A 66,125-nucleotide genomic window follows, 5' to 3' on the forward strand; every position below is an offset into this window, starting at 1 on the left:
GGAGGCCGGTGGCTTCCACGCAGGGCGAGAGGCTGAGCTGAACCGCAACCGGCAGCTCTTCCGGCAATTCCGCACCGAGCTGCGCCAGCGCTATCCCGACTCATCCCGCCACTGCTGACTGGACATTGGGTCCCCTCCACCCAAACACTCTGATCATCTCCACCCAGACACCTAGGTCCCTTCGACATTGAACATTTGAGGCCCTTCAGCATCAGACACTTGGGTTCTCTCCTCTTGGGTCTCTTTGGCTTTGGACACTTGGATCCTCTCCACCTGGACACCGGGATCCCTTTGGCTTTGGACACTTGGGTCTCTTCAGCATTGGACATTTGGATCCTCTCTGCCTGCGTGTCTGGGTCCCTTCACCTTTGGACACTTGAATCATCTCCAACTGGACACCTGGGTCCCCCCAGATGCTTGGATCCCCTGTGCCTTAGTGCCCATGGGTATCACCCCAGTGAAGATGGCCACCTACCCACAATGCACTGTGCAGGTGATGTCAGTGAGGTTCTTCTGGTTGCCCTGGTGTTTGGTGAGGGATGTCAGGAGCAGCTGCCTCCAGCTTAGACTGCTATAGACCAGTCTGTAAGGGATGTTCTGCGTAACACCTATCGTTGTGTGTGTACAGATAGGGGTAAATCATATATTTGATGGATTTATAGAGTCCCACGATTTTATTATAGAATCATAGAACGGTTTCAATTGGAAGGGACGTCAAAGCCCATCCAGTTCCAACCCCTGCCATGGGCAGGGACACCTCCCACCGCATCAGGTCGCTCCAAGCTTCATCCAACCTGGCCTTAACACATCCAGTGATGGAGATTCAGCAGAACTGCTGCCATTGTGTCACTCAGCTTCATGGTGACTTTTCACTCCAAATCCCCTCACAAACACCCCAAAAGTGCGACTTTCACCCCAAATCCCTTCACAAATGCCACAAAAATGTGACTTTTTAACCCAAATCCCCTCACAAACACCCCAAAAGTGCGACTTTCACCCCAAATCCCTTCACAAATGCCACAAAAATGTGACTTTAACCCAAATCCCCTCACAAACACCCCAAAAGTGTGACTTTCACCCCGAATCCCTTCAGAATCGCTCCTGAAGTGTGACTTCCACTCCAAATACCTTCACAGACACCCCAAAAGTACAACTTTCACCCCAAATCTCTTCACAAAGGCCCCAAAATGTGACTTTTTAACCCAAATCCCCTCACAAACACCCTAAAGGTGCTACTTTCACCACAAATCCCCTCACAAACACACTCAAAAGCATGGTCACCCCAAATCCCTTCACAAATGCCCCAAAAATGTGACTTTTTACCCCAGATCCCCTCACAAACACCCCAAAAGTGCCCCCTTCACCCCAAATCCCTTCACAAATGCCCCATAATGTGACTTTGTAACCCAAATCCCCTCACAAACACCCCAAAAGTGCGACTTTCACCCCAAATCCCTTCAGAATTGCTCCTAAAGTGCAACTTCCACTCCAAATCCCTTCTCAAGTGCCCAAAAAACGTGACTTTCACTCCAAATCTCCTCACAAACACCCTAAAGGTGCTACTTTCACCACAAATCCCCTCACAAACACACTCAAAAGCATGGTCACCCCAAATCCCTTCACAAATGCCCCAAACTTGTGACTTTTCTCCCCAAATCCCCTCACAAACACCCCAAAAGTGCGACTTTCATCTCAAATCCCTTCACAAATGCCCCAAAATATGACTTTTTAACCGAAATCCCCTCACAAACACCCCAAAAGTGTGACTTTCACCCCGAATCCCTTCAGAATCGCTCCTGAAGTGTGACTTCCACTCCAAATTCCTCACAGACACCCCAAAAGTGCCCCTTTCACCCCAAATCCCTTCACAAATGCCACAAAATATGACTTTTTAACCCAAATCCCCTCACAAACACCCCAAAAGTGCGACTTTCACCCCAAATCCCTTCAGAATTGCTCCTAAAGTGCATCTTCCACTCCAAATCCCTTCTCAAGTTCCCCAAAAACGTGACTTTCACTCCAAATCTCCCCACAAACACCCTAAAGGTGCTACTTTCACCCCAAATCCCCTCACAAACACACTCAAAAGCATGGTCACCCCAAATCCCTTCACAAATGCCCCAAAAATGTGACTTTTCATCCCAAATCCCCTCACAAACACCCCAAAAGTGCCCCTTTCACCCCAAATCCCTTCACAAATGCCCAAAAATGTGACTTTTTAACCCAAATCCCCTCACAAACACCCCAAAAGTGTGACTTTCACCCCGAATCCCTTCAGAATTGCTCCTGAAGTGCAACTTCCACTCCAAATCCCTTCACACCCCAAAAGTGCCCCTTTCACCCCAAATCCCTTCACAAATGCCCAAAATGTGACTTTTTAACCCAAATCCCCTCACAAACACCCCAAAAGTGCGACTTTCACCCCAAATCCATTCACAAATGCCCCAAAATGTGTCTTTTTAACCCAAATCTCCTCACAAACACCCCAAAAGTGTGACTTTCACCCCGAATCCCTTCGGAATCGCTCCTGAAGTGTGACTTCCACTCCAAATCCCTTCAGACACCCCAAAAGTGCCCCTTTCACCCCAAATCCCTTCACAAATGCCCAAAATGTGACTTTTTAACCCAAATCTCCTCACAAACACCCCAAAAGTGTGACTTTCACCCCGAATCCCTTCGGAATCGCTCCTGAAGTGTGACTTCCACTCCAAATCCCTTCAGACACCCCAAAAGTGCCCCTTTCACTCCAAATCCCTTCACAAATGCCACAAAATGTGACTTTTTAACCCAAATCCCCTCACAAACACCCCAAAAGTGCGACTTTCATCTCAAATCCCTTCAGAAGTGCTCCTAAAGTGTGACTATCACTCCAAATCCCTTCCCAGACACCCCAAAAGTACAAATTTCACCCCAAATCCCTTCTCAAGTGTCCCCAAACTTGAATTTCACCCCAAATCCCCTCGCAAACACCCCAAAAGTGCCCCTTTCACCCCAAATCCCTTCACAAATGCCCCAAAATGTGACTTTTTAACCCAAATCCCCTCACAAACACCCCAAAATGCGACTTCCACTCCGAATCCCTTCAGAAGTGCTCCTAAAGTGCATCTTTCACTCCAAATCCCTTCTCAAGTTCCCCAAAAACGTGACTTTCACTCCAAATCTCCCCACAAACACCCTAAAGGTGCTACTTTCACCACAAATCCCCTCACAAACACACCCGCAAAAGCATTTTCACCCCAAGACCCTTCACAGGTGACCCAAAAATGCCCCTTTCACCCCAAATCTCTTCACAAACACTGTAGAAGTACACCTTTCACGGCAAATCCCTTCAGAAACCCCCCAAAAACGTGATTTTCCCACTCCAAATATCCTCGCTGCTCTCCTCAAATTCACCAAAACCAAACAAATTACACCTCGAATCTCCAGTTTTCCCTCAAATTCCCCCAAAATGCCCTCGAGTTGGTTCTTCCCGCCCCCCCCCACGGTCTCAGCTGGTCCTCACAAGTGCCGGGGGGGCGGGAGAAGCGGGGGGGTATGCGCAGATCAGGCAGCGCCGCAGCTGCTGTGAGCGCTAAAGAGCGATGTCTCCCTTGCGCGCCGCTGGGCACGCTGGGAGTTGTAGTCTTTCCAGCACGCTGCGGTCTGTCCGCCATGTCAGCCTGCATGCGAGAGCGTTGGGGCAGCCGTTCTCGTCGCGGTGCATTCTGGGAGTTGTAGTTCTATGCCGTTCATGGCTCCCTGCGTGGGAAGCGGCTTCAGGGGAGATTGAGGTGAAAGTTGCATTTTTTGGGGGAGTTTGTGACGGGATTTGGGGTTAAAATGAAGTTTCGAGGCATTTGAAAGGACATTTCAGAAAATTTGTGGTAAAAAGCATTTCTGGCGAGTTTGGGGAGAGGATTTGATGTAAAAAGTCACAGTTTTCAGGAGTTAGGAAATTGGGGATTAAAAAAAATCACTTCTGAGGAGTTTGTGAGGTGATTTGGCATAAAAAAATGCGTTCTGGGGAGTGTGAGAAGATTTGAGGTGAAAATCATGGGTTTAGGGAGGGGATTTGAGGTAAAAAGTAAAGGGTTTGGGACTTGGGGTAAAGAAATTGCATTTTGGAGGAGTTTGTGAAGGCATTTGGGGCAAAAAAAGGTGCATTTTGGGGAGTAGGTGAGGGCAGTTGGGGGAAAAAAGTGCATTTTGGGGTGTTGGTGAGGGCATTTGGGGGGAAAAAAGGTGCATTTTGGGGAGTTGGTGAGGGCATTTGGGTCAAAAAAAGTGCATTTTGGGGAGTTGGTGAGGGCATTTGGGGGAAAAAAGTGCATTATGGGGAGTTGGTGAGGGCATTTGGGTCAAAAAAGTGCATTTTGGGGAGTTGGTGAGGGCATTTGGGGGAAAAAAGTGCATTTTGGGGTGTTGGTGGGGGCATTTGGGGGAAAAAGTGCATTTTGGGGTGTTGGTGGTGGCATTTGGGGGAAAAAAGTGCATTTTGGGGAGCTGGTGAGGGCATTTGGGGGAAAAAAGTGCGTTTTGGGGAGTTGGTGAGGGCATTTGGGGGAAAAAGTGCATTTGGGGAGTTGGTGAGGGCATTTGGGGGAAAAAAGTGCATTTGGGGGGAGTGTGAGGGGAAATTTGAGAAGATTAGAGGTGAAAGTAGTGGTTTTAGTGCATTTGGGGGGGTTGTGAGGAGATTTGGCATCAAAGTCACGTTTTTGTGTGTTCATGAGGAGATTTGGTGTGAAAGTCATGTTTTGGGGGCATTTCTGAAGGGATTTGGAGTTAAAATGAAGTTTCGAGGCATTTGAAAAGAGATTTGAGAAAATTTGTGGTAAAAAGCATTTCTGGCGAAAGTTTGGGGAGAAGATTTGATGTAAAAAGTCACAGTTTTCAGGAGTTAGGAGACTGGGGATAAAAAAAATCACTTTTGAGGAGTTTGTGAGGTGATTTGGCATAAGAAAATGCGTTCTGGGGAGTGTGAGAAGATTTGAGGTGAAAATCATGGGTTTAGGGAGGGGATTTGAGGTAAAAAGTAAAGGGTTTGGGACTTGGGGTAAAGAAATTGCATTTTGGGGGAGTTTGTGAAGGCATTTGGGGCAAAAAAAGGTGCATTTTGGGGAGTTGGTGAAGGCATTTGGGGCAAAAAAGTGCATTTTGGGGAGTTGGTGAAGGCATTTGGGGCAAAAAAGTGCATTTTGGGGTGTTGGTGGGGGCATTTGGGGGAAAAAGGTGCATTTTGGGGAGTTGGTGAGGGCATTTGGGTCAAAAAAGTGCATTTTGGGGAGTTGGTGAGGGCATTTGGGGGGAAAAAGTGCATTTTGGGGAGTTGGTGAGGGCATTTGGGGGGAAAAGTGCATTTTGGGGAGTTGGTGAGGGCTTGTGGGGGAAAAAAGTGCATTTTGGGGAGTTGGTGAGGGCATTTGGGGGGAAAAAGTGCATTTTGGGGAGTTGGTGAGGGCATTTGGGGGAAAAAAGTGCATTTTGGGGAGTTGGTGAGGGCATTTGGGGGAAAAAGTGCATTTTGTGGAGTTGGTGAGGGCATTTGGGGGAAAAAAGTGCGTTTTGGGGAGTTGGTGGGGGCATTTGGGGGGGAAAAAGTGCGTTTTGGGGAGTTGGTGAGGGCATTTGGGGGAAAAAAGTGCATTTTGGGGAGTTTGTGAGGTGATTTGGGGGACAAAGTGCATTTTGGGGAGTTGGTGAGGGCATTTGGTGGAAAAAAGTGCATTTTGGGGAGTTGGTGAGGGCATTTGGGTCAAAAAAGTGCATTTTGGGGAGTTGGTGAGGGCATTTTGGGTGAAAAAAGTGGATTTTGGGGAGTTGGTGAGGGCATTTGGGGGAAAAAAGTGCATTTTGGGGAGTTGGTGAGGGCTTGTGGGGGAAAAAAGTGCATTTTGGGGAGTTGGTGAGGGCATTTGGGGGAAAAAGTGCATTTTGGGGAGTTGGTGAGGGCATTTTGGGTGAAAAAAGTGGATTTTGGGGAGTTGGTGAGGGCATTTGGGGGAAAAAAGTGCATTTTGTGGAGTTGGTGAGGGCTTGTGGGGGAAAAAAGTGCATTTTGGGGAGTTGGTGAGGGCATTTGGGGGAAAAAGTGCATTTTGGGGAGTTGGTGAGGGCATTTGGTGGAAAAAAGTGCATTTTGGGGTGTTGGTGGGGGCATTTGGGGGAAATAAAGTGGATTTTGGGGAGTTGGTGAGGGCGTTTGGGGGGAAAAGTGCATTTTGGGGAGTTGGTGAGGGCATTTGGGGGAAAAAAGTGCATTTTGGGGAGTTGGTGAGGGCGTTTGGTGGGGAAAGTGCATTTTGGGGAGTTGGTGAGTGCTTTTGGGGGAAAAAAGTGCATTTTGGGGAGTTGGTGAGGGCATTTGGGGGAAAAAAGTGCATTTTGTGGAGTTGGTGAGGGCTTGTGGGGGAAAAAAGTGCATTTTGGGGAGTTGGTGAGGGCATTTGGGGGAAAAAGTGCATTTTGTGGAGTTGGTGAGGGCATTTGGGGGAAAAAAGTGCATTTTGGGGAGTTGGTGAGGGCATTTGGGGGAAAAAAGTGCATTTTGGGGTGTTGGTGAGGGCATTTGGGGGAAAAAAGTGCATTTTGGGGTGTTGGTGAGGGGATTTGGGGGAAAAAAGTGCATTTTGGGGAGTTGGTGAGGGCATTTGGGGGGAAAAGTGCATTTTGGGGAGTTGGTGAGGGCATTTGGGGGAAAAAAGTGCATTTTGGGGAGTTGGTGAGGGCATTTTGGGAAAAAAAAGTCAGATTTCTTGGGTGTTTGTGAAGGCATATGGTGTGGAAGTTGCTTAATTGGGGTGAAAGTCACGTTTCAGGATCAGTTGTGATGGGATTTGGGGGTGAAAGTCACATTTTTGGGGGAGTTTGAAGGGGCTGTGAGGACGCTTAGATGAGATCTTAGGAAGAAATGTTCTCCTGTGAGGGTGGGGAGGCCCTGGCCCAGGTTGTCCAGGGCAGTGGTGGCTGCCCCATCCCTGGAGGGGTTCAAGGCCAGGTTGGATGGGCCTTGGAGCAACTGGATCCAGTTGAAGTTGTGCCCATGGCAGGGGGGTGGAACTGGGTGGGCTTTGAGGTCCCTTCCAACCCAAACCATTGCATGATTCCATGATTAACCCTCAACCTATGAAGCTGAGTGACACCATATCAGCAGTTCTGCTGAATCTCCATCCCTGAGTGTTCAAGGTGAGGTTGGATGGAGCTTGGAGGAACCTGATCCATCTGAAGGTGTCCCTGCCCATGGCACAGGGGTGGAACTGGTGGTCCCTTCCACTCCAAACCCATTCCATCATCCAAGCAGCAAAGCCAAATGACACAATGGCAGCTGTTCTGCTGAATCATGGTTAATAAACTTTTTATTTGCCTTTTACACAATCATTTCTTCTTACATTCTCAATTAATTTGCCATTAAAGTGCTGAAAGAGGGGTTGCTTTTATTTTTTTTGGGGGGGGGGTTCCTTTGGTTTTTTTTTTAAACTCCGGATAATACTTGTTAACAAAAAACAATACCAAATGCCAGAAAAGCAGCCATTGCACGTTTTCGCACCGTAACCAAGACACATTTTTTTTCCCTCTTATAATACAAATAATGGAACAAATGTGCAGAGCTGACAGAGAAAACATCATTAAAAATTTAAAAAAAAAAAAAAAAATAACAAAACTGGGTTTTTTAGTGGCAAGATGCAAAAATTCCAAGATATTTCCTGCACAGCTCTGTGCCTGTTGACCGTCCTCTCCCTCCTGGAGGTTATTTGATATCATCTTCTTACGCAACCAAGCCCCGGGAAGCACTCGGCTTGTTTGTCCCAACCCTGGTGCAGGAATTCCATGCCCGCGTCTCGGTTACAGGGTGGGTTTTAACAGCTCTGTTGGGCTGTGAGAAGTTTCAACCCCATGAATCAAAGCCAAGAAAAAAAGATCGTTAAGACGGAGAAAACAACAACAACAACAACAACAAAAACCCTCGTTTCCATGAACCAAAACACTGAAAAAAAATCAGTAAAATGGGGAAGGAAAAAAAATATCAAAAATAGCTCGCTAAAGTAAACTGAAGCTCTCGGCGTTTTCATGCAGAAGCTGAAGTCTTGAGCGCGGAGAAGCTGGAGGCGACCATGGAGCTCCAGGTGCTTCCCACCGGACCCTGCTGACGCCCTTGTTGAGGTTGGAAGTAGCCCAAGCTACAAAATATATGTACAAAGGCGGGACGGGCTCCTTATATACACAGGCACTTATGTACAGCCCCATTACTCCTTCTTCTTGGCCACCGTCAACTCCACTCCGGGCAAACGGAACCCACTTTTCGTCCCGCTGTCGTTGCTGGAAGAGGAGGACAAGCGGGATTTTTTGGATGCCAAGGAGACGCCGCTGCCTTGCACCTTCCCCATCTCTTCGTCACTTCCCGTCACCTCGTAACAACCTTTAGTTTTGGAGCCGATTCCCCCAAACGTCCCGAATTTCATTTTGCCATGTTTTCCCTTCTCGGTGCCCGATGAGATGTCCAGCTCCAGGGTTCCCGTGGGAGTTGAGTGGGAGGAGCGCTCATCACTGAAGGACGACGACCGGTGGCGCGTCTTCTTGCTCTTGAAGAGGGAGAACTTCCCTTTGGCTGGTGGACCCTCTGCCCCATCCAGCTCGCCTTCTGCTGAACCCAAACTGACCTTGGAGCTCTTCAGATCACCTTTAGATCCTGAAACAGACCCTGAAACCTCTGGGGAGCCCAGGCCACTGCTGCTCTTCCCCTTCTGCTTGGAAAAATTGAACTTGGGCATTTTGATTTTGGATTTCTTGAGTCTGACCTCCACGTCCTCCGACTCCAGCTCTGCGGCGCCAGCTTGGAGATTGACATCTGCCCCAGGGAACTCCACATCAACTCCCATCTCCCTGCCCTTCACCTCAGGTTCGGAAAACACAAATTTAGGCATTCGCAGCTTAGGGAACGATACCTTTCCTAGGCTACATTCTGTGGTACCTCCGCTTCCACCCTTTGGGCTGGTAACGTGAAGACCTCCCCCACCAACACTCACAGCTGGAGCTGTCGCCTCCCCAGAGATGGTGGCACCACCTTTGATCTTCGGCCCTTTCACATTGACGTTAAAACCTGACCCAGAGACTTTCAGCGCAGACGCTTCCAAGGCAGGAGAATCAAGGTGGATGCCCGCTCCAGGCTCCTTAAGGTCAACATGAGGTGCTTCCACGTTGACTTTGGGGCCTTTGATTTCACCAGCAACATTTACATCACCCTGTAGGTTTGGTCCTTTCAGCTTCAGGTCGACGTCCGGCAAGGAAACGCCCGGTGACTGCATTTGAAATTTAGGCCCTTTCAATTCTACATCAGGTCCTTCCAATCCAACACCAACCCCTGAGCTCTTGGGGCCTCCTTTCACCTGAGGGCCTTCAAGACTGACACTCCCATCAGCTCCATCCACACCAGGACTGGAAATACCAAACTGAGGGAGCTTGAGGGACGGGAGCTTGATGGTGCCACCCAGAATTTCAAAGCCAGCACCGGGAGCGTCTACTGATATTTTAGGGGATTTAACACCAGCAGAAACATCGAGATCTCCTTTCAACTTTGGTCCTTTCAGGTTGACATCCAAATCTGGGGCAGAAACATCCACTGAGGGCCCTTTGATATCAACACTCGGGATGCCGAGATTGAGCTTTGCACCCGGGGCTTTCGCATCCACCTCCGCTTGTGGGATGGAGCAGTCGATACCTCCTTTCACGCTCAGATCAGGTCCCTCCACAGTGGGGGATTTAATCTTTGGCAGCTTCAGCTTTCCTCCCAAGCCTCCGATGTCGATGCCTGATGTGTCCAGGTTGATGTTTGGCCCTTCAATAGAACTCGAAACATCCAGATCTCCCTTGATTTTTGGTCCTTTCAGGTTTCCATCAAAATCGGGTCCAGAGATTTGGGGCCCTTTGAGCTTTACATCAACACCTCCAAGGTTCACATCAGCTGAAGGGAGGCTCCCACTTCCTTCCACAGCCGGGGCCGAGATGTCCAAGCTTGCATCTGGCATTTCCAGACCGAGACCCATTTTCCCCACTTTGGGCAACTTCAGCTTTCCTTCAGGACCTTCCAGTTCTACTCCAGGAACACTGACTTCACCTCTTACTTTTGGTCCTTTCACATTTAAGTCAACATCTGGCACTGGGATGGAGGGGACGGCAGTGTCAACAGTGGGTCCTTTCAGGTCCCCCTCAATTTTCAAGTCACCTATGCCCACTTGCCCACTGGGAAGTTTGATCTTTGGTTTCTTCAGGCTCAGATCAGAAGATTCAACATCCACATTGAGACTTGGGCCTTTCACATCGCCTTTGACCGTTGGCACAGAGACTTCTAGATCAGGTGCTTTGAGTTCCCCCTCTATTTTGGGGGCATCTCCTTTGAATCTGTGTGATTTAAGATCAAATTCAACGTCTGGGAAGGAGATTTTCCCAAACATGGGTTTCTTCCCTTTGGGGGACTTCACTGCAGCTTCACCTTTTATTGTCACATCCGGACCAGCCACATTCATCTCCAGGTCAGGAGATTTCAAATTGGCATCAAGCTCCCCACCAGCCACATTCACATCAAACCCACCTTTCTTTCCTTTCACTTTTGGGCCACTGACGTGAAGCTTTGGCATCTTGAACTTGCTCTTCTTTCCCTTTCCAGCAATGTTGACATCAGGAGCCTCCACATTCATCTCCACCTCAGGTAGATCCACTTCTGCCCCTGAGACTTTCACCTCTGCCTTCGGGCTTTTCATCCCAAATCCAAACTTTGACTTCTTAAACTTGGGAAGTTTGACGTTTGCCTCCGGGCTTTCAATGTTCAGGTCAGGACATTCAATGTCAGCTTCAGGGCCTTTGACTCCAAGTTCTGGGCCTTTGATATCAACTTCAGGACCTTTCAGGCTGCCTTCTATCTTTGGGGTTGACACATCAAACCCTCCCTTCGTTTTGTGCCCTTTCAAACTCAAGTCTATCTCAGGCATCGAGATTTTAGGTACATGCATTTCTGGCATCTTCAGTTTAGGACCTTTCACTTTTCCCTCTGGACCTTCGATGCTCACATCTGGGACATTGATATCAACCTTGGGACCTGAAAGATCCACTTCTGCCTTTGGCAGGTTCACGTCCACATCAGGACCTTCTCCTTTAAAGCCAAACTTGGGCAGCTTCATTTTAGGCATCTTCACTTTGCCCTCCAGACCATCAACATCAACCTCTGGGCCTTCAATCTCTACTTTGGGACCTTTAATGTCAACTTCAGGACCCTTCAGACCCCCTTCAAGCTTTGGGCCCTGAAGGTCAGCGTCGCCTTTCACCCTCAGTCCCTTCAGGTTCAGGTCTATGTCCGGCATGGAGATCTGGGGGGTCTTGATGTGCATGTCTGGCATTTTGATCCTGGGGCCTTTCAATTTTCCATCAGGCCCTTCGATGTTCACATCTGGTCCCTCAATGTCCAACTTGGGGCCTTTGATATCAACATCTGGACACTGCAAATCCCCTTCCAACTTCGGTGCCGAGACATCCACGTCTCCCTTCAGCTTGGGGCCTTTTAGGTTAAAGTCAACATCAGGCATGGAGAACTTGGGCGCCTTGATGTGCATTTCTGGCATCTTGAATTTTGGACCTTTGAGTTTCCCTTCTGGTCCTTCAATGGTCACCTCAGGAACCTCAACAGCAATTTTGGGGGCTTTCACATCAAGTTGAGGTGCTTTCAAGTCACCTTCAAGCCTGGGTCCAGAAACATCTATGTCTCCTTTCAGTTGAGGCCCCTTGATGTTAAAGTCGACATCAGGGATGGAGACCTTGGGAGTCTTGATGTGCATTTCAGGCATGGTGAATTTGGGACCTTTGACTTTGCCATCCACATGCAGATCAGGAGCTTCTACCTCTATGCGGGGGCCCAAAATGTCCACGTCTCCCTTTGGAAGATTCACATCCACTCCCTCCCCTTTCAAACCAGGCATGGAAAACTTGGGCATTTTGAATTTAGGGAGCTTGAATTTACCCTCAGGGCCTTCAATGTCAACATCAGGGGCACCAATGTCTAATTTAGGAGCACTGAGATCAACCTCAGGACCTTTCAAGTCACATTCAACTCCTGGCATGGAAACATCTACATCTCCCTTCACTTTGGGGCCTTTCAGGTTCAGATCCAAGTCTGGCATGGAGATCTTGGGCGTCTTGATGTTCAAATCTGGCATCTTGAACTTGGAGCCCTTCAGCTTCCCTTCTGGACCTTCAATCTCCACCTCTGGACCTTCAATGTCCACCTTTGGACCAGAAACATCCAGGTCTCCCTTTGGCAGGTTGACGTCCACCTCTGGGCCTTCCGCTTTGAAGCCGGGCATCCCAAACTTGGGCATTTTGAACTTGGGCATCTTGAACTTTCCTTCTGGGCCGTGAATGTCCACGTCTGGTGCCTCAATGTCCACTTTGGGGCCCTTGATGTTCACCTCAGGGCCCTTCAGGTCACCCTCGATCTTGGGCACAGACACATCCACGTCTCCTTTCAGCTTGGGGCCCTTCAGATGGAAGTCGACGTCTGGCATGGAGATCTTGGGTGCTTTGATGTTCAAATCTGGCATCTTGAACTTGGGGCCCTTCAGTTTCCCCTCAGGACCTTCCAGCTCAACGTCAGGAAGGTCAACATCGACTTTGGGACCTTTGATGTCGATTTCAGGACCCTTCAGGTCACCTTCAATCTTTGGAACAGACACGTCCATGTCTCCCTTGACTTTGGGACCTTTCAGGTTCAGGTCAATGTCAGGCATGGAGATCTTGGGTGTCTTGATGTGCATCTCGGGCATCTTGAACTTCGGCCCTTTAATTTTTCCTTCAGGACCCTCAATGTCCACCTCTGGACCTTCAATGTCCACCTTTGGACCAGAAACATCCAGGTCTCCCTTTGGCAGGTTGACGTCCACCTCTGGGCCTTCCGCTTTGAAGCCGGGCATCCCAAACTTGGGCATTTTGAACTTGGGCATCTTGAACTTCCCTTCTGGGCCGTGAATGTCCACATCTGGTGCCTCAATATCCACTTTGGGGCCCTTGATGTCCACCTCAGGGCCCTTCAGGTCACCCTCAATCTTGGGCACAGACACATCCACGTCTCCTTTCAGTTTGGGACCCTTCAGATGGAAGTCGACGTCTGGCATGGAGATCTTGGGTGCTTTGATGTTCAAATCTGGCATCTTGAACTTGGGGCCCTTCAACTTTCCCTCAGGACCTTCCAGCTCAACGTCAGGAAGGTCAACATCAACTTTGGGGCCTTTGATGTCCAAATCTGGACCCTTCAGGTCACCTTCCAGCTTGGGGACAGACACGTCCACATCCCCTTTCATCTTTGGGCCCTTCAGGTTCAGGTCAATGTCAGGCATGGAGATCTTGGGTGTCTTGATGTGCATCTCAGGCATCTTGAACTTGGGACCTTTAACCTTTCCTTCTGGACCTTCCAGCTCAACATCAGGAAGGTCTACGTCCAGTTTAGGGCCTTTGATGTCAACATCTGGGCCTTTCAAGTCTCCCTCGATTTTTGGAAGAGAGACATCCACATCTCCTTTCACTTTGGGGCCCTTCAGGTTCAGGTCAAAGTCTGGCATGGAGATCTTGGGGGCTTTGAAGTGCATCTCAGGCATCTTGAACTTCGGACCCTTTAAGTTTCCTTCTGGGCCTTCGATTTGAACATCTGGGGCTCCTACATCCATCTCAGGACCTTTAATATCAACTTTTGGCCCTTTCAGGTCACCTTCCACACACGGCAAAGACACGTCCACATCCCCCTTCACTTTCGGGCCTTTCAGATTCAGATCAAAGTCTGGCCTGGACATTTTGGGGGCCTTGAAATGCATCTCGGGCATCTTGAACTTGGGGCCTTTCAGTTTTCCATCTGGTCCATCAATCTCTACATCCGGAACATCTATGTCGACTTTGGGGCCTTTGATGTTCAAATCAGGACCTTTCAAGTCACCTTCCAGCTTGGGAACAGACACGTCCATGTCTCCCTTCAGCTTGGGGCCCTTGAGGTTCAGGTCAATGTCAGGCATGGAGATCTTTGGTGTCTTGATGTGCATCTCAGGCATCTTGAACTTCGGCCCTTTAATTTTTCCCTCAGGACCTTCAATGTCCACCTCAGGTCCCTCAATGTCCACTTTTGGACCAGAAACATCCAGGTCTCCCTTTGGCAGGTTGACATCCACCTCTGGGCCTTCCGCTTTGAAGCCGGGCATCCCAAACTTGGGCATTTTGAACTTGGGCATCTTGAATTTTCCTTCTGGGCCGTGAATATCCACATCTGGTGCCTCAATGTCAACTTTGGGGCCCTCAGTATTGATGTCAGGAGCTTTAATGTCCCCTTCCAGCTTTGGAGCAGAAACATCAATATCACCTTTCAGTTTGGGACCTTTGAGGTTTAAGCTGGCGTCAGGCATGGAGATCTTGGGTGCTTTTATGTTCAAGTCGGGCATCTTGAACTTGGGACCTTTCAGTTTTCCTTCTGGCCCTTCAATGTCTACCTCTGGTGCATCAATGTCAACCTTTGGTCCTTTGATGTTGAAATCTGGCACGCTCAAGTCCCCTTCCAGTTTGGGCACTGAAAGGTCAACATCCACATCTCCTTTTATCTTGGGACCTTTCAAGTTCAAGTCAAAATCTGGCATGGAGATATTGGGAGCTTTGATGTTCATTTCAGGCATCTTAAACTTAAGGCCTTTCAGTTTTCCTTTGGGACCTTCAATCTCAAGGTCAGGAACTTCTACATCCACTTTTGGTCCTTTCACATGCAGATCTGCGCCGTTGAGGTCCACCTGGGGAAGAGAAACGTCCACATCCCCCTTCACTTTGGGGCCTTTCAGATTCAGGTCGATGTCAGGCATGGAGATCTTGGGCGCCTTGATGTTCATCTCGGGCATCTTGAACTTTGGACCCTTCAGCTTCCCCTCTGGACCCTCAATATCCACCTCTGGACCTTCAATCTCCACCTTTGGACCAGAAACATCCAGGTCTCCCTTTGGCAGGTTGATGTTCACCTCTGGGCCTTCTGCTTTGACACCAGGCATCCCAAACTTGGGCATTTTGAACTTGGGCATCTTGAGTTTACCTTCTGGGCCGTGAACGTCCACATCAGGTGCCTCAATGTCCACTTTGGGGCCTTTGATGTCCACCTCAGGACCTTTCAGCTCCCCTTCCAACTTAGGGCTGGAAACATCTAACTCTCCTTTTAATTTATGCCCTTTTAGGTTGAGCTCCACATCCGGCATCGAAACTTTTGGGGTTGAAATACTCAAGAAAGGCATTTTGAACTTTGACCCTTTGGTTTTCGCCTGGACATCCACATCTGGACCATGAACATCAACTTTCGGACCAGATATCTCAACGTCAGGTTTTTTCACTTTCACATCCACCTCAGGGCTTTGCACTTTAGGACCCGAAAAGCCAAATTTGGGGAGTTTAAACCTTGATTTTTTAGCCTTTCCATCTAAATCAAGCTTTGGTCCCTCAATCTCAAGTTCTGGCCCTTTGATGTCCACCTTAGGACCTTTCAGCTCACCCTCAATTTTGGGAAGAGAAGGATCAATGTCAGCTTTTACTTTGGGGCTTTTCAAGTTTAAGTCAATCTCAGGCATCGAGATTTTAGGAACATTGAATTGGACGTCGGGCTTCTTGAATTTGGGGCCTTTAAGTTTTCCTTCTGGACCTTCAAGGTCCAGGTCAGGAACACTAACATCAACCTTTGGACCTGAAATACCAACATTGGCATCAGGAAGATTTACATCAACTTCTGGACCTTCTCCTTTCAACCCAGACAGCCCAAATTTGGGCATTTTGAATTTTGGCATTTTTATTTTACCTTCTGGGCCATGAATGTCCACATCTGGTGCCTCAATGTCAACTTTGGGGCCTTTGATGTCCACCTCAGGACCTTTCAAATCACCTTCAAGCTTCGGAACAGACACATCCACACCACCCTTCAGCTTTGGGCCCTTCAGATTAAAGTCAACATCAGGCATGGAGATCTTGGGTGCCTTGATGTGCATCTCAGGCATCTTGAACTTGGGCCCTTTAATTTTTCCTTCAGGACCCTCAATGTCCACCTCTGGACCTTCAATGTCCACCTTTGGACCAGAAACATCCAGGTCTCCCTTTGGCAGGTTGACGTCCACCTCTGGGCCTTCCGCTTTGAAGCCGGGCATCCCAAACTTGGGCATTTTGAACTTGGGCATCTTGAACTTCCCTTCTGGGCCGTGAATGTCCACGTCTGGTGCCTCAATGTCCACTTTGGGGCCTTTGATGTCCAACTCAGGGCCCTTCAGGTCACCCTCAATCTTGGGCACAGACACATCCACGTCTCCTTTCAGCTTGGGGCCCTTCAGATGGAAGTCGACGTCTGGCATGGAGATCTTGGGTGCTTTGATGTTCAAATCTGGCATCTTGAACTTAGGGCCCTTCAGTTTCCCCTCAGGACCTTCCAGCTCAACGTCGGGAAGGTCAACATCGACTTTGGGACCTTTGATGTCAATTTCGGGACCCTTCAGGTCACCTTCAATCTTTGGAACAGACACGTCCATGTCTCCCTTGACTTTGGGACCTTTCAGGTTCAGGTCAATGTCAGGCATGGAGATCTTGGGAGCCTTGATGTGCATCTCGGGCATCTTAAACTTCGGCCCTTTAATTTTTCCTTCAGGACCCTCAATGTCCAGCTCTGGACCTTCAATGTCCACTTTTGGACCAGAAACATCCAGGTCTCCCTTTGGCAGGTTGACGTCCACCTCTGGGCCTTCTGCTTTGAAGCCGGGCATCCCAAACTTGGGCATTTTGAACTTGGGCATCTTGAACTTCCCTTCTGGGCCGTGAATGTCCACGTCTGGTGCCTCAATGTCCACTTTGGGGCCTTTGATGTCCAACTCAGGGCCCTTCAGGTCACCCTCAATCTTGGGCACAGACACATCCACGTCTCCTTTCAGCTTGGGACCCTTCAGATGGAAGTCGACGTCTGGCATGGAGATCTTGGGTGCTTTGATGTTCAAATCTGGCATCTTGAACTTGGGGCCCTTCAGTTTCCCCTCAGGACCTTCCAGCTCAACGTCAGGAAGGTCAACATCGACTTTGGGACCTTTGATGTCGATTTCAGGACCCTTCAGGTCACCTTCAATCTTTGGAACAGATATGTCCATGTCTCCCTTGACTTTGGGACCTTTCAGGTTCAGGTCAATGTCAGGCATGGAGATCTTGGGAGCCTTGATGTGCATCTCGGGCATCTTGAACTTCGGCCCTTTAATTTTTCCTTCAGGACCTTCAGTATCCACCTCAGGTCCCTCAATGTCCACTTTTGGACCACAAACATCCAGGTCTCCCTTTGGCAGGTTGACGTCCACCTCTGGGCCTTCCGCTTTGAAGCCGGGCATCCCAAACTTGGGCATTTTGAACTTGGGCATCTTGAACTTTCCTTCTGGGCCGTGAATGTCCACGTCTGGTGCCTCAATGTCCACTTTGGGGCCCTTGATGTTCACCTCAGGGCCCTTCAGGTCACCCTCGATCTTGGGCACAGACACATCCACGTCTCCTTTCAGTTTGGGGCCCTTCAGATGGAAGTCGACGTCTGGCATGGAGATCTTGGGTGCTTTGATGTTCAAATCTGGCATCTTGAACTTAGGGCCCTTCAGTTTCCCCTCAGGACCTTCCAGCTCAACGTCAGGAAGGTCAACATCAACTTTGGGGCCTTTGATGTCCAAATCTGGACCCTTCAGGTCACCTTCTAGCTTAGGGACAGACACATCCACACCACCCTTGACTTTGGGACCTTTTAGGTTCAGGTCAATGTCAGGCATGGAGATCTTGGGAGCCTTGATGTGCATCTCGGGCATCTTGAACTTCGGCCCTTTAATTTTTCCCTCAGGACCCTCAATGTCCAGCTCTGGACCTTCAATGTCCACCTTTGGACCAGAAACATCCAGGTCTCCCTTTGGCAGGTTGACGTCCACCTCTGGGCCTTCTGCTTTGAAGCCGGGCATCCCAAACTTGGGCATTTTGAACTTGGGCATCTTGAACTTTCCTTCTGGGCCGTGAATGTCCACGTCTGGTGCCTCAATATCCACTTTGGGGCCCTTGATGTCCACCTCAGGGCCCTTCAGGTCACCCTCAATCTTGGGCACAGACACATCCACGTCTCCTTTCAGTTTGGGGCCCTTCAGATGGAAGTCGACGTCTGGCATGGGGATCTTGGGTGCTTTGATGTTCAAATCTGGCATCTTGAACTTGGGGCCCTTCAGTTTCCCCTCAGGACCTTCCAGCTCAACGTCGGGAAGGTCAACATTGACTTTGGGGCCTTTGATGTCCAAATCTGGACCCTTCAGGTCACCTTCCAGCTTGGGGACAGACACGTCCACGTCCCCCTTCATCTTTGGGCCTTTCAGGTTCAGGTCAATGTCAGGCATGGAGATCTTGGGTGTCTTGATGTGCATCTCAGGCATTTTGAACTTGGGACCTTTAACCTTTCCTTCTGGACCTTCCAGCTCAACATCAGGAAGGTCAACATCCAGTTTAGGGCCTTTGATATCAACATCTGGGCCTTTCAAGTCTCCCTCGATTTTTGGAACAGAGACATCCACGTCTCCTTTCACTTTGGGGCCCTTCAGGTTCAGGTCAAAGTCTGGCATGGAGATCTTGGGGGCTTCGAAGTGCATCTCAGGCATCTTGAACTTTGGACCCTTTATCTTTCCTTCTGGACCTTCCAGATCAACATCCGGCACTTCAATGTCCACTTTCGGACCTTCTAATTTAACCTCTGGCCCTTTTAGGTCACCTTCTAACTTGGGAATGGAAACAGCAACGTCTCCTTTCACTTTGGGACTTTTGAGGTTCAGATCAAAGTCCGGCATGGAGATCTTGGGGGCCCTGAAATGCATCTCAGGCATCTTAAATTTGGGGCCTTTCAACTTCCCTTCTGGGAGCTCAACCTCGACATCTGGAGCTTCGATGTCCAGTTTTGGACCTTTGATGTCCATCTCAGGGCCTTTCAAATCACCCTCTAGTTTGGGGGCAGAAACATCCACGTCTCCCTTCAGCTTTGGGCCCTTCAGGTTCAAATCGATGTCAGGCATGGAGATCTTGGGTGTCTTGAAGTGCATCTCGGGCATCTTGAACTTGGGACCTTTAATTTTTGCTTCTGGACACTCCAGATCCACATCAGGAAGATCTACATCCAGTTCAGGGCCTTTGATGTCAACATCCGGGCCTTTCAAATCACCTTCCATTTTTGGAAGGGAAACATCCACGTCTCCTTTCACTTTGGGGCCCTTCAGGTTCAGGTCAAAGTCTGGCATGGAGATCTTGGGTGCTTTGATGTTCAAATCTGGCATCTTGAACTTGGGGCCCTTCAGTTTCCCTTCTGGACCTTCCAGCTCAACATCAGGAAGGTCAACATCCAGTTTAGGGCCTTTGATGTCAACATCTGGGCCTTTCAAGTCTCCCTCAATTTTTGGAACAGAAATGTCCACGTCTCCTTTCACTTTGGGGCCCTTCAGGTTCAGGTCAAAGTCTGGCATGGAGATCTTGGGGGCTTTGAAGTGCATCTCAGGCATCTTGAACTTCGGACCCTTTATCTTTCCTTCTGGACCTTCCAGATCAACATCTGGCACCTCAATATCCACTTTGGGCCCTTTTAGCTCCAGATCTGGTACTTTCACATCACCTTCTAGTTTTGGTACAGAAACATCCATTTCTCCCTTCATTTTGGGACCTTTCAAGTTGAGATCGACATCGGGCATCGAAAATTTAGGTGCCTTCATATGCATCTCTGGCATCTTGAACTTGGGGCCCTTCCATTTTCCCTCAGGGCCTCCAATGTCAACATCGGGAACATCAACATCCAGCTTTGGACCTTTAATACTCACATCAGGACCTTCCAAGCCACCTTCTAATTTTGGAAGGGAAACATCAGCTCCTCCCTTCACTTTGGGACCTTTCAGGTTCAGGTCAATGTCAGGCATGGAGATCTTGGGTGTCTTGATGTGCATCTCGGGCATCTTGAACTTGGGACCTTTAACTTTTCCATCAGGACCCTCAATGTCCACCTCTGGACCTTTAATATCCACCTTCGGACCAGAAACATCCAAGTCTCCTTTTGGGAGGTTCACATCAACTTCTGGGCCTGAACCCTTCAGCCCGGGCATCCCAAATTTGGGCATTTTGAACTTGGGCATCTTGAACTTTCCTTCTGGGCCGTGAATGTCCACATCTGGTGCCTCAATGTCCACTTTGGGGCCCTTGATGTCCACTTTGGGGCCCTTGATGTCCACCTCAGGGCCCTTCAGGTCTCCTTCCAGCTTTGGAACAGACACGTCCATGTCTCCCTTCAGCTTGGGGCCCTTGAGGTTCAGGTCAATGTCAGGCATGGAGATCTTTGGTGTCTTGATGTGCATCTCGGGCATCTTGAACTTTGGCCCTTTAATCTTTCCCTCAGGACCTTCAATGTCCACCTCAGGTCCCTCAATGTCCACTTTTGGACCAGAAACATCCAGGTCTCCCTTTGGCAGGTTGACGTCCACCTCTGGGCCTTCCGCTTTGAAGCCGGGCATCCCAAACTTGGGCATTTTGAACTTGGGCATCTTGAACTTCCCTTCTGGGCCGTGAATGTCCACGTCTGGTGCCTCAATGTCCACTTTGGGCCCCTTGATGTCCACCTCAGGGCCCTTCAGGTCACCCTCGATCTTGGGCACAGACACATCCACGTCTCCTTTCAGCTTGGGACCCTTCAGATGGAAGTCGACGTCTGGCATGGAGATCTTGGGTGCTTTGATGTTCAAATCTGGCATCTTGAACTTGGGGCCCTTCAGTTTCCCCTCAGGACCTTCCAGCTCAACGTCAGGAAGGTCAACATCGACTTTGGGACCTTTGATGTCGATTTCAGGACCCTTCAGGTCACCTTCAATCTTTGGAACAGACACGTCCATGTCTCCCTTGACTTTGGGACCTTTCAGGTTCAGGTCAATGTCAGGCATGGAGATCTTGGGAGCCTTGATGTGCATCTCGGGCATCTTGAACTTCGGCCCTTTAATTTTTCCTTCAGGACCTTCAATGTCCACCTCAGGTCCCTCAATGTCCACCTTTGGACCAGAAACATCCAGGTCTCCCTTTGGCAGATTGACGTCCACCTCTGGGCCTTCCGCTTTGAAGCCGGGCATCCCAAATTTGGGCATTTTGAACTTGGGCATCTTGAACTTTCCTTCTGGGCCGTGAATGTCCATGTCTGGTGCCTCAATATCCACTTTGGGGCCCTTGATGTCCACCTCAGGGCCCTTCAGGTCACCCTCGATCGTGGGCACAGACACATCCACGTCTCCTTTCAGTTTGGGGCCCTTCAGATGGAAGTCGACGTCTGGCATGGAGATCTTGGGTGCTTTGATGTTCAAATCTGGCATCTTGAACTTAGGGCCCTTCAGTTTCCCCTCAGGACCTTCCAGCTCAACGTCAGGAAGGTCAACATCAACTTTGGGGCCTTTGATGTCCAAATCTGGACCCTTCAGGTCACCTTCCAGCTTGGGGACAGACACGTCCACATCCCCTTTCATCTTTGGGCCCTTCAGGTTCAGGTCAATGTCAGGCATGGAGATCTTGGGTGTCTTGATGTGCATCTCGGGCATCTTGAACTTGGGCCCTTTAACCTTTCCTTCAGGACCCTCAATGTTCAGCTCTGGACCTTCAATGTCCACCTTTGGACCAGAAACATCCAGGTCTCCTTTTGGAAGGTTCACATCAACTTCTGGCCCTGAACCCTTCAGCCCGGGCATCCCAAACTTGGGCATTTTGAACTTGGGCATCTTGAACTTTCCTTCTGGGCCGTGAATGTCCACATCTGGTGCCTCAATGTCCACTTTGGGGCCTTTGATGTCCACTTCAGGGCCCTTCAGGTCACCCTCTATCGTGGGGGCTGAGACTTCCATGTCCCCTTTTACACTGGGCCCTTTCAGATTAATGTCCACATCAGGCATGGCGATCTTGGGTGCTTTGATGTGCATCTCGGGCATCTTGAACTTGGGGCCCTTCAACTTCCCTTCAGGGCATTCCAAATCAATATTGGGTGCCTCAACGGCTATGTTGGGCCCTTTGATGTCTATTTCTGGTCCTTTCAAGTCACCTTCTATCTTAGGAGCCACGAGATCCACATCTGCTTTCGCTTTGGGTCCTTTGAGGTTCAAATCGACATCTGGCATGGATAATTTGGGGGTTTTGATATTCAGCTTTGGCATCTTGAACTTGGGGCCTTTCCATTTGCCTTCTGGTCCTGCAACATCCAACTCTGGCGCTTCAACATCTACCTCTGGCCCAGAAATATCGACATTTCCTTTGGGGAGATTGACATCTACATCAGCTCCTTCAACCTTTGGGCCGGAGAGATTAAAATGAGGCAATTTCATTTTGGGCATTTTCAGTTTGGCTTCTGGACACTCCAGGTTGACATTTGGCATCTCGACATCTACTTTTGGTGCCTTGATTTGAACATCGGGTCCTTTCAAGTCACCTTCTATGTTTGGAAGGGAAACGTCCATCTCTCCTTTCACTTTATGTCCCTTCAAGTTCAAATCTACATCCGGCATCGATATTTTGGGTGTCTTGATGTTCAGCTTTGGCATCTTAAATTTGGGGCCTTTTATTTTCCCTTCTGGACATTCCAAGTCAACCTCAGGCAAATCAACCTCCACTTTAGGACCTTCCACATCTATTTTGGAGCCTTTTAGATCTCCAGAGGCTTTCAAACCAGAAAGATCTGCATCTCCTTTCAGTTTGGGGCCCTTCAAACTGAGATCTGTCTCTGGCACGGATACGTTTGGGGTCTGAATGTTTAGTTCGGGCATTTTGAATTTAAGACCTTTTCCTTCTGGCCCTTCGATGTCCACACTTGGCACATCAACATCTACCTTGGGACCAGAGATGTCCACCTCGCCCTTTGGAAGCTTCACGTCAACGTCGGGGCCCTCTCCCTTCAAGCCAGGGACCCCAAACTTGGGCATTTTGAGTTTAGGCATCTTCAGTTTGCCCTCTGGACCATGGATGTCCACGTCTGGTGCTTCGATGTCAACTTTGGGGCCTTTGATGTCAAGTCCAGGTGCTTTCAGCTCCCCTTCCAGTTTTGGGGTGGAAACATCCAGGTCTCCTTTCACTTTGGGGCCTTTCAGATTCAAGTCGATGTCAGGCATGGATATTTTGGGGGTCTTGAAACTCACGTCAGGCATCTTCACCGCGGGGCCCTTCAGTTTTCCTTCTGGCCCTTTGATGTCCACGCTTGGCACATCAACATCTACCTTGGGACCAGAGATGTCCACCTCTCCCTTTGGAAGCTTCACGTCAAGGTCGGGGCCCTCTCCCTTCAAGCCAGGGACCCCAAACTTGGGCATTTTGAGTTTAGGCATCTTCAGTTTGCTCTCCGGACCATGGATGTCCACGTCTGGCGCTCCAATGTCAACTTTGGGGCCTTTGAGCTCCAGTTCAGGACCCTTCAAATCAGCTTCTACTGTGGGAATGGAAACGTCCACATCCCCCTTGACATTGATGCCTTTCAGGTTCAGATCAACATCGGGCATGGAGACCTTTGGAGCTGTGATGTGCATCTCCGGCATCTTCACCGCAGGGCCCTTCAGTTTTCCTTCTGGCCCTTTGATGTCCACACTTGGCACATCAATATCTACCTTGGGACCAGAGATGTCCACCTCGCCCTTTGGAAGCTTCACATCAAGGTCAGGGCCCTCTCCCTTCATGCCAGGGACCCCAAACTTGGGCATTTTCAGTTTGGGCATCTTCAGTTTGCCCTCTGGACCATGGATGTCCACGTCTGGCGCTCCGATGTCAACTTTGGGGCCTTTGATGTCAAGTCCAGGTGCTTTCAGCTCCCCTTCCAGTTTTGGGGCGGAAACATCCAGGTCTCCTTTCACTTTGGGGCCTTTCAGATTCAAGTCGATGTCAGGCATGGATATTTTGGGGGTCTTGACATGGACCTCTGGCATCATAACCATGGGGCCTTTGACATCTACATAAGGCAGGTCTGTTCCCACTTTGGGGCTTTTAACATCAAGCTGAGGTCCTTTCAAGTTGCCACCCACCTCTGGGATGGAAACATCTCCCTTAAGCTTGGGTCCCTTCACATGAACGTCTGCATCTGGTGCGGATCCACTGGGTCCTTTCAAAGAACCTCCCGGCCTTTCAAATTCAACGTGAGGAGCCTTTACATCCATCTTGAGACCCTTCGAGCCAAGTCCTTTGACATCCCCTTCCACTCCGGGGATGGTGACACCCACGTCTCCCTTCACCTGAGGGCCTTTCAGGTTGAGGTTTACATCGGACAGAGAGATGTGGGGCGTTTCAACCTTCTTGAACGCGGGGCCTTTCCATTCTCCTTTGACGGCCACGTCAGGAACGACAATGTCTCCCTTGGATGCTGCCGGTCCCACTTCCCCCTTTGGAAGCACCATTTCCATGGTAGGACCTTCTCCTTGTGAGTCCGAGGGGGTAAACTTCGGAAAGGTCATGTGTGGAATTTTGAGCTTTCCCTTGACGCCGGGAACATCCACAGCAGAAGTTGGGAGCTCTACGCTGGGTCCTTTCATGCTGGGGATCTCCAGTTCTGGAGAGGAGACCTTCCCAGCGCCCTTCAACCCCACGTCCACCTGTGGCTTTGAGACTTTAACTGAAGGAACTGAAACTTCAGGTCCTGTGACCTGGAGGGGTGAGGAGGCAACATCTACGCGTGGAGCCTGCGGCGTTGGCCCAGGAACGGTGGTGCCCACCTGCGGGGCTTGAGCGTCGAGGCCAGATTCTGGGGTTGGGAACCCAAATTTGGGCATTTTCATAGCAGGAATCTTGATTTTTCCCACATCTCCACCTGGAGTTTCCATCGCCGGCAAAGAAAGATCAACTCCGTGGGCTTTGATATCGCCCTGAAGACAAGGGGCAGAAGGTGACAGCATCCCTCCTTGGACATCCATGCCAGAAACCTGTCCTTTGCCATCCAACCTGGGCCCCTTGACGTGAAAACTTGCCTCCAGGTTTCCCATCTGTCCATTTGCTTCGATTCTGGGCGAGTCCAGGAGAACCGTGCCAGAAACATTCTGTCCTGGCATCTCCACCGCAACAGGTTTTCCAGTTTCTCTACCAGGAACTTGGTTTTCTGGCAGTTGAGGGTCCACCTGGGCCTTCAAGTGAACACCCATCACTTGCGTTCCTGACATGGTTATCCCAGGTTTTCCAAACTGAGGCTCGCCAAGGTGGACATCCAAATTCTGGGCAGAAGCTCCCACCCTTGGTCCTCCAGCGGGTGCCCCTGGGATCCCAAGTTGGAATTCTGGGCCAGCCACGTCAACATCTTTGGCTCCATCGTGCCTGGTGACATCAACAGTGTAGGCCGTCACTTTTCTGGTGACCGTAATGGTCCTGCTCTGCGTTCCACCACCCTCCATTTCCACCACCTCCTCCGACTTCAGCCGGGGTTTGATTTTCGTCGTGTAGATCCTCCTGTACTCTTCATCATCTCCGCTCTGGAAACAAAGAGGTCTTTGTTAAACACCAAGAGGTTTCCTCCACCCCTCCTTGTCTCCTTCTTCCCCATCACTCACCAGAACGACTTCTGGAGTGGCCGCAAACACGTCTTGTGACCATGACTGTCCCGGCAGTGGAGATCTGTCCCCTTTCCGTTGCAAGCGCAAGCCCACCGTGTGGTGGCCCATGCTGTTGAGGAGCTGCGTGACTTCCCCGGATTGCAGGTTGTCAAAATAGATGGTGGCGCCCACAATCTGATCCCCTGGGGACGGGAGAGCGGAAGAGCAACAGGTGAGGTGTTTGGAAAGGAAGAAACAAGGAGAAGAAGACCCCCCAACCCCACCTCAAGCAATACATGGAGCAACAACACCGGGCCAGACCCAAAGAGTTGTGGTCAATGGAGTTGGCTCCAACTGGAGGCCGGATGCGAGTGATGACCCCAAAGACTCCAGTCCTGTTCAACATCAACAATGACCCGGAGGAAGGCGTTGAACAGACCCTCAGCGAGTTTGCAGATGACACTGAGCTTGGAGGAAACGTTGATCTCCTCGAGGGGAGGGAGGATCTCCAACGGGATCTCAACAGGTTGGACTGATGGGCTGAGACCAACGACATGAGGTTCATCAAGGCCAAATGCCGGGTCCTGCACTTGAGGACACAACGCTGTGCAGCTCCAGACCAGGGAAAGTGGCTGGAAAGCTGCCCAGAGGAGAAGGCCCTGGTGGTGTTGATTGACACCCCAGGTGGCTGAGAAGGCCAACGGCATCTTGGCTTGGATCAGAAACGGTGTGACCAGAAGGTCCAGGGAAGTTCCTCTGCCCCTGGACTCAGCACTGGTGAGGCCGCACCTCAAATCTTGGGTTCAGTTCTGGGCTCCTCACTCCAGGAAGGATGTTGAGGCTCTGGAGCGTGTCCAGAGAAGAGCAACAAAGCTCAAGGGTTACGAGGAGGGACCTGGGGGTGGTTAGCCTTGAGGAGGCTGAGGGGAGACCTTATTGCTCTCTGCCTGAAAGGAGGTTGGAGAGGTGGGTGCTGGGCTCTTCTCCCAAGTGACAGGTGATGGGACAAGGGGGAACGGCCTCAAGCTGCACCAGGTTGGCCATCAGGAGAAAACAGAGGAACCCAGGGAGGTGGTGGAGTCCCCATCTCTGGAGGGGTTTAGAAGATGGGTGGATGAAGTGCTCAGGGACATGGTTTAGTGGCAGACGGGAGTGGTGGGACTCCATGATCTAAGAGGTCTTTTCCAGCCTGGTGGATCTACAACACTTGAGGGTTTTTCCCCCAAGAAGAAGAGGAAGAAGGAAGCAACCAAGGCATGGCCAAGATGGCAAAAAGAGACACAACCAACCAGTGTTTCTTCCCCCCCTCCCCTGCAAAGTCCTTCCCCCACCGAGGTCCCACCTTCCTTCACGACGCCCATCTTGGCAGCCGGGGAGTTTTGCAGCACTTGTTTGACGAAGACGCCATCGTCCGTCTGGTCGATGGTGATGCCGTGGGAGCCGCTCCCTTGCCAGTTGGGGAGCAGGATCTCCCGCGTCTCCTCTTCCTTCTCCATCTGGAGAAGGGAAAAGGGAGAAGGTGAGAAGGGAAGGAGGGACCGAAGAGGTGGACATGGGGTTGGAGCGTGGGTTGAACCAGCTCCAGCGCGCTGACCTTGCTGGGATGCTGGTCCTGGCTGGATCCGCCACAGGAATCCCTCTGTCTTCACTTGTAGTCCTTACAGCAGCTTGAGTTTCACCTTCCCAGCCTGGTGGAGACATCAGAGAGGTCCACATGAAGCGCACTCTCCCTCTTCTTCCACCTCTGACACTCAGATGGGACAGGAACCAAAGTTCATCCCAACCATCCGCGCTACAACTCGTCTACCTGAGGTCATATCACGAGCATTTGCAGTTGATGGGACGACGAGAGTCAGGCTGCTAAGAGCAAGATGCCACCAGGTCTCAATGACCCAACCAAAGGTTGTCACTGATCCACCTCGGACCCACGCGGTCCTCAGAGAAGCTCCCCTCATGCTCAAGAGCTGACAGTTCTCCCCTTCAATGGAAGCTCAACTGTGAGATGGTTGAGAAGCACAAAACCCACCCTCACTTCGCAACATCAACTCTCTTGCTTCCCCCGTGTCTCCTCACACCTCGGGCTGCCACCCCCAAAGTCAAGTAGGTGATGTTCCTCACTGGATCTCCTTCATCTTGATGCCCACCGGGACCCCCGACTCCTCTGCAGAGCAGCCTCCCAGTGGCTCCCAGCTCATACTGGTCCAGTGCAGGACTTTCCTTACCCTTGAACCCTTTGAGATGCCTCCTAGATGATTCCTCTGCCCTGTTGATGTTCCTCACTGGCTCACTTTCATTTTGATGCCCCCTATGACCCCCAGCCCCTCCCCAGAGCAGCTTCCCAGTAGCTCCCAGCTCATACTGGGCCAGTTCAGGACTTTCCTTGCCCTTGAACCCTTTGAACACCTGCCCCGTGGCTCTCCATGATGAAGCCTCTACCAAAGCAGCTCCCAGGAGCAAAACCACGTCCTTAAAGTCTCCTTTTATTCGTTGGAACCTGAATTTAGGGTGAAGTTTGGTATCTCCAACCGGTGGAGTGTGAAACGCGCCCACCCGCAGCTCACTTGGATTGGCAACTGGAAGGGGAAATTGGGGGCAGTTGACCAGAGGCCGCTGCTCCTCAGGCATCGGTCATCGGGTACTGAGCAATCGCATTGGGCATCGCTTGTTTGGTATTGTCTATCCCTCTCATTTCTGCTCTCCTACTAAACTGTCTTTATCTCAGCCCACGAGTTGGACTTCTTTTCATTCTCCTCTTCGCACTGGAGGGGGGCGATGAGCACGGTGCTCGGCCGCCGTTGGACTTAACCCCCCCAGTCCTTTTTGGCACCCAACGTGGGCCTCAAAGGCTTGAGGTAACACCAGCTCCAACTAGAACGTGTTCAGGCACGCTCGTTAATGAGCAGTCGCTCGACGAGTTTAGCAGCCGGTGGTCACCCCGTTGCTCTCAAGGTTGTGTCGGGCCACACCTCAGCTGCTGGAAGGGTTCCCTGTTGGCTCTTCAACATCCCTGAGAACTGGGTTAAGGTCACGGCTTTGATGTCCTACACGACACCGGTTTATGGGGCAATGAAATTACCGGGTGGACTTTGTCTGGTTTCACACTCGGCGTCGCCGGCAACACCAAACTTGGGGAGCCACCAAGTGGAAACTATTTGTTCTTCTCCTTTGGAGGAGGCACCTTCCTATGTCTTCTCCTCCTTCTTAATCATGGCATGGGTTGGGTTGGAAGGCATCTCCAAGCCCATCTAGTTCCACCCCTCGCCACAAGCAGAGGCACCTCCCTCCGGATCAGGTTGCTCCAAGCTCCATCCAACTTGGTCTTGAAGCCCTCCAGGGATGGAGGAGCCACTTCTCTGGGCTGTAGAAGCTGTTCTACAGCTTCTTCCAGCTGGAGAAGAACACCCGGAGAAGGTGGTAATGGCTCTGACCTGCTGAAGCGGAGACATCATGGGACTGTCCACCTGGAAGCCCCTTCTGTAGGGAAGAGCAGTAACGAGATCGTAGAACTCTCCTTCTTCTTAATCGTGACACAGGTTGGGTTGGAAGGGATCTCTGAGCCCATAGTTCCACCACCCCTCACCATAAGCGGAGACACCTCCCTCTGGATCAGGTTGCGCCAAGCTCCACCCAACTTGGTCTTGAACCCTTCCAGGGATGGGGCAGCCACAACTTCTCTGGGCAACCTGGGCCAAGGTCTTCCCACTCTCTCAGGAGAACATTCCTCCCCGAGTTCTCCCCTCCATCTCCCCTCTCGAAGCTGAAAACCATCCCACCTCATCCCATCCCTTCCCGCCTTTCCTGAAGCCCCTTTCAGTCCTAGAAGCTGCTCTGAGGTCTCCTCGGAGCCTTCTCCAGGTTGAACAAGCCCAACTCTCCCAACTTGTCCTCCTACGGGAGGTTCTCCAGCCCTAAACATCATCTCAGTGGCCTACTCAGGCCTCAATCCCGACATCAGAACAACCTACAAGAGGGTGAAGCTGCCAAGATTGGAAGGGTGTTGGGTGGCTCTGGTCTGGCTACGTAAGGGTGAATTCTTCATGGCTCGGTGGGTCCAGGACACCTCAGGGCCAACAAGGAAGGGATGAAACCTATGGATGGGCTCAAGATCAAGGGGTGGGTTTGACCATGGACACCATCATACAGGTTGCCCGTGAAAGCAAAACAGGCAACCGAGGAAACCACGAGGTGCTTAAAGCCTCTGAGATACAGAGAAGGACCTGTGGGGCACCCAGAAGGGGAGAGGTGGTGGATTGCTTCTATCCCATGAACCCATGTACACATGAAGATGGAAGCAACCACCAGATGATGAGGAAAGTAACCCTGGAAAACCATCCTGGTACTTGGAAAAGCAAAGTCTTGAGGTGGTCTGGAAGAACCTCAGAAGAACCAAGTGAGGTGATGGAGTTCAAGTCTTATATAGCCTCATTGGAGACCTGGGCCAACACGGCATGGAGAGGACCGATGTAGGACATCTTCCATTGTGCACCGGCCTCCAGGGAAGTGGGGTGATGGCCTGCTAATCCGTGGAGATCGATGGGTGGTGGGACCCTCAAGCATCAGGAAAGACCTTCAGCAAAGACCACGTGGTTGGTTAACACTGGGGGAATCTTCAAGCGCATCGGCCCAGCCTGAACATCCACCTCGGTGGAGAACAGGATGAAGTCCCAAGAGCACACGTGGAGAACCTGGTTGGGAAGACCTTCAGGGTTAATCCCACTCCAAGCAAAGGGCAACCTATCCATGGATCCCACCACGCCGCTGGTGGTGTTAATCACCCTAATTAACGAAGTTCTGGTGGACCTTCAGCAAAGCACAGCGGTGATGGAACCAGAACCAGCTTCTTCATGGTTGACATCTTCAACCCGCAGACCACGGGGCACGGATCATGCAGATCCACCAGCTCTGGATGCACCGACTCAACACCGAGCATCATCTCTCCTGCCCAGAAAGGAACCCAAAGGACCCCATTTTCCCTCCTCCTTTGCTGTACTACTCAACTGTCCTTATCTCAACCCACGAGCTGCACAGTTTCCTTCCTGATTCTCCTCCCCATGGGCAGGGACAGAGCGAGGAACCAGGTGGGCCTTCGTTACCACCTGGGGTTAAACCGTGACCCCACATCCAAGTGGCTTGTGAGGATCTCCAAGGGATGGAGCCTTCCCAACCCCACCAGGTGACCCAAGGATGTTGGGGCTTTTCCATCTCCAGGTGGTTTTGAAGGATCTGGATGATGGGGCAGATCAGGCCCTCAGCGAGTTTGGAGGAGACACTACCCAGAAGGAGCAGCGGCTGTGCCAGAGGGTGGTGTCGTCCTCCAGAAGGACCTCAGCGAGCTGGAGACGTGGGTGGAGAGGAACCACGGGAAGCTCAACAAGGAGAAGTGGTGAAGTCCCACACCCAGGGAGGAGAAACCACATGGACCAGCTCAGAAGGGAAGTTCTAGAAGTCCTGGTGGGCACCAGAGGTGACCATGAGCCACTTCTTCATAGGAGGGTCTCCAGGCACCAGCACAGGGCTGGTGGTGGCATCTCCAACCTTGAAGAGCTTCCAAGAGATGTTGGGTCATGGTCCCGAGGGGGTTGGGATGAGGTGGGCTTGGAGGTCCCATCCCACCTCCCCCCAAGCTGTGGGACTGCAGGACGCGTCACCAGGTACCGAAATGATGGACGAGGTGACCTTGGAGGTCCCATTCCACCTCCCCCCAAGCTGTGGGGCTGCAGGACGTGTCACCAACCAACCCATCTGACCACGGAAAGATCTAGAAAGCTCAGCGGTGGTGGAGACCAAACAAGTTGGTGAGTCAGGGAGCCGGGAGAGGTCCCACGGGTTGGGTGGGGAGGTGACTCAGAGCTCTCCCAGCTGCCCCCGAGCAGAGGGAGAGGCTCGAGGTGGCTCAGCTCGACCTAAACCCTGAGCTGGTCCTTCTCCACCTTTGGAGGAGACGAGGAGGAACGGCTTTTCCCACCCCTTTCCCTGCTCCCAGATGATCACGGTGGCTGGAGAAGAGGAGGCCACCTTCTCCGGTGTCCTCAGCAGCCATTCCAGCTGCTATTTTTGGGGAGGAACAATGTGAGGAACTTTGTTTTTAGTTGCTTCACCCCTGGCTTCTCCCACAGCCCAGATGTCACCCAGAAACTAGACAAGATGTCACCATGGCCATAGCTCAGGGACAGACCTCATGGACACCACCAGCAGCTCCGGTCACCATGTCTGGACCTCATGGATCCCACCAGCAGCTCATGCCACCTCGTCCACACCGCATGGACGTCCCCATGGGTCCCACCACCCACTGATATTCTACCAGCCTCCTCCAAGGCCAACGCCCAGCAATGAGGAGGCCACCAGCCGCATGAGGAGATGACGCTGGTGGTGGATTCTCCACCAGGAACCTCTCCCAGCACCAACGCCGGCCACCAGGGCCACCAAAGGGACCAAGTGGACCACAGGTCTTCTCATCGCCAGCCAAAAGCCTCCCTGGACCCACAGCCCCTCCTCGTCCTCCTCTCAAGGTCTCAAGAAACCCATGGCGCCACCACCACATCACCCTCATGGCGCCACCACCACAGCATCACCACTATGGTGTCATCTCCACCACCACGGCATCACCTCCATGGCGTCACCACCACAGCATCACCACGGAATCACCTCCACCGTGGTGTCACCTCCATAGTGTCATCTCCACCACCACAGTGTCACCCCCACGGCGTCACCCCCATCGCAGTGAAGAACAAGCCCGAGGTCTTGGGGTTCTTCCCCACTGGAGCCCCTCAACCCCCCCCAAAACATCCCGAGCAGCAGCTAATTAACACCAGCTAATTAGTGAATTAATTAGGGGGGGACACAAGTGAGCACCCCCACATCTGTGACAGCAGCCCCAAAGCTCCGCGCCAACAAGGATTGATGGGGAGGAAAAGGGGGGGACGCTCAGGATGGGGGGGCAGTGCCGTGGGGCAGAACCATGAGGCAAAGTTGGACCGTGGGGCCAAAATCGATCCATGAGGCAAAAAACGATCCGTGGGGCAAAACCAAAAAATCGATCCGTGGGGCAGGAATCGATCCGTGGGGCAGGAATCGATCCGTGGGGCAGGAATCGATCCGTGGGGCAGGAATCGTTTCCCACCGGTCGGACCGGCTCGAGAGCGAGAGTCCCGCGGGCGGCGCGAAGGATCCTCCCGCTCCCCAACAGGTTTCGCCGCTTTGGGGGTGGGACACAAAGGGGAGACGTGGGAGTGTGTCCCCACCAGCGCCCGAAAGATCTCAGTGGCCACTTTGGGGGGGGGTAACAGCAGGAGAGGGGCCAAAATGCCACCACGAGAGGGGCCAAAACTTGCTGTGAGTTGGGCCAAAACGCCACCGTGAGAAGGACCAAAACCTGCTGTGAGTTGGGCCAAAATGCCACCACGAGAGGGGCCAAAACACCGCCACGAGAAGGACCAAAACCTGCCGCGAGTTTGGCCAAAATGCCACCACGAGAGGAGCCAAAACCTGCTGTGAGTTGGGCCAAAACGCCACCACGAGAGGGGTGAAAAGTCACCGTGATTTGGGCCAAAACACCACCACGAGAGGGACCAAAACCTGCCGCGAGTTTGGCCAAAATGCCACCACGAGAGGGGCCAAAACCTGCTGTGAGTTGGGCCAAAACGCCACCACGAGAGGGGTGAAAAGTCACCGTGATTTGGGCCAAAACACCACCACGAGAGGGACCAAAACCTGCCGCGAGTTTGGCCAAAATGCCACCACAAGAGGGGCCAAAACGCTGCTGTGAGAGGGACCAAAACCTGCCGTGAGTTGGGCCAAAACACCGCCACACACATTCCTGCACTCCAAAACCTTCGTGTGGTGCTGGGGGGGCGCAGAGGGATTTGTCTGTCCCGTCCCCCCCAGGTTGGGTTTGATTTGGGGGGGGGGGGGGGGGGGGGGGGGGGCTCTTTTTGGGGTGTAACTGCTCTGTTTGGTCCTTCCTGAGCTCCCAAAGGGCTTTTCGTAATGGGGGGGGTGTTATAAAGTTTGGGGGGGGCAACCACACCCCAAACCACAGCGCGTACCCGGAGGGGACACACACCCACACATCACTTTCACCCCCAAAACTCCCTTTATTACCCTCCAACCCCCCCAATTCTTCGGGGGGGGTTAAGCACACCCTAAAAATACACCCCCCCTTCTCCTCCCCCCACGCTGAAACCGCCCTTAATGAAGGTTAATTAGGAGTCCGCCCACACCGCTGCCGGCGGAGCCGCGCCCTCCCCGGGATCCCGGGGTTCCCCCCCCCCTCCTCCCCGCACCCCCTTCCCGGTACCGGGACACCCCCCTGGGGGTCCCCTCTTGCCTGGGCGGGGCAGGAAAGAGACGGGGGGGGGGGGGGGGAAGGGGGGAACTCCGCAGCCGCGCCCCGAGCGGGGACTCCCCGGGTCCGGACTGGGCGCGGCGGGGGGGGGGGGAGCCACGCCCTGAGCCTCGGGGAGCGTCCGGAGCCCTTCGAGACCCCCCCCTGCACCCCCGGAGAGACCCCCAAGCCCCCCCTTTGCACCCCGTGAGGGCCCCGAGCTCCCTCTTTGCACCCTTGCACCCCCGGTGCCCCCCGAGCCGCGCCTTTGCACCCCCCCTTTGCACCCCCACAGCCCCCGGAGCCCTCCCTTTGCACCCCCTTTTGCAGCCCCGGTGCCCCCCGAGATGCACCTTTGCACCCCCGGAGCCCCCCCTTTGCACCCCCTGCACCCCCCGAGCCCCCCCTTTGCACCCCGTGCACCTCCGGAGCCCCCCGAGCCCCCCCCCCTTTGCACCCCCTGCACCCCCCGAGCCCCCCCTTTGCACCCCCTGCACCTCCGGAGCCCCCCGAGCCCCCCCCCCCCTTTGCACCCCCTGCACCCCCCGAGCCCCCCCTTTGCACCCCCTGCACCCCCGGAGCTGTTCGAGACACCCCTTTGCACCCCCGGAGCCCTCCGGGACACGCCCGAAGTGCCCCCCCCACATTGCCCCGTGGAGCTCCCGGGACACCCCCCCCCCCCCCTCCCCGGGACACTCTCCTAAACCCCCTTCCCGGACAACCGGGACCCCCGGAGCCCCCCCCCGCACTCTTAGAGGGGCCCCCAACGCCCTGTGGAGTTCCCGGTACTACCGGAGCGTCCCCCCTCTTGCAGTCCCGGAGCCCCACGAGTCCCCCCTGCACTCCCGGTATCACCGGAGCCCCCCGGGACCCCCTCTTACACCCCTTCCTGCACTCCCAGAGCTCCCCGGGACACTCCCGGTCCAACCGGAGTCCCCGGGACACGCCCGGGACGCCCCCGCCTACATTCCCGAAGCTCCCCGGGTCCCCCCTTTGCATTCCCAGTACTACCGGAGCCCCTCCCTGCACTCTCGGTTCTACCGGCGCCTCCCGGGACCCCCCTTTGCACCCCTCCCTGCATTCCCGGAGCTCCCGGGACACTCCCGGTCCTACCGGAGCCCCTCGGGACACGCCCTGGACACCCCTTTACACCCTTCCTGCACTCTCGGTCCCACCGGAGCCTCCCAGGATCCCCCTTTACACCCCTCCCTGCACTCCCGGAGCTCCCCGGGCCATTCCCGGTATTACCGGAACCCCTTTTACCCCCCGTTACACTCCTCCCTGCACTCCCGGTATTACCGGAGCCCCTTTTACCTCCCTCCCTGCACTCCCGGTATTACCGGAGCGCCTTTTACCTCCCTCCCTGCACTCCCGGTATTACCGGAGCCCCTTTTACCCCCCTCCCCGCACTCCCGGTATCACCGGAGCCCCCCCGGTTGCCCCGGGCGGTACCTGCGGGCGGCGGACGGGCGTTCAGCTCCCCGGTAGAACCATTCCCGGTGCCTCCCGCTCCCGGATCCCTGGTGGCGGCTGATCCCCGGCCCCGCTCCCGGTGCCGCTCCCGGTGCGCTCGGAGCGAGGCGAGTGGCCGCGCCCCGGGCGGGGTCGGACTCTTGTAGCGGCGGAGCCTCCCCCTTCCCGGCGGGGAGGGACCAGCGAGCCCGGCCCCGGGCCTCCCAGTCCCTCCCAGTGCCTCCCAGTCCCTCCCAGTCCCGTCCGCTCTCCTTCGCTCCCTCGCGGCTCCCCCCGGTTCCCCGGTCCTGTCCCGCTCCCTCCCAGTCCTGTCCCGGTTCCCTCCGTTCTTCCCAGTCCGTCCCAGTCCCGTCTATGTTCCCTATCGTCCGTCCCAGTTCCCTCCCGTCCATCCCAGTCCCTCCCAGTCCATCCTAGTCCTGTCCCGCTTCCCTCCAGTCCATCCCAGTCTGTTCCAGTCCCGTCCCGCTTCCCTCCCGTCTGTCCCAGTCCGTCCCTGTTCCTTCCCAGTCTATCCCAGTCCGTCCCAGTCCCGTCCCAGTTCCCTCCCGCTCCCCGTTCCCTCCAAATTCGTCCCAGTCCGTCCCAGTTCCCTCCTGCTCCCCGTTCCTCCCAGTCCATCCCAGTCTGTCCCGTCCATCCCAGTCCCGTCCAACTTCCCTTTTGTCCATCCCAGTCCCGTCCCAGTCCCATCCCGGTTCCCTCCTGTCAGTCCCAGTCCTATCCCAGTCCTATCCCGCTACCTCCCAGTACATCCCGTCCCGTTTCCCTCCGTTTTTCCCAGTTCATCACACTGCATCCCAGTCCCATCCCAGTCCCGTCCCGCTTCCCTCCCGTCCATCCCAGTCCTGTCCCAGTCCCATCGTGCCTGGTCCCAGTTCCATCTCAGTTCCCCTCCCAGTCCCATCCTGACTGGTCCCAGTTCCATCCTAGTTCCTCTCCCAGTCCTATCCTAGTCCTCCTCCCAGTCCCATTGTGCCCGGTCCCAGTTCCATCCCAGTTCCCCTCCCAGTTCCATCCTAGTCCTCCTCCCAGTCCCATCCTTTTCCATCTCAGTCCCATCCCAGTTCCCCTCCCAGTCCCATCCCAGTTCCCCTCCCAGTTCCATCCCAGTTCCCCTCCCAGTTCCCCTTCCAGTCCCCTCCTGCCCAGTCCCTAACCCCCAGCCCACTCCTCCTCTGCAGAGCAGCTTCCCAGTTCACCCCAGTCCATACTGGTTCATGGGGTTCTTCCTCCTCCAATGCCGGTATCTCTTTGCCCTCGAACCCCCTGAGATGCCTCCATGACGATCCCTCCACCCTCTTGATGTTCTTCACGGGATCTCGTTCTTCTTGGCACCCACCAGGACCCCCAACTCCTCTCCAAATCACCTTCCCAGTACCTCCCAGCTCCTACTGGTCCAGAACTGGTCCCTCTTTGCCCTCGAACCCCCTGAGATGCCTCCGTGACGATCCCTCCACTCTCTTGATGTTCCTCATTGGCTCTTGTTCATCTTGATGCCCACCAGGACCCCCAACTCCTCTCCAGATCACCCTCCCAGTGCCTCCCAGCTCCTTCTGGTCCAGAACTGGTCCCTCTTTGCCCTTGAACCCCCTGAGATGCCTCCTGGATCCCACCACAAGTCTCCGCCGGAGGCGCCTCTTTCTCCTCACGTTATTTATAACCCTCACTCCAAATTCCGACCTTGTTTACGGCCATTGCGGCCAACGAGACAGCAAAGACGCCTTCCAACCACCACGACCAACTTCAACCTCAACTTGGAGACCTCAAAAACCCCAAAAGGGACCTTTTTTTTTGTTGGGGGGGGGAATAGATTGTGGAAGCTCTGGTGGTGCCGTACGCGGCCGCGGTGGCTTCGGCCAAACCGGCACATTCCGGAGCTGTGGCTCAGCGCCGCCACCACCTCCCAACCCCCCCCAACGTTGGCCTCGTGCCCCGACGCAACCGCGGGGCCCAATAGGGGACCCCCCAAAACCCCCCATTTTAGCAGGTGTCCTGTTGCCCCCCCCCCCCAAAAAAGCCCCATTTTTGAGGGGAGGGAAGAAGCCAAAACGACGAAGAAGATCCAGAGGCGGCTCTGCAACAGCTGGATTCGCTCCAGATGTGGCTCTGCGGCGGCATCGACCCCCCCGGGGGAAAAAGGGGTGCAAAAATGACCCCCCAAAGCACCCAAAGAGGGGGTGGATGGGAATTAAAGCCCCCCCCTCCTCCCCCTCCCGAATGGCAGCGCGGGGGGATGTTTGGGATTCCAAGCCGGCCGGCAGCTGCGGTGCCAAGGGAACGACAGCACAACCGCGGGGGCGGGATGCCAAGGGGCATCACCAAGAAGACCTTGGCAAGGCCAAGAAGACCATGGCATGACCAAGAACATCATGGCACAGCCAAGAAGAATATGGCATCACCAAGAAGACCGTGGCACAGCCAAGAAGACCATGGCAGTGCCTGGTTGCTCAGTGGCATCTCCTGGTTGCAGCCTGGCATCATCTTCTTGCTCCATCCTGGTGCCCAGCAGCACCATGGCATGGCCAAGAAGACCATGGCATCAACCAGACCATGGCATGGCCTGGTTGCTCGGTGGCATCTCCTGGTTGCCACCTGCTGGGTGCAGGTTCTGGGTGCTGGTGGTGGGTTCTGGGTGCCATCATAGGGTGTCGTGGGTGCCATCGTGGGTTTCTGGGTGCCATCATCGGTTTCTGGGTGCTATCAGGGGTGTCCCGGGTGCCATCATTGGTTTCTGGGTGCCATTGGGGTGTCCCAGGTGCCATCAGGGGGGTCCCGGGTCCCATCATGGAGTGGCCTGGGTGCCATCAGGGGTGTCCTGGGTGCCATTGAAGTGTCCCGAGTGCCATTGGAGATTCCTGGGTGCCACCATCGGTTTCTGGGTGTCAACAGGGATTTCTGGGTGCCATCAGAAAGTTTCTGGGCGCCATTAGGGGTGTCCTGGATGCCATCAGGAGGTTCTGGGTGCCATTGGGGGTGTCCTGGATGCCATCAGGAGGTTCCGGGTGCCATCGGGGGTGTCCCGGTGCCACCAGGGTGCTGCGGGTGCCGCTGTGGGTGGTGCCCCCCCCCCCTTTGGGCCGCAGCCGCCTGCGCTGCAGTAAACAACGAGGAATTTGGCAGCGGCTGCAGAGGCCACAACGGGGAACGGGGGAGATGGGAGGGCCCCCCCCGGCCATGGGTGCCCCCCCCTTCACCCCTGAGTGCCCCCCAGGTGTGTCCCCCCGACTCCTTGGCGCCCCCCATTGAGTGCTGCCCCGTCTTTAGGTGCCCCCCCCCATAGGTGACCCCCGGGTGCCCTCCAATGGGCGCCCCACCACCTCTTTGCACCCCCCCCATGACCCCCTCCCATTTATCCCCCCCTTGATTTGTTCCCCCCAGGCCTGGGTGCCCCCCTCCCCGGGTGCCCCCCCCCATTGGGTGCCCCCCCTCACCCCTAGGTGCTCCCCCACCCCCCCCGGGTATCCCCCTCAATGGGCGCCCCCCACCCCCGGTCTGTGCACTCCCCCCCCATGACCCCTCCCATTTGCCCCTCCCTTGATTTGTCCCCCCCAGCTCTGGGTGACCCCCCCCTGCTTTGGGTGTCCCCCCCCGCCCCCGGTGCTCCCTGAGTCACCACTGGGCGCGGCCCAGTTTCCGCCAGAGCCAAACTGGATCCAGATGTGGCTGCTGGGCGGGGAGGGGGGGGCGGAGGGAGCCACATCTGGGCCGGTCACGGGGGACCCGGTGCGGTGGGAGGGGGCGAGACGGGCGTGGCCAGGAGGGGGCGTGGTCTGATGAGCGATGGGCGTGTCCCCCGCTGACGGGAGGCGTGGCCAAGGGAAAGCGCGCGTTCCTGGGGATCGAGGGGGCGTGGCCAAAGGAAAGCGCGCTTTGCTGGTGAAGGGGTGTGGTCAGGGTGGGGAGGTGGGCGTGGCCAACGATAAGCGCGCTCCGGTGAGGCTCCAGGGGGCGTGGCCAAGCGAAAGCGCGCGTTGCTGCGCTCGACGAGGCGTGGCTTCTGCCGTGGTGGGCGTGGCCTCACACGTACGGGTTTAAAGGGAGGGGGCGTGGCCAGCGGTGTCCACGCGCTCAGCACGGGGCTCCCCCCCCCGGATGCGGGCGGTGACTCACGGCTTCCGCCCCCTCCCCTCTCCCCTCGCTATGGGGCTGAGCCCCCCCAGAATCTATGGGGCTGTGCCCCCTCCGTTCTATGGGGCAGAGCACGCCGTGCTCTATAGCGCTGAGCCCCCCACATTCTATGGGGCAGAACACCCCCTGCTCTGTGGGACGGAGACCCCCAGGATCTATGGGTCAGAGCTCTACAGGCCGTACCCACGTCCTGTGGGGCAGCTCAAGCCCCGCCATGGGGCAGGGCGGTTCCCCCTCTGGGCTCTGAGTCACCAGCGCAGGATCAGGCCCTGGGGGCTCCCCCCACACCCCAAAACCGCAGGGAGGCCATGCCCAGCCCCACGGCTGCCAAACCCCACAGCCCAGCCCCACATCGCACCCCCCGCGCCGTTCCCGTGGATGCACGGTGGGACGGAGCCGCAGCTGCGCTGCACGTTTATTTGCGTGGGGCGGGAGAGGCCGCGCGGGGTCGCGGTCACTTGAAGATCTTGCCCTGGTTGAAGGGTTTCCCGACGTGTTTGAACTCCCCTTCCCAGGAGAAATATTCCCTGACGAGCAGACGGCTCTCCTCGCTCTCCGAGTCCAACTTCCGCCACGTGTACGACTCGTAATCCACCTGCCAGTCCGGGCAGAGCTGCCGGGAGAGAGGGGTCAGAGGGGAAAGGAAGAAGGGGGGAAGAAGAAAGGGGGGAAGAAGGGGGTGAAGGGCCCTCACCGTGAAGGCCAGCTCCTGCCCGCGGAAGATCCAGACTCCAGAGATGCTGCTGTCGTGGTCAGTGCCGAAGAGGATGACGCTGGCGAAGGCGTTCTTGCGCAGCTTGTCCAAGCGCTGGAACATCCCTGCGGGGACGGAGAGCGTCAGGAGCCGAGGGAGCGCGGAGCGGGGAAAAGAGGAGGAAGAGGCAAAGAGAGGAGAGAAGGCGAGGAGGAGGAGGATGGGCCGGTGCCGCCCAGAGAGGAGACTGCGGCTCACAGAGAGCAGCGAGGAGGGAGAGGAGGACAGAGATGGAAACGATGGGGACAACGGGGACGGAGAGGATGGGGACAACGGGGACGGAGAGGATGGGGACAAGGAGGACGTGGCTGATGGAGACGAGGCTGCAGCTGAGGAAGGGATGGGCGAGGAGGCGGCACTGACCGGAGATGAGGTTGCAGCTCATGAAGGTCTGCGCCAGCTCCTGGGGGAAGCGGTACTGGCAGAACCAGAGCGACCAGCCCTGCGGGTCCCAGTGCTGCCAGAAGTGCGGCAGCGCCACCCCCAGTGTGTCCTCGTTGCAGAACTTGCGCTTGAACTCGTCCAGCACGAAGGGGCTGCGGGGGGACGGGGGACAATGGGGGGGTCAGCAGCACCTCCCCAGGGCCACCAATGGCCCTCACGGGGCCACCAACACCCCATGGTGACACCAACCCCTCCCCAGGGCCACCAAACACTCCCTTACCCCCTCCATGTCCCCCTATCCCCTCCATGCCCCCCCATCCCCATGTCCCCGTCCCCCAACATCCCCACATCCCCCTTATCCCCTCTGTGCCTCCGTCCCCTCACCCGTCCCCACAATGTCTTTCACCCCTCTTTGTGACCCCATGTCACCCACTCGTGTCCCCCTGTCCTGCAATGCCCCATATCCCCTTTATCCCCTCAATGTCCCTGTGTCCCCTCAGTGTCCCCCTGTTCCCCTCGTGTCCCCCTTGGTGACCCCCTGCCCCCACATCCCCCTTATCCCATGTCTCCCCATACCCCCAGTGTCCCCGTGTCCCCCCTTGTGACCCCATGTCACCCCCACGCCGCCCCCCATCCCATGTTCCCCAGTGTTCCCCTGTCTCCCGTGTCCCCCTGTCCCCTCCGTGTTCCCCCAATGTCCCCCCATTCCCGTGTGCCCCCATCCCCGTGTCCCCCCACCTCCGGGGCAGGTGTGCGAAGGGGTCCTTGGCGCGGGGCTCGGCCGCCAGCGCCTGCTCGCACTCATCCAGCTCCTCCTCCGGTTCCGGGCGCTTTTCCTCCTTCCGGGAAGGCTTTTCCTTTTCCTCCCGGGGGGGCTTTTCCTTCTCCTTTTCCTTCCGGGCCGGCTCCTTCCGCCCCTGCAGCTCCGCAAACTTCTTGGCTGTCACCGAGAAAAAAAAATAAATTCCTGCTTTTTTAAACCCAAAACCCATCCTGGGACCCCGGTTTGGGGGAAATACTGTCGGTCCTGGGGTCAATAAGGGGTCCCTGTGGGTATATTGGGGGGTTTGGGAGGGGTTATTGGGGTCACGGGGGGGATACTGGAGGGTTTCAGGGTATATTGGGGTCCCTGGGGGGAATACTGGGGGGGTTGAGTGGGACATTGGGGTCCCGGGGGAGGGTATTGGGGTCCCTTGGGGAGATATTGGGGGGGTCTGAGGGGACATTGGGGTCCCTTCGGGGGATACTAGGAGAATTTGGGGGGATATAGGGGTTCCTCTGGGGGATATTGGGGTCCCTGGGGGGAATACTGTCCCCTCCATGTCCCTGTCCTGTGTCCCCATCTCCCGGTATCCCCCGGATCCTCGTTCCACGTCTCCATGTCCCCCTTTGTCCCCACGTCCCTCCCTGTCCTGTCCCCCTCCTTGTTCCCATCTCTGCCCCCATACTCCGATGTCCCCATTTCCCCCTGTCCCCCCCATGTCCTGGTGTCCCCATGTCTCTGTCTCTCTGTCCCCACACCCCCACATCCCCGTTCCATGTACACCATGTTCCCTATGTCCCCCCCATGTCCCCGTGTCCCCCCGTGCCCCCCGTGTCCCCCCCTCACCGTCGAACTGAGCCATCCTCTGGCAGAGCTGCACATCTCCCAGCACCGCCCGGAACTGCGGTTGGTTCAGGCACGTCACGAACCACCGGTTGGCGTTACCGAACGGCTGCCGGAACGCCGGCTCCAACACCTGCGGCAAAGCCAGCTCAGCACCCCCCGAAGCCCAAAACACCCCCCGACCCACAAACGCCCCCCCCAGACCCACAAACATCCCCTCAGACCCACAAATGCCCCTCCAGACCCACAAATGCTTCTCCCAGACCCTACAAACCTCTCTCCTAGAGCCTCAAACACCCTCCAGCCCCACAAACGCCCCCCCAGCCCCACAAAGGCCCCCCCCAGCCCCACAAAGGCCCCCCACCTGTTTGTAGAGCCAGAGCAGAGCACAGACGACGGTGATGTCGGCCAGCGAGACGCGCTCGCCCACCAGGAAGGTTCGGCTGCGCAGGTGAGCGTCGAGAACCCCCAGCGCTCGCCGCACCTCGTCCTTCGCAAACTCCGTTGCCTGCGGGGTAGAAACCAACCCCCCCCCGGAATAAGAATTGCCCAAAGGAGGGGGGATTGGGGGCAAAAAGGGGGTAAGGAGGGAGGGGGGATTGGAGGCAAAAGGGGGGGGAGGGAAGGAGGGATTGGGGGAAAAGAGGGGGATAAAAAGGAAGGAGTAAAAAATCCCCTCCCAGACCCCTGTGACCCCCCCCAAAACACCTCAGCTCCTCCCAAACCCCAAGGTGACCCCCCCCGACTCCATAGAGACCCTCCATGATCCCCCCAAAACCCCTCCCAGACCCCCACAGCGCCCCCCCAACCCCCCAGGGTGACCCCCCCCCCCCCCCCCCAGACCCCATAGAGCCCCCCCACCTGCTGGCTACAGTGCAGGATGCTGAGGGTGGGGGGCACCCAGACCACCATAGCCCCCCCAAACCCCCAGGGTGACCCCCCCAGAGCCCCCCACCTGCTTGTTGTAGTGCAGGATGCCGAGGGTGGGGAAGACCCAGGTGCTCGCGGGGGGGACGATGTCGCTGTCGGCAAAATTCACCCATTGCAGGATCTCAGCCGCGGCCTCCGGGGTGCCCCCGCGCAGCTCCTCGTTACTGACTGCTCGTTAGCGGCCGGTAATTAACAGGGAATAGCTCATTAATGGGGATATGAATCGTTAACGGGGACACGAGTTGTTAACGGAGGAGCAGGGCATTAATCGGGGTGCAGGGCATTAATGGGGAGCCACCCCCAGGATGCCCCCGCGCAGCTCCTCGTTACTGAGTGCTCGTTAGCAGCTGCTAATTAACAAGGAATAGCTCATTAATGGGGACGCGAATCGTTAATGGGGATACGAATCGTTAACGGAGGTGCAGAGCATTAATTGGGGTGCAGGGCATTAATGGGGAGCCACTTCCAGGGTGTCTCCATGCAGCTCCTCATTACTGATTGCTCATTAGCAGCCAGTAATTAACAAAGACCAGGTCATCAGTGCTACTACAGCTCGTTAACGAGGTACAGTGCATTAACGGGGACAAGTTGTTAAGAAGAATAGCTCGTTAATAGGGCACAGCCTATTAACGGGGTACAGGTCATTAACGGTGGCCCCACGCAGCTCCTCATTATTGACTAATCGTTAGCAACTTGTAATTAATAGGGCACAGTTCATTAATCGAGTACAAACCTCCTTGATGCTGAATGTCCGTTAGGTGACGGTAATTAATGATGAACAGATCATTAGCACAGTATATGTCATTGGGGGGTCCTCCCGCACAGCTCGTCATTACTGACCGCTCGTTAACAGCCAATAATTAACACGGACAGCTCATTAATGGCATACCCTCGAGCAACTCCTCACTAAGAGACCACTACTGACCAATAATTAAAGGGGTGTGAGTCATTAATGAGATACGGATCACTAACGGAGTGTCCTGGTGCAGCTCCTCGTTACCGACTGGTTCGTAAGGGTTGGTAATTAACAGGAGACAGCTCATTAGCGCGATACGGGGCATTAACGGGGTTCCACCACAGCGCGCGATACGGGGCATTAACGGGGTTCCACCACAGCTCCTCGTTACGGAATGTTTGTTTGGGCACAATAATTAACAGAGTGCCAATCATTCAAGAGAAACACAGACCACTAAAAGTGGGAACAGGTCATCAAGACAGGACAGGTCATTAAGACAAACAGCTCATTAATGAGGCCACAGCTCATTAGAGGGCTCATAAGGGGGACCACCGCTCATTTGGGGTACCTCCTTAATTCAGCCACAGCTAATGTGGGGGGCACAGCTCGTTAGGAGTGGCTCATTAATAGGAAACGTGGCTCATTAGAGCTGTCGTGGCTCATTAGAGAGTGGCAGAACTCATTAACAGGGCCACGGCTCGTTAGGGTGGGCAAGGCTCGTTAGGGGGTCCATGACTCATTAACAGGGCCACAACTCAATAAGGGTGTCTTGTTAAAGAGACCACAACTCATTAACGGGGCCACAGCTCGTTAGGGGTGGCTCGTTACGGGGGGGGGCACAACTAATTAACGGGGCCACAGCTCGTTAGGGGTGGCTCGTTACGGGAGGGGGGGGCACAACTAATTAACGAGGCCACAGCTCGTTAGGGGTGGCTCGTTACGGGGGGCACAACTCGTTAACGAGGCCAGGGCTCGTTAGGGAAACCATGGCACGTTAACAAGGCCACAACTCATTAACAGGACCACGACTCGTTAGGGGTGGCCATGAGCCATTAACATGGCCATAACTCGTTAACAAGGCCACGACTCATTAAGGGTGGCTTGTTAACGGGGCCACAGCTCGTTAGCGGTGGCTTGTTGGGGGGCCACAGCTCGTTAACGAGGTCAGAGCTTGTTAGGGAAACCACGGCAAATTAACAAGGCCACGACTCATTAACGGGACCACGACTCGTTAGGGGTGGCTCGTTAACAGGCCATGACTCGTTAATGGGGCCTCAGCTCATCAGATGGGCCACGGCTCATTAACGAGGCCACGGCTCATTAAGGGGCTTCATTAGGCTCGTTAGCCCTCACCATAGTAGGCGATGGCGTTGCTCTCGAAGACACAGAAGCCGTCATCGCCCTCGAAGGCCGGAACCTGGGGGAGGCGGGGGCAGGAATGAGGGGGAGCCCCGATCCCAAACCCCCGGATCCCGGAGCCTTTGGTTCCCCCTCAGATCCCAGAATGCCCCCCTGAATCCCGAGATTCCCCCCCAGATCCCAGAATGCCCCCCCCCCCAAGTCCTGAGATCCCTCATCCCAGGACCCTGGAATCCAGGAGCCCTTGGATCCCCCCCCAATCCCAGAATCTCCCCCACCTCAGGATCCTGATCCTGGATCCCAACTCCAACTGGATCTTGACACTCTCCCGATCCCAACTCTCATGGATCCTGACTGCACCCCAATCCCAAGAGCCTGAACCCCCAGACCCTGGGATCCTTCTTCCCGGATAGATCCCAGAATCTCGCCCCCCCCTCCATGGCTGCCATCCCAGATCCCGAACCCTCTGCATTGTGGGATCTTCAGCCTCTTGAATCCTGAGATCCCGGGACCCCAAACCCCTCTGGATCCCAATCCCGGGACCCCAAACCCCTCCGGATCCCAATCCCGGGACCCCAAACCCCTCCGGATCCCGATCCCGGGACCCCAAACCCCTCCGGATCCCGATCCCGGGACCCCAAACCCCTCCGGATCCCGATCCTGGGACCCCAAACCCCTCAGGATCCCAATCCTGGGACCCCAAACCCCTCCGGATCCCAATCCTGGGACCCCAAACCCCTCCGGATCCCGATCCCGGGACCCCTCTGGATCCCAATTCCAGGACCCCAAATCCCTCTGGATCCGGATCCCCAAACCCCTCTGGATACCGATCCCAGGACCCCAAACCCCTTTGGATCCCAATCCCAGGACCCCAAACCCCTCTGGATCCGGATCCCCAAACCCCTCAGGATCCTGATCCCGGGACCCCAAACCCCTCAGGATCCTGATCCCGGGACCCCAAACCCCTCTGGATCCGGATCCCCAAACCCCTCAGGATCCCAATCCCGGGACCCCAAACCCCTCAGGATCCCAATCCCCAAACCCCTCAGGATCCTGATCCCAGGACCCCAAACCCCCCTGGATCCCAATCCTGGGACCCCAAACCCCTCTGGATCCAGATCCCAGGACCCCAAACACCCTCTGGATCCCTTCCCCACGGATCATTCCGGGCTCACCTTTCCGACCGGGAACTTGCTGAGGAACTCGGGGCTGCGGTTGGTGTGGCCGAAGTGGAAGTGGGGGGGTGAGGAGAGGACGCGCAGTCGGGCGCCGCTGTACTGCGCCGCGATCAGCGCCTTCGCCGCCCGCCAGTTCTCGGGGTACGTGTACAGCGTCTGCGGGGGGGCACGGGGGGTCAGGGGACATCGGAGGACATGGGGGTGTCGGGGGTATATGAGGGGCTCAGGGACACAGGGACATGGGGGTGCCAGTTCTCGGGGTACGTGTACAGCGTCTGCAGAGGGGCCCGGGGGGTTCAGGGGACACAGGAAGATATGGGGGGGGTCGAGGGACACCGGGGGATATGGGGGGGGGGGGTGTCAGGGGACACGGGGGTGCCAGTTCTTGGGGTACGTGTACAGCGTCTGCAGGGGGGTGGGTGGGGTTGGGGGACACAGGGGGGACATGGGAGGGGTCAGGAGGTGAGAGTTCTCAGGGTACGTGTACAGCATCTGCAGGGGGGGTCGGGGGACACGGGGGTGCCAGTTCTTGGGGTACATGTACAGCATCTGGGGGGGCACGGGGGGGTCGGGGGACACAGGGACGGGGGGTACAGGGAAGGCAGGGGGTGAGACTTCTCGGGGTACGTGTACAGTGCCTGTGGGGGAGCACAGGGGGGTCGGGGGACATCGGGGGGGCCAGGGGGTATGAGGACAGTGTCTGGGGACACACACACGGGGAAGTCACAATTGGGGGAGACACAGGGGTTAAAGAAAGGGGGGACACAGCATGAGTGGGGCGTGTCAGAAGGACACGGGGGGGGGGGTGTTTCGGGTGGGAGGAGTCACGAAGGGGGGGTCGCATGGAGGGGGCGTCATGAGTTGGGGGATGTCAGGGGGACACGGGGGGGAGGGGGGGGGGGGAGTCACAGGGGTGTCACTGTCGGGGGCGGTCACAGACGGAGAAGCCACCGCAGGCAGTGGGGGGGGCTTAAGGGTGACAAGGGACAGTTGGGGGTGTCCCGAGTGGTGGGGGGCACAGGGGGGAGTTATGGGTTTGGGGAGTCACGGGGGGGTGCAATGGGGGGTGTTTGGGAGTAATGGAGGGGCGTTATGGGTGATGAGGCTCACGGGTGGGTGAATGTCACACGTAGGGGGTGTCGGGACGCGGCCCCCCCCGCGTGAGGAAGGGGCTGTTAATTGGGGGGGGGGGAATCACCAAAGACGAGGAGGTGACAATGATTGGGGGGGGGGGGCAGCCATGAGCGCCACAGGGACCCTCAAGGGCGATGAGGACACGCGGGGGGGGCGGCCTCCCTCCTGCCCACCCCCCCCCCCGCCAAACCCTCCCCCTCTCCGCCAAACCCTCCCCCTCTCCGTGCCGCCCCCCCGTCTCCGGGGCCTGCGGCCTCCGCTCCAGCCCCGCTCTCCATCGGCCTCTCCCGCCGCCCCCAGCCGCCATTCCCGTCCCCGCGGCTCCAGCCCTTCCCCAACAGCTCCGCGGTGCCCCCGGATGGCAGCGGCGGCGCCCCGAGACGGAGGATGGCGGCGGATGGCGACGCCGGGCCCTCGCACTCACCCCGGCCACGGCCATCTTGGCGAGCGCAGAGAGACAAGGGAGGAGGCTGTGGCGCGCAGCCGTAAAGCAGCCAAGTGCTGGCAAGCCGGCTGTCGCGTGGCGCCTGAAGCAGCTGAGCCGTAAAGTAAGACAGCCGGGCAGCTGCCGTTAAACCGGAAATGGGGAGGCAAGACCTATTGCGCGTGCGCAGTAGCACCTCACGATTAAAGCGGCAGAAGGCCTTAAAGGGGCAACGCCCCTTAAAGTGGCAACGCACACGATGGGCCTCACCAACCCATTTTACCCCCCGGTATCCCCGGTGCCCCCCCGCCCCGCAAAAAAAGCGGGAGAGAGTGTGAAAAATGACTTTTATTGGAAACAGCGGCTTTTCTATGCAGAAAGGACCCGGAACGGGGGGTGCCCCCCCCTCAATTAGCCCCTGGAGGGGGGGAGCACACAAATTGGGGGGGGGGCACCGTGGGGGAGGGTACAAACGGAGCTTTAGGGGGGGTCATAGTTGTTCCATTGCGCTCAGCTGACAAGACCTGAAAGGAGGAAAAGGGGGTGAGAAAAGCGCCCCCCAACCCCCATACCCCCCCCCCTTAGATCAGGGGGTCCCCCCCGTGCCCCCCCCCATAACTTACCCAGGTAATCGTCCATCAAAGAGCCAATGGCGAACTGGAAGGGGGGGGGGAGCTTTCAGGAGAAGGGGGGGCACCCACAAGCTGGGACCCCCTCTCATGTATTTGTGCCCCCCCCCCTGCACTCTGAGCCCCCCCTTGAATCTGCCCCCCCAGCCCTACTCCCTCCTTACATCTGAGCCCCTCCCCTCTGTATTTTTGCCCCCCCTCCTTAGGTCTGAGCCCCCCCACACCTCATGTATTTGTCTTCCCCCCAAGTTTGTCCTCCCCCTCCATGAATCCAGGACCCCTTCCTTTAAATCTGCCCCCCCCGAGCTTTGCCCCCCACTTAGATCTGAGCCCCCCCGCCTCTGAATCTGGCCCCCCTTCTTGAACCCAGGACCCCCCCCTTGATTCTAGGACTCCCCCCTTTGAATCTGCTCTTTTCCCCCTTGAATCCAGGACCCCCCTATGAATCCAGGAACCCCCTTTTCAACCTGACCCCCCCCAATTTTATGCCCCCCCCCGCCTCACGATGTCGTTCTTGTCCACTCTGGTCCCCACGATCTTCAGGCGAATCTCGTCGTCCTGTTGGATCACGATATCCTGGGGGGGGGGAACACACAAAATGAGGGGGGACACAACAGGACCCCCCTGAGCCCCTTGACCCCCCGCAGCCCCCTCCCGACTCACCTCATCCACAGTTTTGTAGCAGGGGGGGTTGGAGTTGGGGTCAAATTCCATCTCCGAGGGGATCGACTGGGGGGGAGGCAAAGGGGTTGGGGGGGCCCAGGGGGTCAGGGGGGTCCAAACAGGGGGGGCAAAGGGATTGGGGGGGGCCTGGGGGTCAGGAGTGTCCAAAAAGGGGGGGCAAAGGCATTTAGGGCGCCCTGGGGATCAAGGAGGGGGGCAAATTGGGAGTAAGAGGGGGCCCAAAGGGATTGGGGAGCCCAAGGATCCCGGTGCGGTGGGGCAAGAAGGAAAAGGGGGGGGCCAAGGGGGAATATGGGGTGTCTGGGGGTCAGGGGCGGCCTGGGGGGGCCCGAAGTGGGGGTTCGGGGGGGCCAAGGGGATTGGGGGGGGGCTGGGGGTCCAGGGGGGCCCTAAGGGTCCCTTGGGGGGGCCAAAGTGGGGGCCCAAAGAGATTGGGGGGAGCCTGGGGGGGGGCCCACAAGTGAGTTCTATGGGGCTCTATGGGGTCTCTATAGGGTCTTTATGGGTCTCTATGGGGGATAAAGGGATAAAGGGGAGTCCCAAAGAGACTGGGGGGGATTTGGGGTTCGGGGGGGGGATCCCCAAGGTGAGGGGGGTCCCCGGTGTCCCCCCCCACCCTTTCTTACATGGCGGGAGATGAAACAGGACATGGGGCCGATCTCCGTGAAGAGCCCAACCTGGGGGGACACACGGCGGGGTCACGGGGGGCCACAGGCCAGGGAGGGGAACGGGGGGCAAAAGGGACAAAAAAGGGGCAAAAAGGGACAAAAGGGGATGAAAGGGGGGCAAAAGGGATGAAAGGGGGTAAAAAGGGATGAAAGGGGGGCAAAAAGGGATGAAAGGGGGCAAAAAGGGATGAAAGGGGGGTAAAAAGGGATGAAAGGGGGGTAAAAGGGATGAAAGGGGGCAAAAAGGGATGAAAGGGGGGCAAAAAGGGATGAAAGGGGGCAAAAAGGGATGAAAGGGGGGCAAAAACAGATGGAAGGGGGCAAAAAGGGATGAAGGGGGGTAAAAAGGGATGAAAGGGGGGTAAAAGGGACAAAAAGGGGGTAGAAGGGACAAAAGGGGGGCAAAAAGGGACAAAAGGGATGAAAGGGGCAACAGGGGATGAAAGGGGGCAAAAAGGGATGAAAGGGGGGCAAAAAGGGACAAAGAGGGGTAAAAAGGGACAAAGGGGGGGTAAAAACAGATGGAAGGGGGCCAAAGAGATGAAGGGGGAGTAAAAAGAGACAAAGGGGCGGCAAAAAGGGACGAAAGGGGGATTTGTTTGGCGTTTTGTGCCGTGGTGCCCCCCAAAATGTCACCTTGTTGACTTGGGTGACGACGGCGTCGACCACCTCTCCCTTGAAGGGGCGGAAGACGATGGCCTTGTACTTCACCGGGTAAAGGACGAAGCCGCGTCCGGGCTGGATCACCCCCGCCCCGATGTTATCGATCGTCGTCACCGCGATCACGAAGCCGTACCTGGGGGGGGGGGGAGGCATGGGAGGGGGGTTTGGGGGGACATGGGGGGGGTCTGAGAGGGCTATAGGGGGCGTGAGGGGGATTTGGGGGGGGTCTGAGGGGGCTATAGGGGGCGTGAGGGGGATTTGGGGGGGCTTGGGGGGGGTCTGAAGGGGCTATAGGGGGCGTGAGGGGGATTTGGGGGGGCTTGGGGGGGGTCTGAGGGGGCTATAGGGGGCGTGAGGGGGATTTGGGGGGGTCTGAAGGGGCTATAGGGGGCGTGAGGGGGATTTGGGGGGTCTGAGGGGGCTATAGGGGGCGTGAGGGGGATTTGGGGGGACTTGGGGGGGTCTGAGGGGGCTGTAGGAGGCGTGAGGGGGATTTGGGGGGGGTCTGAGGGGGATTGGGGGGGGCATGAGGGGGCTATAGGAGGGCTGGAGGGAACTTGGGGGGTCCAAGGGGGATTCGGGGTGGGGGTGGGGGGACTTGGGGGGGATATGTGGGGTCTGAAGGGTATTTGGGGAGATCCGGGGAGGGGTTCCCAGGGATTTGGAGGTGTCTCAGTGGGTTTGGGGGGTGTCCTGGGAGGGGTCCCAGGGTTTCGGAGGGGTCCCAGTGGGTTCTGGGAGGTCCCAGGGGTTTGAGGTGGTCCTGGGGGGGTCCCAGGGGTTCGGCGGTGTCCCGGTGGGTTCTGGGGGGTCCCAGGGGTGCCCCCACGCACTTGCCGGTACAGGTCCCCTCCACCTCGGTGAAGAGCTTCTGCTTGACCGTGGTGAGCAGGTTGGGCCCGAAGTAGCGCGGGTGCAGCAGGATCTCGTGCTCCAGAGAGATCTGGGGGTACCGACCCCCCCCCCCCCCCTCCCCTCAGCACCGGGAACTACCGGGAACCCCCCCCGGATCCCCTTTGGCCCCGCGGGATCATCACCGGAACCCCATTCTTGGGGCACCGGGAGCACCCGGACCCCATTCCTGAGGCACCAGGAGCACCAAGACCCCATTCCTGAGGCACCAGGAGCACCAAGACCCCCCCCCAGGAACTACCTTTGTCCCCCAGGAGCATCACCGGGACCCCCCCTTGGGGCACCGAGAGCACCCGCACCCCCCCCGGGGCAACGGGAACTACCGGAACTCCTCAGGGTCCCCCTTGGCCCCATGGGATCATCACCGGGACCTCCATTCAACCTACCGGGACCGCCCCCGGGGCACCGGGACCCCCCAGGATCCCCCTTGGACCACTGGGATCATCACCAGGAGACCCCTCGCCCCACCGGGACCCTCCCCAGGGCACCGGGAGCACCAGGAACCCCCCCTCCCATGTGTCACCGGGATCACACCGGGAACTGCCGTGATCTTCCTTATCTCCCGCGATCATCACCGGGAACCCCCCGGTAGTACCGGGACCCGCTTATTCCCCTCGGAACATACAGGGAAGCCGCGCCCCACCCCTCCTCGGGGGTCCCCCGGTGCCCCCCGGTGGTACACGTGACCGTCCCCGGTAGCCCACGTGACCCCCGGCCCCGCGCGCTCACGTGGTAGAACATCCTCGCGCCGCCGCCGCCGCGAGTGGCACCAGACCACGCCCTCAAAGTGGGCGTGGCCAAACGCGAAACCACGCCCTGTACGACGACCCGCCAATGAGAGGGGGCGTGGCCACGGCGGGGAGCGCGCGCTGATTGGCTGACGGGAGAGCCCGCGAGCGGAGGGGGCGTGGTCAAGAACGATGATTGACAAGCGAGGAACGGAGGAGGCCCCGCCCCCTCCAGGACCACCACCCACCCCCAACCCCTCTGGGACCCCCCCCCGGCACCCCTGGCGCCTCTGGGGACCCCCAAGGACACCCCAAGACCCCCCCCAAACACCACTCAAGCACCTCCAGGGCCCCCCCAAACACCCCTGGGACCACCCCAGCACCCCCAGATCCCTCAAACACCTCCAGGATCCCCCCAGCACTCCCCCAAATCCCCCCGGGACCCCCTGGACACCCCCAAACACCCCTGGGACACCCCTCCAGCACCCCTAGGGCACCCCAGACCCCCCCCAACCACCTTGGGACCCTCTGGACGCCCCCAAACACCCCTGGGACCCCCCCCAGCACCCCCAGACCCCTCTAAATCCCCCTCAAGCACCTCCAGGATCCCCCCCAACACCCCTGAGACTCCCCCCAGCACCCCTAGGGCACCCCCAGGCCCCCAGTAAGCCATTCCTGGGACCCCCCCAAACCTGGACCCCCCCCTCCTGGACCCCCCTGGGACCTGGACCATTCCTGGGACCCCCCCCAAACATCCTGGGGCCCAACCAAACACCCCTTGGACACCCCCAAACACCCGCAGACCCCCCCCATCCCACCCCAAACTCCACAGGCTCTTCTCCTTTCTCCTCCCTTTTATTCCGACACCGGATTCCGCGCAGGGGGTTTGGATCCGATCCCATTCCCACCTCCCTCAGGTCCAAATTCCCACTCCGGGGGGGGTATGGGGGTGCAATTTAAGACCCCAGAACCCCTCAACCCCCCCCAAACTCCACAATCTCTTCTCCTCTCTCCTCCCTTTAATTCCCACATCGGATTCCGCAGGGCGGGGGGGTTTGGATCTGATCCCATTCCCACCCTGGGGGGACAATTTAAGACCCCAGAACCCCTCAACTCCCCCCAAACTCCTCAATCTCTTCTCCTTCCTCCTCCCTTTTATCCCCACATCGGATTCCGTGTGGGGGGTTCGGATCCGATCCCATTCCCACCCCCTCAGGACCAAATCCCCACCCCGGGGGGGGCGATTTATGGCCGAAATCGCCCCGCCAGGAGCCCCAAGCGGTGGATGTTCTTATGAAGAACGCTGTGGAGCACGGCCAGGTGCTTCCCGACGTCTCCATCGCGAGAGAAATCCCTCAGGAAAACGCCTTTTTCCGCCTGGAAGGTGAATTTTTGCGGGAGGGGACTGTTCTCCCGTAAATAATCCCAAACGCTGAGGAGGAGGAGGTGAACCTCGAAGGGCGCGAGTTGGTGGAAGATCTCGTGCATGTTCCCAAGAACCGGAGGGAGCAAAGAACCTTCGGCCATGCAGGAAACCAAAGCGCACGACGCGTGGAGGTGCCACGGCGATCCGGCAGTCCGGCTTTCCCGGCACGCATCCCAAAACGCCATCAAACTGGCTAAAAGCCCTCGGAGAAGAACGGAGCAGTAGCAAAGAGCCGGTCGGCCGGCGGCGACCAACCTCAAGAGCGGGAAAAGAAGAGGGTGGTCTCGGAAACGCCGGCAAATCCGTAAATCCCGTTCTACCGTCCCGCGAGCTTGCTCTTCCGGAGGCCACGCCAGCTCGCCACCGGCCGCTTCCGGGCAAACACTTTCCACCAACGCCGCCGCCACGGCTTTAGCTGCTTCGGGATGGACCGTCGGGAAGGATTCCGGCGCGGAATCGGCGGCGCGAGCCCCGCGGCAACAGCGGAGAAGGAGAGTGAGGAAAGCTTGGGAATTATGCGCCAACTCCTCGCTTTCCCGGTTTTCCGACGCGTCTAGAGCTTTCAGGCCCTTCCCGATGACTCCGGCGTGAAATACGGACCAAACACCACCGGAGAAGTTCACAGCCGTGGTAAAACGGCGGTTGATGTCCAACAAGGAAACACCGCCGCTTCCTTCTTGCCTGGTTTCATCCCTTCCGGAATGTTCGGCCGGCGCTCCGAAGAGCTCGGCGTTGCCGCCGCGGAGAGCACCTTCCACCAGCTGCTGGAGAACGGCTTTGGCGGCGGCCGGCGAGACGGCGCTGAGCCGCGCCAGGAGCCGGCTGCTGGAGCCGAGATCGCTTGGGTTTTGCCGGCGTAAAACCAAGAAGAATTGGTGAACGGCGGCGCGGATGGCGGCCAGGAGGTGAGCGGGAGGCACGGAACGCGGCAGCGGGCAGACGGAAAGCAACAGGCAAGCAGATTCCGCCACTTCAGCGTCGTGGTGGAGAAGGAGTTGAGCTAAATCATGGAGATGCCGCGCGAGGACGGCTCCCAGTTGGGCTCCCATGGCCGATCCGGCGCCTTCGCCGCCTTCGCCTTGCACCACGGCGGCTAAATTACGGAAAAGCTGAGCCACTTGAGGTTCCGGCAAGCGACCGGCGTGGATTTGGGACACGCAAGTGGTGACAGTGGCGGGAAGGAGATCGGAAAGGCAAGAGCTGAGGACGGCGTAGAGCTGCGTGGCCAACGCCAACTCTTCCGGACTCCGCGCCAAGGCCAGGAGGAAGAAAAGAGCGTCGGAAGCGCAGTGAGGAGCCGAATAAACCGCCAAGAGCCCTAAGAGTTGGTGTTGCCAAAGGAAACGCTTCCTTTCGAGACGTAAAGTCTCAACGCAAAGTTCCCGGACGTGAGAACGAAGAGCGTCGAGGAAAGGGATGGGCCGAGGCGGTGAGTCGGTCAAGGTGGGGCTGGCGCGGTTGTAAACCAACTTCTGGAGGTTGAGGAGGAGGAGTTGGATGATGCGATCGCAAGCTTCTCGCACTCCGTCGTGGAGCGTCGGGCCCGGAGGAGTGATAACGGATGCCGGCATGGCCGTGTTGACCAAGAATTGAAGGATCCGGAAAGCGCCGGCCGACGTTTGGCAGATGAGGTGGACGACAATGCTCACCATGTTGTCCAGGTCCTCGCGAGGCAGGGAAGCGAAATGTTGGTGGAGTTGGTTGAGGACTCCGGGTTTTAAGGAATCCACCAGCTCCGAGGAGATGGTTCCGAGCAGTGGAGGGGACATCACGGCCAACTGGAGGAGGAAGGGGACGGCGGCTTTGTGCGGCGGCTCCCGCGCCGGACCCAGGCTCTCGTGGAACATCCGTAACAGCTCCTGCTTGATGCTTCCCGAATGCCGCGAGGCCAAATGGCCCAAAATTCCAACCACGGAGGCGATTTTAGGCACGCGTTTATCGGCGGAGCCAGGAAAAAGCAAATCCCCGCCGGGAGCGGCTCCATGGGCGCAGAAATCCTTGAGGCCGCAGGAAAGGACGCGGTTGATGATGGTATTGGGGAAAGAGGAACCGATGTGAGCCACGACCCAATCGAAATGAGGCGAATGTTGGACCGAGGTGTCCAAAAGCGCATCCACGCACGCGTCCGGGCAACCTCCGATCATGGCCGAAAGGCACTGGGTGTAGATTTCCATCAAGGATCGAGTGGCTTTACACGACATCCAGAGCTGGAGCAACTCGTTTAAGCTGGAAGCGTGCGGAACGCCGTGTCGCCCGGCGTATTTACTGCTCAACTGCCCCATCAAATCGATCGACCAAGCCGAAACCACCGGAGCCCAAGCTTTGGGATTGCTCCGAACGAATTCCGCCAACACCCGTTGAACTTCTTGGACCACTTCTTCCAACCCACCTCCTCCCGAGCGGCTCAAAGCCGACGCCGTCCCGCTTTCCCGTTCCAAGAGGTGAGAGCAAACCTGGTCGTCGAAAACCGAGCGGAGGTGATCGAGGGCGGCGTGGCGGGCGGGCGGAAGGCTCCGGAGGAGGAGGAGAGCGCACCGAGCGTGGTCCTTTGCCGAGAGTTTGGTGCCGTGAACCGGATCGACGCCGCTGAGAAAGGCCTTCACCTCCTGGCCCAGCTCCTGGGCGCTTGGGGAGGGGGAAAAAGGGAGTGAGAAAAAGGGGTTTGGGGGGGATTGGGGGCACCCCCAGACCTATACGGGATTGGTGGGGTTGGGAAAAAGGATTGAGGGCACCCCCAGATCAGTGGGAGGAGTAGAAGGGGGTGTAAGGGGGTGATTTGGGGAGGATCGGGGGTACCCCCAGATCCATAGGGGATTGGTGGGGCTGGGGGAGAGGGAGACGGGGGTCTAAGGGGAGGATTTGGTGGGGATTGGGGGCACCCCCAGACCCATAGATGATCAGTGGGGCTGGGAAAAAGGATTGGGGGCACCCCCAGATCAGTGGGAGGAGGAGAAAGGGGTCTCAGGGGGGGATTTGGGGCACCCCCAGACCCATAGGTGTTCAGTGGGGCGGATAGAAAGGATTGGGGGCACCCCCAGACCCATAGATGCTCAGTGGGGCCGGGAGAAAGGATTGGGGGCACACCCAGATCAATGAGAGGAGGAGAAAGGGGTCTAAGGGGGGGATTTGGGGCACCCCCAGACCCACAAGTGCTCAGTGGGGCTGAGGGAATGGGAAATGGGGGTAAAAAAGGGGGGATTTGGAGAGGATTTTGGTTTGGGGGGGTTTGGGGGGGGTCCGCGGGTCCCCTTTGGGGGGGTCCCGGTGTTACCGGTACCTGAGCGGGGGGCGGGGGGGGCTGGCAGCACCGGGGGGGTCGCACAGGGCCGACATGGCGGCGGGGCCTCCCCTGGGCCCGGCACAGCCTCCTCACGGTTGTTCCGAGGCGGAAGGGCGACGCCCCCCCTCCCCGGTGGTGTCACCGCTAAATCCGCCCGCCCGGTGTGACCTCCACTTCGGCCCCCCCCAACCTCCGGGCTCTGCACGATGGTTCCGACTGCGAACGGTGCTGTGCAGGAGTGTCACTGCCAAATCCGCCCCCCTACCCCCGTGTCACCAACACTGCAAGCCCCTCCCCAAGCTCTGCACGATCGTTCCGGCTGCAAACGGTTCCGCCTAAGGGACAAACGGCCGCACAGAGCGACAGCCAAGGACGCCTTTATTGCTGAGGGGACTGGGGAGGGGCTGGGGATACTGGGGATGCACTGGTGCTGCATTGGGGACGCTGGGGAGGGGCTGGGGATACACTGGGGACACTGGAGAGGGGCTGGGGATACACTGGGGACACTGGGGAGGCGCTGGGGATACACTGGTGCCACTGGGAAAGGGCTGGGGACACTGGGGAGGGCCTGGTGATGCACTGGTGCCGCACTGGGGACATTGGGGAGGGGCTGGGGATACTGGTGCCACACTGGTGCTGCACTGGGAACACTGGGGAGGGGCTGGTGCTGCACTGGTGTCGTGCGCTGTCACTTCTCTGCCACCGCCTCCACCATCTCGACGTCGCGGCTGCCCTCAGGCTCCGGCTTCTTCCCGCTGACTTTTCCCGCCTCCAGAGCTGGGGGGGAAAGAAACGGTTTGTGGGGGGTCAAAGATCAGGAGGGAGGATCAAAGATGGGTTTTGGAGGGTCAAAGATGGGTTTTGGGGGGTCCAAGATGGGTTCGGGGGGGTCTCTCACCGTGCCGCGCCGCCGCCCGCAGCCGCTTCAGCTCCTTCCGCCGCCGCTTCCCCCACAGCGGGGGGGGCTCAGCCTGTGCCCTGGGGGGGGATGAAGGGTTAACGGGGTGGGGGGGCACCGGGATCCCCTCAGCCACCGGTACCGGGAAAGGGGGGGGGTGTCTCACCGCCGCTTCTTCTTGTGCCCCCCCCGCGCCAGTTCCCGCCGCCGCTTGAACAGCTTCTTCTTCAGCTCCTGTGGGGGGCGAGACCGGGATGAGACACCTCCACCAGGGCTACCGGGGGGGGTACCGAATTTCTCCCGAGGCTACCGATTTCCCCTCCAGGCTACCAGACCCACCCCAAAGGCTACCCGTTACCGGTTATAAGAATACTGTCTCTTCCGGGGCTACCAAACCACTCCCAAGGGCTACGAACCCCCGCTCTTACCCCCTTACCGGTTACTGGTGCCCGCCCCGGCCTATCAGACCGCCCCCCCGCCGTGGCTACCAGATCCGCCCCTGTGGCTACCACGTCCCTTCTCTCCATTTACCTTCCCCTCGCCCCCTCCCCGTTCTACGAGGTCCCCTCCGCGTCCCCTACAAGATTTAGGCCCCCCCCATCCGCTTCCCCCCGCCCCCCCCCATTCACCGTGCGGGGCCGGTTGATTTTGCCCCCGATCCCCATGGCGCCGCACGTGCTTCCGCCTTGGCCGCACTTCCGGTTTATTAACCCCGCCCTTCCCGGCCTCCTATTGGCTGAGAGGAGCGAGGCGCGCGGCGCTTCAGCCAGTCAGCGCGCGCCGAGGGAGCCTCGGACCAATCGCTGCCCCGCGTGCGCGCACGCGTCGCCGAAGCCCCGCCCCTTCTGCCATGATGGGTATAAAAACCGGAGGCACGGCGGGAGGCGGCCATTTCGTGGAGGGGTGAGTGAGGGAAAGGGGAGTGTGTGTAAAGGGCGGGATGGGGGAAATGGAGACGGAAGGGGGAAACGGAGCGGGGAAGGGAGTAGGAAGGGGGAAAGAGGAAGGGGGAAGGGGAGGAGGGAGGGAAAGGGAAGAAGAGGAGAGGAGGGAACTGGGGGGGGGCTCTTGGGGGTACAGGGGGTGACCAGAGGGGTTGGGGGGGCAGAACTGGGGCGTTTAAAGGTGCAGGTGGGGCTTTAGGGGTGCGGTTGGGAACCGGGGGGGGGCTTTAGGGGTGCAGGGGGGAACCGGGGGGGCATTAGGGGTGCGGGGAGGGCTTTAGGGGTGCAGGGGGGAACCGGGGGGGGGCATTAGGGGTGCAGGGGGGGGAACCGGGGGGCATTAGGGGTGTAGGGGGGGAACCGGGGGGGCTTTAGGGGTGCAGGGGGGGAACCGGGGGGGCTTTAGGGGTGCAGAGAGGGCTTTAGGGGTGCAGGGAGTGAACCGAGGGGGGCTTTAGGGGTGCGGGGGGGGAACCGGGGGGGCCTCCCGTTCTTGGCAGACCCCGGCTCGCCGTGCCCGGGTCTGGGATGTCCGGAGGCAGAGCAGTGGCCGGCGTCAAGTCTTCGGTGCCGGCGGTTCCCTCCGCCGGTCCTACCCTCAGGTGCCGGGACACGCGGGGCGGCGGCGGCACCGGGAGCACCGGGGTCACTCCACTGTCTCCTCCGCAGGAGCTCGAACGGAGGCGGAGCCGTTGGCCGAGAGCGGCGCTGACCCCGGGGGGGAATGAACCGGAAAGCGGTGAAATTGTCCAATAAAGAGGACGGTTTTCCCGGTTTGGGAGGGAAAATGGGACACTGTTCCTCATTTGTGAGGAAAAATAAGACATTTTTTTCCCGTTTTGGGAGGGAAGATACGACCTTTTTTCCCAGGGAGGGGAGGAAGGGGAGAAATGGAGGCGGAGGAGGGAAAATAAGATGGTTTTTCTCCTCCAGGGTGAAAAATAAGGTGATTTTTCCCATTTTGAGAGGGAAAACAAGACTTTTTTTTCCATCGAGGGAAAACAAGATGGTTGTTCTTCTCCAGGATGAAAAATAAAGATGATTTTTCCCATTTGGGGAGGGGAAAGGGTGGGAAACACAGATTGGTGACACCAGGAGGGGCTGAGTGTGGAAATAAAATAGAAAATGGTGAAATTGGCTAAAAAGGTGGATGTTTTTTCCTGGTCTGGGAGGGAAAATGGGACGGTTTTCCCTGTATGGAAGGGAAAATAATGCTCTTTCCTCATCCTTGAGGAAAAATAAAATGCTTTTTCCCTAGAGATTTTTTTTTTCCCCCAGTCTGTGAGGGAGAAAAAGGGATGGTTCTCCTGGTTTGGGGGAGAAAATGAGACTTTTCTGGTGTGGGAAGGAAGATGACATTTTCCTCTATCTGTGAGGAAAAATACAATGCTTTTGCCCGTTTTGGGAGGGGGAAAAGGTACCTTTTTGCCCAATTTGGGAGGGAAAAAGAAATTTGACACCAGGAGGGGCAGGGGGCAAAATTGAAGGGAATAGAAGGGCAAATTTGGATAAAATGGGTAATTGGGGACAATTGAGATAAGAAATTGGGCTAAGGTGGGAAAATTGGGACAAAAGGGGTAAAAAGTGGGGGATGAGGGGAAGATACGGGGGTAGAAATTAGGCAAAAACAGAGATTTGGGGTAAAGTGGGGGATTTTAGGGGAGAAGGAAAAATTGCGATAAAGGTGGTAAAGTAAGGTGGAAAATTGAGGTAAAATGGGGCGTTTTAGGGAATTAAGGGATGAAAGCCTCTCAAACCCACCCTAGCAACACGCATCGCATCCTCGCAACGCAGCTTTTGGACTCGTCCCACGATGTCAGTGTCCCTCTCAGCACAGGGAGGGGAGAGGACAACATTTATTGAGGGGAGGGGGGGAAATGGGTGGTCCCAGTGGGATGGTGATGGAATTCTTGGGGTCCCGGTGGTCCCAGTGGCGATGGCGAAGGAATGCTTGGGGTCCCCCGGTGGTCCCGGTGCGATGGGGGGGATGGCGTCCTGGTCACTCCCGTTTCTTGTAGTCCTCGAGGTGGGCGAGAACCCACGCTGCGGGGCCAAGGCAGGCGGCGCCGATGGCGAGGAGCCCCACGGCGCTTTCCTGGGGGGCAAAAAGTGGGGGACAACGGCTTTTGGGGCGGAATGAGGGGGGTTTGAGGCAGAATCAGAGGAACTTGGGGTGGAATGAGGGGGTTTGGGGCAGAACCAGAGGAATTTGGGGTGGAATGAGGAGGGATTGGGGGTGGAATGAGGGGGTTTGGGGCAGAATCGGAGGAACTTGGGGTGGAATGAGGAGGGATTGGGGCAGAATCGGAGGAGTTTGGGGTGGAATGAGGAGGGATTGGGGGTGGAATGAGGGGGTTTGGGGCAGAATCGGAGGAATTTGGGGTGGAATGAGGAGGGATTGTGGCAGAATCAGAGGAATTTGGGGCGGAATGAGAGGGATTTGGGGCAGAACAAGAGTAACTGTGAGGTACATTTGGGTGGGTTTGGGGCACAGAAGGGTAAAACTGCGTGGGGAATCATGGTGTTCTGGAGAGAAATCGGGGGTTTTGGAGCAAAACCATGGGGTTTGGGTGCAGAACCAGGCGGTTTGAAGGCAGAATAAAGGGGTTTTGGGGTGGAACTGGTGTATTTTGGGGTGGACTCAGGGGGGTTGGGGTGTAATGTGGCAGTTTAGGGGAGAAATCAAACGTTTTTGGGGTGAAACCAGGGCTTTTAGGGCAAAACTCAGTGGGCTGTGGGCGCAACCAGCGGGGCTGTGGTGGAACCAGGCAGTTTGGGGGCAGAACAGGGTGGCTCGGGTAAAATCGGGCGGGTTTGGGGCAGAACCAAGCGGGTTTGGGGTGGAACTGTGGGGATTAACTACGGTTAGGGGAGGAATCCGGGGTTCTGGGGCAGAATCAGGGGGTTTGAGAGCAGAATGAGGCGGTTTAGGGGTGGAACGAGAGGGGGTTTGGGGGCGGAATGAAAGGAGGGTTTGGGGGGTAATGAAAGGGGGGTTTGGGGGTGGAATGAGGGGGGTTTGGGGCTGAACCGGGTTTCCGTGCTCGCTCACCCCCGGCCCCAGCGGCGATTCCGGAGGCCCCGAGGTGACTCCGCGCCGGGCCGGGCCGAGCCGCGGGGCCACGGGACGCGGGAAGGCGCGGAGGAGGCGAGCGAAGGGCGGCATGGCGGCGAAGGACGCGGAAGTGTATGCGTGACGTCACTTCCGGTGCAGCGGGGAAGGAAGCAGAGGCGGAGCCCCGAGCGCGATGAAGCCACGCCCACACGGCGGCCTCTGCCGCCCAAGCCACGCCCCAAATCGGCTCCTCAGCCGTCTAAGCCACACCCACAACGGTGAGGCCACGCCCCCAAAGCGAGCCCAATGGCCCCTCCCACCGCGCTGAAAGCCACGCCCCAAAAGTAGATCAGTGTATCTGACCACGCCCACCACTCAGCTACCCATTCATAGAAACGGCCACACCCATGTCCTGACGAGGCCACGCCCACTCTCCATAAATGGTCATCTGATGTGTGACCCCTCCCCATCGCCGACCACGCCCACAGGGCTGAAGCCACGCCCAGCACCTCATTCAGCCGTGCACTGTGGCCACGCCCACCCCCTCACGAGGCCACACCCCTTCACACGCCCCGCCCATCGCCTTTAAAGGCCACGCCCACATGATGAGCCAGGCCGTGGCCCCGCCTCTTACCCGTAGCCCCGCCCCTTTTCTGGCCACGCCCCCACAATTGGCACTGTGCCTGGCTGTGACCCCGCCCCCTTTTGCTGTGACCCCGCCCCCGCGCTGTAGCCCCGCCTCTCTTCCCTGGCCAAGTCCCCACTGCCATTCCCAAACAGAGCAGGTAGCGCCACGCCCAGCTCTGGCCACGCCCCTCCGCCCTGGCCACGCCCCATAGACCATGGTCACGCCCCCACTCGCGTTCCTGAACGGCGCAGGCGGCTCCGCGCCCTCGGCTGTAGCTCCGCCTCCTTTAGCCATAGCCCCGCCCCCTCGAGTGTAGCCCCGCCCCCCGCCCCGGTCCCGGCAGCGATGGCGGCGCCGCTGGAGCCGCCGCGGGTGCCCGAGATGCTGGTGCGGGGCAGCAAGTTCATCCGCTGGGAGGAGGTGAGCGCGGGGGGGGACCCTCCAACCCCCCCAATCCCCTTCCCTGGGACACAAAACCCTCCGAATTCACCCCAAAAATCACACCCAGGATCCAAAACTTCCCAAAACTTCCTCGAAAGAACCCCTGCGGGACCCCAAACCCCCTCAATTCACCCCAAAATCACCCCTCCGGGACCCAAAACTTCCCAAACTCCACCAAATGAACCCCCCCGGCACCGAAAACCCTTCAAATTCTCCTCAAAATCTGCCCCCCAGGACCCCAAATTCCCCAAATTCCACCCAAAGAGCCCCCCCAGGACCCCAAACCCCCCAAATTCACCCTCCCGGACCCCAAACTCCCCCAAATCCACCACCCAGCGCCCCAAAAAACCATAAATTCCCTCAAATTCACCCTCCCGGGACCCTAATCTCCCCCGTAACCACCACCCCCGGGACCTTAAAACTCCCCAAATCCACCTACGCCCCCCGCAAGGTTCACCCCCCTGGACCCGAACCTCCCCCGAATCCACCCCCCGGTGCGCATAAAAACCTCAAATCCACCCAAATTCACCCTTCCCAGGACCCTGAACTCAGATCCAACTAAACCCTCCGAAAATTCATTTCCTCCCTCCGGGAACCAAACCCCCCCCACAAATCCACCCTTCCGAGGCCAAAACCCTCCAAATCCACCCCCTCAGGACCCCAAAGCCCTCCAAATCCACACAAATTCACCCCCTCAGGACCCCAAAGCCCTCCAAATCCACTGAAATTCACCCCCTCAGGACCCCAAAGCCCTCCAAATCCACACAAATTCACTCCCTCAGAACCCAAAACTCTCCAAATCCACTCAAATTTACCCCTCAGGACCCCAAACCTTCAAAATCCACTCAAATTCACCCCTCAGGACCCAAAACTCTCCAAATCCACTCAAATTCACCCCTCAGGACCCCAAAACCTCCAAATCCACTCAAATTCACCTCCTGGACCCCAAACCCTCCAAATTCACCCCCTCAGGACCCAAAGCCCTCAAAATTCCCCCCTCAGAACCCCAAACCCTCCAAATCCACTCAAATTCACTCCCTCAGAACCCCAAATATTCCAAATCCACCCAAATTCACCCCTCAGGACCCAAAACCCTCTAAATTCACCCAAATTCAACCCTCAGAACCCCAAATCCTCCAAATCGACTCAAATTCACCCCCTCAGGACCCCAAAGCCCTTCAAATCCACCCAAATTCACTCCCCCAGGATCCAACCCTCCTCTCAGTCCCCCCGAATTCCCCTCTCAGGACCCAAACACCCCCAAATCCGCTTCCCAGCCCCCTCAAAGCTCCTCCAGCCCCTCAGGGACCCTCTCAACAAACCCCCCCCCCCCCCCCCCCCCCCAGGACCCCCAAATTGCCCCAAATCCACTTTCAAGACCCCCCAATTCCCCCCCAGGACCCCAAAATCTGCCCTAACCCCACCCAAAACCACCCCCCCCCCCCGTCACCCCAAACCACCCCAACTCCTCGTGGAACCCCTAAACCTTCCAAATCACCCCCTAAATGAACCAAACTTGGCCCCAAATCTGCCCGTGAGCCCCTAAAATGACCCAAACTCAACCCAAAACCCACCCGGGACCCCCTAAATAACCTAAACTCACCCCAAAACAACCCAAACTCACCCCAAAACCCAGCTGGGACCCCCTAAATGACCCAAACTCACCCCAAAACCCACCCGGGAGCCCATAAATAACCTAAACTCACCCCAAAACCCACCCGGGACCCCCTAAATGACCCAAACTCACCCCAAAACCCACCCGGGACCCCCCTAAATGACCCAAACTCACCCCAAAACCCACCCGGGACCCCATAAATAACCTAAACTAACCCCAAAACAACCCAAACACCCCAAAACCCAGCCGGGACCCCCTAAATGACCCAAACTCAACCCACAATCCGCCCGTGAGCCCCTAAATGACCCAAACTCACCCCAAACCCCACCCGGGACCCCCCTAAATGACCTGAACTCACCCCAAACCCCTCCTGGCACACTTAAGTCCTTCTCCACACACCCCCTAATATCACCCCCCCAGAACCCAAAATCTCCTCCCAACCCCTCAAAATCACCCCAACCCCCCCGCGAATCACCCCAAAACCTCTCCGATCTCCCCCTGCCCCCTCCCAATCCATGGGGGACCCCCCCAGACACCCCAATATTGACACCCCCTCGCCCTTTTGCGTCCTCCTCCCCCTTTCAGTGTTGTCCCCCCCCCTTTCAGCCATGACCCATTTTCCACCCAACCCCATTTTGGGGTCAGAAACTGGGAAATTGGGTCTTCCCCCAGGCCATATCCCTCGGGGACCCCCCCCGCCAGCTCCCCCCAATCCCTCCCTCCCCCTTTCACCCCAATTTCCCCCCTTTTCACCCCAATTTCCTTTCATCCAGCAACTGGGGTGTCCGGATACCCTGGGGGGGATGGAGGGAGCCCCAAATTTAAGGGGTTCCCCGATTTTTAAGGGGTTCCCACGTTTTTAAGGGGTTCCTCTCCGTTTTAGGCTCCTTCCCCCCACTTTTCTCCTCGCCCCTCTCTTTTTTTTCCGGGTTTGGGGGGGGGAAGGAAATGATTTTATGGGGGGCAAAGTCCCCAGGGAGGGGCGGCCCCACCCCGGGATTGGGGGGGGAGAACCCCAAATCTGGGTTTTGGGTGTCCCTGAGATGATTTGGGGAGGTCTTGAGACCTTATGGGGGTCCCTGAGGGGGGGTTTTCGGGGTCCCTGGGGTGGTTTTGCCTCCCCGCAAGTGATTTTGGGGGTCCTTGGGGCGGTTTTGGGGGTCCCAGAGGTGGTGTTGGGGGTTCCTGTGGTGTTTGGGGGGGCCTCTGGGGTGGGTTTGGGGGTCCCTGAGGGGATTTGGAGAGTCTTGAGACTTTTTGGAGCTCCCTAGGTTGATTTTGGGGCTCCCTAGGTTGATTTTGGGGGTCCCTAGGTTGATTTTGGGGATCCCTGAGGTTTTGGAGGGTCTTCAGCTTTTGTGGGGGTCCTTGAGAGAGGTTTGGGGGCATCTTCAGACTTCTTAGGGGTCCCTGGGGTGGTCTTGGGGCTCCCAGAAGTGGTTTTGGGGGTCCGTGAGGGGATTTTGGGGTCCCCGATGGAGTTTTGGGGGTCCCTGAGGAGATTTGGGGTCCCTGTTGGGGTTCGGGGGCATCTTGAGACATTTTAGGGGTCCTTGGGGTGCT

The 66,125-nt window shown here is 56.8% G+C and overlaps 8 protein-coding genes and 1 non-coding gene across 12 annotated transcripts in view; 3 read left to right on the top strand and 6 right to left on the bottom strand.

The window, feature by feature from the left end:
• Positions 1-674, top strand: part of B4GAT1 (beta-1,4-glucuronyltransferase 1) — a 3,666-nt gene extending 2,992 nt beyond the window's left edge. The window contains exon 2 of the mRNA XM_054052500.1: positions 1-674. This exon is cut by the window's left edge and continues 74 nt beyond it. Within this exon, the coding sequence (XP_053908475.1) occupies positions 1-118 (118 nt within the window). The 3' untranslated portion in view covers positions 119-674.
• Positions 675-7,316: 6,642 nt separating this feature from the next.
• Positions 7,317-35,437, bottom strand: AHNAK (AHNAK nucleoprotein). 2 transcript variants are annotated; one of them, XM_054052445.1, is made up of 5 exons: positions 35,335-35,437; positions 27,154-27,247; positions 26,902-27,055; positions 25,578-25,762; positions 7,317-25,499 (listed from the first exon to the last, which is right to left on the bottom strand). In XM_054052445.1, the coding sequence occupies exons 3-5, from the start codon at positions 27,053-27,055 to the stop codon at positions 8,223-8,225; spliced, it is 17,616 nt and encodes a 5,871-aa protein (XP_053908420.1). In that variant the 5' UTR covers positions 27,154-27,247; positions 35,335-35,437; the 3' UTR covers positions 7,317-8,222. The 2 variants fall into 2 exon arrangements, with proteins under 2 accessions (XP_053908420.1, XP_053908419.1); XM_054052444.1 differs by lacking the exon at positions 35,335-35,437 and having other exon boundaries at positions 27,154-28,023.
• Positions 35,438-39,883: 4,446 nt separating this feature from the next.
• On the bottom strand, positions 39,884-48,130 carry EEF1G (eukaryotic translation elongation factor 1 gamma). The gene is made up of 10 exons (XM_054052490.1): positions 47,992-48,130; positions 46,431-46,589; positions 45,250-45,313; positions 43,186-43,328; positions 42,595-42,738; positions 42,234-42,363; positions 41,363-41,564; positions 40,604-40,776; positions 40,181-40,305; positions 39,884-40,099 (listed from the first exon to the last, which is right to left on the bottom strand). The coding sequence occupies exons 1-10, from the start codon at positions 48,004-48,006 to the stop codon at positions 39,941-39,943; spliced, it is 1,314 nt and encodes a 437-aa protein (XP_053908465.1). The 5' UTR covers positions 48,007-48,130; the 3' UTR covers positions 39,884-39,940.
• A 285-nt stretch (positions 48,131-48,415) lies between these two features.
• On the bottom strand, positions 48,416-52,355 carry POLR2G (RNA polymerase II subunit G). The gene is made up of 8 exons (XM_054052533.1): positions 52,277-52,355; positions 51,469-51,578; positions 50,609-50,768; positions 49,931-49,981; positions 49,284-49,349; positions 49,125-49,196; positions 48,615-48,648; positions 48,416-48,515 (listed from the first exon to the last, which is right to left on the bottom strand). Exons 1-8 carry the CDS (start codon positions 52,286-52,288, stop codon positions 48,502-48,504), a joined length of 519 nt encoding a protein of 172 aa, XP_053908508.1. The 5' UTR covers positions 52,289-52,355; the 3' UTR covers positions 48,416-48,501.
• A 777-nt stretch (positions 52,356-53,132) lies between these two features.
• Positions 53,133-57,043, bottom strand: INTS5 (integrator complex subunit 5). Its single transcript, XM_054052499.1, has 2 exons — positions 56,979-57,043; positions 53,133-56,326 (listed from the first exon to the last, which is right to left on the bottom strand). The coding sequence occupies exons 1-2, from the start codon at positions 57,032-57,034 to the stop codon at positions 53,521-53,523; spliced, it is 2,862 nt and encodes a 953-aa protein (XP_053908474.1). The 5' UTR covers positions 57,035-57,043; the 3' UTR covers positions 53,133-53,520.
• Positions 57,044-57,324: 281 nt separating this feature from the next.
• On the bottom strand, positions 57,325-58,600 carry C34H11orf98 (chromosome 34 C11orf98 homolog). Its single transcript, XM_054052544.1, has 4 exons — positions 58,509-58,600; positions 58,046-58,113; positions 57,880-57,959; positions 57,325-57,758 (listed from the first exon to the last, which is right to left on the bottom strand). Exons 1-4 carry the CDS (start codon positions 58,542-58,544, stop codon positions 57,670-57,672), a joined length of 273 nt encoding a protein of 90 aa, XP_053908519.1. The 5' UTR covers positions 58,545-58,600; the 3' UTR covers positions 57,325-57,669.
• Positions 58,601-59,306: 706 nt separating this feature from the next.
• Positions 59,307-59,439, top strand: LOC128849889 (small nucleolar RNA SNORA57). Its single transcript, XR_008447499.1, has one exon. It is a non-coding gene; the product is annotated as a small nucleolar RNA SNORA57 (small nucleolar RNA).
• A 1,094-nt stretch (positions 59,440-60,533) lies between these two features.
• On the bottom strand, positions 60,534-62,715 carry LOC128849824 (uncharacterized). The gene is made up of 3 exons (XM_054052448.1): positions 62,513-62,715; positions 61,876-62,097; positions 60,534-60,918 (listed from the first exon to the last, which is right to left on the bottom strand). Exons 1-3 carry the CDS (start codon positions 62,713-62,715, stop codon positions 60,549-60,551), a joined length of 795 nt encoding a protein of 264 aa, XP_053908423.1. The 3' UTR covers positions 60,534-60,548.
• Positions 62,716-62,816: 101 nt separating this feature from the next.
• PLCB3 (phospholipase C beta 3) overlaps positions 62,817-66,125 on the top strand; it is a 34,443-nt gene continuing 31,134 nt past the window's right edge. For all 3 annotated transcript variants that reach the window (XM_054052553.1, XM_054052551.1, XM_054052554.1), the window contains exon 1: positions 62,817-62,926. In XM_054052553.1, coding sequence (XP_053908528.1) covers positions 62,852-62,926 — 75 coding nt within the window. In that variant the 5' untranslated portion in view covers positions 62,817-62,851. The remainder of the gene's footprint in view (positions 62,927-66,125) is intronic.

Source organism: Cuculus canorus, chromosome 34 (assembly GCF_017976375.1).
Source record: "Cuculus canorus isolate bCucCan1 chromosome 34, bCucCan1.pri, whole genome shotgun sequence".
NCBI classification, from domain to species: domain Eukaryota; kingdom Metazoa; phylum Chordata; class Aves; order Cuculiformes; family Cuculidae; genus Cuculus; species Cuculus canorus.

Excerpts from the sequence above, each read along its gene's own strand:
- C34H11orf98 (XM_054052544.1), bottom strand. The coding sequence starts at position 58,544 with ATGGGGATCGGGGGCAAAATCAACCGGCCCCGCACG. Across the intron at positions 58,114-58,508 it reads AAATCAACCGGCCCCGCACG|GAGCTGAAGAAGAAGCTGTT; the intron begins GTGAATGGGGGG and ends CGCCCCCCACAG. Across the intron at positions 57,960-58,045 it reads GGGCACAAGAAGAAGCGGCG|GGCACAGGCTGAGCCCCCCC; the intron begins GTGAGACACCCC and ends ATCCCCCCCCAG.
- LOC128849824 (XM_054052448.1), bottom strand. The coding sequence starts at position 62,715 with ATGGGGCGTGGCCAGGGCGGAGGGGCGTGGCCAGAGCTGGGCGTGGCG. Across the intron at positions 62,098-62,512 it reads GAAAAGGGGCGGGGCTACGG|AGGCCGCCGTGTGGGCGTGG; the intron begins GTAAGAGGCGGG and ends CTTGGGCGGCAG. Across the intron at positions 60,919-61,875 it reads AATCGCCGCTGGGGCCGGGG|GAAAGCGCCGTGGGGCTCCT; the intron begins GTGAGCGAGCAC and ends TTTGCCCCCCAG.
- EEF1G (XM_054052490.1), bottom strand. Across the intron at positions 43,329-45,249 it reads CAACGCCATCGCCTACTATG|TCAGTAACGAGGAGCTGCGC; the intron begins GTGAGGGCTAAC and ends GCTAACGAGCAG. Across the intron at positions 40,306-40,603 it reads GAGCTGCAACCTCATCTCCG|GGATGTTCCAGCGCTTGGAC; the intron begins GTCAGTGCCGCC and ends CCGTCCCCGCAG.
- POLR2G (XM_054052533.1), bottom strand. Across the intron at positions 49,350-49,930 it reads CCTGTTTCATCTCCCGCCAT|TCGATCCCCTCGGAGATGGA; the intron begins GTAAGAAAGGGT and ends CCTCCCCCCCAG. Across the intron at positions 48,649-49,124 it reads GAGTGGACAAGAACGACATC|TTCGCCATTGGCTCTTTGAT; the intron begins GTGAGGCGGGGG and ends CCCCCCTTCCAG.
- AHNAK (XM_054052445.1), bottom strand. The coding sequence starts at position 27,055 with ATGGAGAAGGAAGAGGAGACGCGGGAGATCCTGCTCCCCAACTGGCAA. Across the intron at positions 25,763-26,901 it reads GATGGGCGTCGTGAAGGAAG|GGGATCAGATTGTGGGCGCC; the intron begins GTGGGACCTCGG and ends TCCCGTCCCCAG. Across the intron at positions 25,500-25,577 it reads CCACTCCAGAAGTCGTTCTG|AGCGGAGATGATGAAGAGTA; the intron begins GTGAGTGATGGG and ends CTTTGTTTCCAG.
- INTS5 (XM_054052499.1), bottom strand. The coding sequence starts at position 57,034 with ATGTCGGCCCTGTGCGACCCCCCCGGTGCTGCCAGCCCCCCCCGCCCC. Across the intron at positions 56,327-56,978 it reads CCCCCCCGCCCCCCGCTCAG|CGCCCAGGAGCTGGGCCAGG; the intron begins GTACCGGTAACA and ends CCCCTCCCCAAG.